At 40.7% G+C, this 72,089-nt stretch overlaps 1 long non-coding RNA gene and 1 pseudogene across 3 annotated transcripts; one reads left to right on the plus strand and one right to left on the minus strand.

Annotated features, from left to right (window-relative positions):
- Positions 1-13,204: 13,204 nt before the first annotated feature.
- LOC140911487 (uncharacterized) lies at positions 13,205-52,401 on the plus strand. Of its 3 annotated transcripts, none has more exons than XR_012158989.1 (4): positions 13,205-13,402; positions 16,381-16,467; positions 20,193-20,373; positions 52,215-52,401. It is a non-coding gene; the product is annotated as an uncharacterized lncRNA (long non-coding RNA). The 3 variants fall into 3 exon arrangements; XR_012158988.1 differs by lacking the exon at positions 13,205-13,402 and adding an exon at positions 15,373-15,513; XR_012158990.1 differs by lacking the exons at positions 13,205-13,402; positions 52,215-52,401 and adding exons at positions 15,373-15,513; positions 34,134-34,296.
- A 432-nt stretch (positions 52,402-52,833) lies between these two features.
- LOC140912065 (small ribosomal subunit protein uS19 pseudogene) lies at positions 52,834-53,348 on the minus strand (annotated as a pseudogene).
- Positions 53,349-72,089: the final 18,741 nt, after the last annotated feature.

The raw sequence follows: 72,089 nt of genomic DNA on the forward strand, positions 1-72,089 counted from the left end.
TCCCCTTTTCTACCGCATGAAGCATATCTTTTTTTAGGCCCTTTGTGTCCTATTTCTGCCTTTCCTATTGTATGTGCCTTTAAGCCATTCGTGTCCCACTTCTGCTTCACCAGCAATACCAGACCTTGCTGTTCATTTGTCACATTTTCCAACAAGAGCCATTACGCCTTCTGCCATGCTGCCCTTTATTCATGGAAGAGAGCACCCAGTAAAGAGACACTACATTATCCTCCTTCAAATATCTCCTTAAAACCCATCTCTGGTGTGATACCTACGAAACTAGTAATTGTTCGACTGTTACCTTGTGGTACTTTGTCCCTATTCCACCCCATATCTGTCTGTTATATTTGCCTGTTATGTCTCATCTTGTACTTAAATTGGAAGTTTCCTGGCAGAAAACTATCTTTTCATTGTATTTGCCTTGCACAATGGGACCCCAGTCATTATTTGTACTGTTGTAGTGCCTAAGCTGTTAGAAGCAGAATGAAGTTTAAAACTGTACCAGACTGGAACACAGTTGTTTAAGAAGGAGAATGAAGTAGGTATCGGAGACGGATGATGTGAACTCTTCAAGTGGTGTGGGTGTTAATATCACTGCATGTTGATTAAGGATATGCTGTACTTGTATTACACCCTGAATTCTGAATATATCATTTTGATAGTTCATTGCAGATGTAGAGTGAAGAAAAGCAACTGCAATTTTAAAGATGACGACTAGGGAGGGTCAGAAAGACCTAGACCAGGAAGAAGTGGTAGAGAAGATCCTAGTGATAATGGAGAAGAAGCCCTAATAGCTAGAGAAATATGAGCTGATAAAAACAGATCAGTCTCAGAAAAGTTAGGTCATGTCAAAAATTGGGTAATTGCTTTTGAAGAGAGAATGCTGAGAGCACAATGCTATGGACTGGTGAAGTCTAATTGGGTTTCAAAATGTGCTTTTGATGCAAAGAGAAATAATAGATAGAACTTAAGCTTGGGTCCATGGCAAAAGTGCTAAAAGTAAAAGGTATCCATCAGGCAAGAGGTTAGGGAGGTGAGTTGTGGAGTACTATGAGGGTCAGTATGACAGCCAATACTTTCCAAACACTCGACTGTGACAGTATCACTAACGTGGTTTCCAAGTTTTGCTGATGACACCAGAAGCAACAGACCAGAAAACGTAGCGGTATATAATCAAATCCAGGAATCCTAGATCTGCAGGTTGGCCGGGGTTAAGTATAAATTTAAGTTAAATTTCACATATAAATTCTGGGAGTAAGCAGAATATACCCCAAATATACCCACAAACAATAACAGATGAAAGGGAGGAATGTGAAAGAGAACATAAGCAGAAAAGGAAAAAAAAATTCTTGGAGAGATGAAGGATGGTCTTAGACGAAACACTGAATGGTTTCTTAAAAGTATTAAATAGAAAACGTAAATCTGAGAAGGAAATGCAGCCATTAAAAAAAGAAAACAAAAGAGGCACCTACCTCGCTCTAGAAAGCTAAGGCAAAGACAACCAAAACCAAAGCTATACGAAGTAGTAGTAACCTTCAAAAAGATCCCTAAGAAGCTTCAAACAAATCCTGTTTCCCCTGCCCCATTCACCCTGCCAGAGAAACCTTACACCATTCTCTCCTACTCCAAAGATAGAATGCCTACTCTCCATCCAATTACCCAATCCCAAGCAAGAATTAGATTTTTTTTCTTGGTGTCTGCTGGTTCTCCAGGGCTAGAAACAGCAGCCTTTTGTCCTGTAAGGTCTTCTGTAAAGCCATGACATTTTTATGTATGGAAATGCTACTTTAGGTCATTTTTGGAAGTGTTTCATTTGTTTTAATTTTTCCCTTCTGAATCCTGTGCAGTTTGTACTCATAATTACTAAGGCACCTGGATTTTCTGGTGGTGGGATATACAAAACAGAGCCATGGAACATCATGGATTCATAGAAAACTATTCAAAATCTCCCTTACGTCATCTTAGAAACTCTTTAGACCCAGAAGCTCTATTTAAAACCTAACTGGGCATGGAACTGTTGCTTAAAGTGAAATTCAAGTCCTCATTAAGCAATTCCTTAGAATCTTCCCCAGGCATTGCACACTAATGCCTTCAGCTAGGCAGTATGAGGGGAGTGATTGATCATATTCATTTCCTTGCCTGTAATTTTGTCTTTCAGTGGGAACATGCCCTGCTTCATCACAACCTGTCTTGGTTTATTGCATTTGACAACTTTCGAACATCTGGTTGCATGGTGATGGTTATTGATTCTCAATGTTTCTGGTTAGAGAGGAAATAACAAATCTTTATTTTTATTTTTATTGGGTGTGGAAGGGTAAGTTCAGCCTGATGTTTCAATATCTGATCTGTTTGTTGTAGATTTCGTTCATGTTCCTCTTAGTTTTGGCAGTATGGCTTAGGAAATAATGTCATTGAGGCACACTTGTGGAAGGAGCTGACAGAAACTACACTAGTGGGAGAGAGGACCCTCTTGTTCACCTCCAAGACTTGGAAAAGCCCATCAGCAACAGACTCCCATTCAGGGAAAATTAAATGACAGGAAAGGGAATGAATGTTATCATGTTTGAGTCACCTGTGTAAAGATGAGTGGATGAGATCACACAAGGAAACTGCGTGGAGCAAACGGAGGAGGGGGATGTTAGAGAGCTTATTCCATCACTCTCCCACTTCCCTGGTCCTTCTCGCATGAACAGAGAGCAACAATACCCGAAGTCCGAAGGTGCAAACAATTCGATGTTTATTGGGGTGAACTTCCAGCAAGCTTAAATACAAGTTCCTTTTTCCTTATTTTCGAATCCCAACTTACTATATAAATTAGGGGCAAACAGGAAGTAATATTCTTAGCTATACCTTCACCAATCATTCTACTGAAATTTAACTAACCAATCCTAACATATTGTAACATGTTTATGTAACCAATCATATCCCACCACCTTAATTAGTTTACACCCAGCAAAATTAATTATACAGCAGACAGGAACAATCACAGAACCAGACAGAGATTATACAGACAAACAATAGCAAAGTGGGAACTCAGAGTAACAGCCGTGTTAGTCTGTCTTTGCAAAAAGAAAAGGAGTACTTGTGGTACCTTAGAGACTAACCAATTTATCTGAGCATGAGCTTTCGTGAGCTACTGCTCACTTCATCGGATCCGATGAAGTGAGCTGTAGCTCACGAAAGCTCATGCTCAAATAAATTGGTTAGTCTCTAAGGTGCCACAAGTACTCCTTTTCTTTTTGCAAAGTGGGAACCATAATGACAAAACAATACAGAAGTGAGGATTTCACAACTACATCTATAAAGACATAAGAGTTTCCCAGCTGTGTCTATTGTTAAGTGAGTTCTTACCAGACAGAAAACTATCAACCTCAATTTCCTTTTACATCTTCTAGGCACTTCCCTTTCTCTGGAGGTGATAGGCACTATCAGGACAGGATTGTATTCCGAACAGCCCAGTAGCACCTTCTTTCAATGTGACTACTTTGGAATGTGAGGTTGTGACCGGTCGCTTCCCACCTTATGGCTGCCTCTGTCGCTTAGCCAAAGGCCTTAGCCTAAGAACAGGGCCTCAGACTGTCACAGTAAGAGAAGGACCTTACACTGGCAGACAGTGATTTTGATTCTTTCTTTTATACCTCTAACTAGCCAAGTGATAAGAATACACCTAAATTCTTAGAGTTATAGGCCTTTACAGACAGGCCTGAATATCTATATCCTAACAGGGGCCAAAGGGGAAGCACAGTGGGAGACCTCTCTCACCTTCCTGGGACAGTGAGAGAGGGAGGAGGATTCACCAAGAGAAATGTCAAGTGAAAGGCTAGAGAGGTAAGAAGATGAGCTGGAAGTGCAGGGCAGGATCAGAAGAAAAGGGTTTAAGGAGGAGGGTATGATCACAATGTCAAAAGCAGCAGAGAGATGTCAAGGTTGAAGTAGAGGCCTGAGTTTAGGCCAGGAAGAGGTTGATCGAGACCTTAGTGGAAGCAGTTTCAGTTGAGTGGAGAGGGCAGAAGCCCATTTGGAGGGGGCTGAGGGTAGGGGTAGATGGGAGGAACTTGAGGTTATGGCTGTGCTGAACGCTCAGTAAACTTGGAAGAGAAGGGGAGAAAAATCTGAAATCGTATGAAAAAACTAATAAAAAGTCAGTCAGCTCAATACTTTTGCACGCACTGTTTGCAAAAGAAGTAACGTATACCAGCCCCTCAACTTTATAAGGTGGCTTGAAGCTCTGGTCAGCGTGCATGGGCAGCTGGCCCAATTGTTACAGCCTTGTTCATTGATAATGCCAAAAATATAAGGAGCAATCTGAGCAATGAGAAGAGAGAAACCATACAAATTTTATCCTATACATTTTGATTAGATAGCTTTGGTTTAAAAATTATTCCCAAATGTGTCTGTGTATTCCAGCATAAATGTGAAATATAGCATGTGTTGAGATGACAAACCCTTTACACTAGCTTTGTAACCCAGTCTCTCTTTAGCAAGATTCTTGCCTACTCTAAATCAAGGTGATCAGTTATTTCTCTGAAGGTCATGGAAACCTGAGTGCTGAAACATGTCACAATTCTGAAACTGGTGTTAGAAGCTTGAGCGCCTTGTGAAAACCTGAGGAGGCCATGAATTTTCTGTAGTACTGTGAATTAATCTATTTTTCTCACACGTACAAAAAATCTCTAACAAAAGTGTTAAGAACTGGGATGCTTTTAGCATTCTATTTCAGGATGCGATACTGCAGTGGCTGAAAAGCTGCACTGTGTGAGCTACCGTCTGCAAATGGATGAAAGTACAAAGTGAGGGATAGAGTACCATAGTGCTGGATCTGGCAGAGCCCAGCAGAAGTAGGACTAAGTTAAGGATATGAGGTTGGGGAGAAAAGAGCGGGAAAGTGTAAGCAATGTAAGATTATTTTCTTTAACAACTTAGTTCAATGATTTAATATTTCTGATTGAGAGCAACTTGCTTAGAATTTGATGAAGGAAAATGTGGGTCTAAATCAAGGGAAAATTGTGAAAGGTGTCCAGAACAATCATCATGTTATAAGTAATTAAATCCATTGAAGTTTTCAAACTGTCCTTCTATATTAGCATTTTTCTATAACATTTCTCACCATAGCATTTAAGGTTCTCCTTTTAATTTTTACCAAAATCTTTCACAGAATTCAATTTATGTTGTTCAATCATTTTATTCTATTTAGAACCAGAAAAAAAAAACCAAACACCTTAGGCTAATGGGGGCTGGGATGGTAACCATGAAATCTATTAAATTTGAGTGGGGATAGTCTTTCAAACAAAGGATGGCAGCCTAATACATTGCTTGTCATTTTAAAAGCAGAACTGGACAAAAAAGGTCTCAGTGCTGTGCTGTAGGAAACTGAGGCAGGACAAGAGGATCTGAAAAGACAGTTCCCATCTCTAATTTCTGTGAGACAGTCATCTTTTAGAGGTGCTCAAGCAGTTAATAAAATCCAGTCCATGATTAAACATTTCAAAAGGGTCTTTTGATGGCTAGATTATTTAGAAATTCTCATCAGTTAGATCAGTTATTGCATGCTAGCTTCTCACATTAGTTTTTCTATTGGTCTGATAATACCTGGGGCATTTCAACAACAATAAACCTAGCTAAAAATAGCCCCCTTTAAAATTTCTTCAAAAGCTAAATAGCTGCATGTGAAAGGAAGGGAGCACAGAGAGTTATGAGCCTTAATGGTGAAATTACAGGGTTAAGAACAAATGTCTAAAGATACCTTTTAAGGGAAAGCATCTTAAAATAGTAACTTTGGAGTTGGAATATTCATATCCACAAATGGATGATTAGAAAAACAGAGCCCCATCTGACCTAGATCTGTACCTTCTCAGACTATCTCACAAGCTCAGCTGAATCCAGTCGAGCCAGCACTTGATGCAGAGGTTTCCAAGGAAGTTCCAAGAGTTGCAGGAAGTTGTGGTGGTGATGATTCAGTCAATGTGTGGCTCTCTCCCTCTAAATCAGCCGTGAAGCAATGCCTAAGAATGATGGTGTGGAAGGTAGAGGACACTGCTGCTAGCTGATCCAAAATAAAACTTTGGTTGCTAAAGACCTCATGCAAGATTAGAGGGGTTCTCCTCAGTTACCTAGCAAAGTTCCAGTGTGGGTAGGGAAACTGAAGTATTGACAAGTCCATGTGTTCAACAATCTTAAGGCAGGCCCTCCAAAACCATGCAATTGACTTAAAATCATGTTATTTGAAAAATAATAATAATAATAAATGGAAGGGGAGTATTTTTATTTGCCTCCTAGTTTTGGAGCCTTTAGGATTCTTTGGCTTCATGGTATCAAGTTTTTCTCTGCTCTCAGGAAGGCTAGAAACTTTTTATCTGTTAAATGAAAAGCTGAGATTATTATGTAGTCTCTTGATTCCAGAACCTGGGACTTCACCAAATGTTGTAGAGACTCAAATTGAAATTGTGAGAGTTGGGAACACTGAAACTGGGAACTGTATTCTGCCTTCTTCAATTCTCCCTATAGTTTCTATATGATATTTTTAATTTTCTGTCCTTACTTACTGTGTTGCTATGAAACAGCTACTGGTTTCACCTTAGAGGTGACGGGTGCATTTCTGTGAAGGATGAAATGCTAATTTACATATATGTTTCTAAAACACTTCTGTATCCTTTGGTTTGAAGATGCTATGTAAAACCATCATTATTGCTGTTACTGTTATCAGTAATTTGAACAGTTCTGCCCCAAAGTAAAAGGTGATTGTTGTTTTTTTTTTAAAGTTAGTATGTAAGTAGGAAGCACATTTCCTCAGTTAGGGCTTTGTCCTGCTTCCATTCAATGGAAAAATGCCCGTTAACTTTAATAGTGCAGGATCTAGACTTTATAAAGTGAAGCTGTAATCCTCCATTTTGATAGCAGTCCTTCCAACAGCTGCAGGTTTCCACCTCCACTACTTTGTAATGGTTTCACTGATTAAACAAGCAGAGCTTGAGCCCAAAGGCAAAAAATTTCTGGAACAAATGAGATTCTTTCTAGTGAGCAATTTTCAGTAGAAAAACTTTACCTCAGCTTTATACGTTTCAAAAATGTGTTTATCTGTGACTTAGAGAGACAAGGTGGGTGATGTAATATCTTTTATTGGGCCAACTTCTGTTGGTGAGAGATACAAGACTCACTTACAGAAGCGGCCTAATCACATCAGCCACACTATCAGAGGCTAGTTCACCTGCACATCTACCAATGTGATATATGCCATCATGTGCCAGCAATGCCCCTCTGCCATGTACCTTGGTCAAACTGGACAGTCTCTATGTAAAAGAATAAATGGACACAAATCAGACGTCAAGAATTATAACATTCAAAAACCAGTCGGAGAACACTTCAATCTCTTTGGTCACTCGATTACAGACCTAAAAGTGGCATTTCTTCAACAAAAAAACTTCTAAACGGACTCCAATGAGAGACTGCTGAATTGGAATTAATTTGCAAACTGGACACAATTAACTTAGCCTTGAATAAAGATTGGGAGTGGGTGTGTTATTACACAAAGTAAAACTGTTTCCCCATTGTTTATTCCCCCCCCATGCCCTCCCGCCCCACTGTTCCTCACAGGTTCTTGTCAACTACTGGAAATGGCCCACCTTGATTATCACTACAAAAGGTCCCCACCCCGCCCTCCTTCTGGTAATAGCTCACCTTACCTGATCGCTCTCGTTACAGTGTGTATGGTAACACCCATTGTTTCATGTTCTCTGTGTAAATAAAATCTCCCCACTGTATTTTCTACTGCATTCGTCCGATGAAGTGAGCTGTAGCTCACGAAAGCTTATGCTCAAATAAATTGGTTAGTCTCTAAGGTGCCACAAGTACTCCTTTTCTTTTTGCAGATACAGACTAACACGGCTGCTACTCTGAAACCCATCTAATTAAAGATGTTACCTTGCTTGCCATACCGCTCTAATGTGCTGGGACCTACACGACTACAACTACACTGCATTTACCTGTGACTTGTCTGTCACAAGGCATTCTTCTGGGGACTTTGGGCTCTCCCCTGCCCCCGTAACAGTGTACTGTTTGAAAAGAGAGAAAACCTTTGACAGCAGTTAACACTTAATACTGATTTGTAAAAGTACTGCCCGTGAAGTATACAGCAGTTTTATTTCTGGTTAACAATCCTGAAGAACTAGAATCAGCTTTAGTGAATGAAGGGAGAGGTTGTGTGCATTGCAGGCAAGTGTTAAAAATAAGAGAAAAACCTCCTTCAGCACTCTGAAGTGGGAGGGGTGGGTGTGCATGGATGTGTATGTGCGAGAGAGTGACTGTGTGGCTGATCTTGAAAATTCACCTTTAATCCTGATCTGGAGGGGGGGGGGTGTGTGTGGGGCGGGGAGGGAGATAATCCTGACTAGTCAAATGATACAAGTTTAAATTTTCTGTGGAAGAAAGGTCAGTAATGCGCTATTCACTGGGACAATCTCAACACAGTGAGTAATCATTCTGATTAAAGCTCCGGTTGAGATTGGAAGACTAAATTGGAGACTAAATCTGTCCTTAATCACCCTGATAAAATGACATCACCAGGACACTATAAATTGTCAAAAAGATTAATGCCCTTTATCTGAAATGGAAACGTAATCCTAAACTTGGAAAAATGAAAACATAGACTGTGCTTTATATATTGCCTTTTCATAGTTCTATGAATTTCCTTTACATACATCACTATTAGTCTCTGAAGACCAGTGTAGGTGAAAAAAAAATGTTTGGGTTGTAATGTTGTATTATGGCATTATTGTTCAGTGCTTGTGTATTGACAGCAGTTCTGTTGTAATCCTCTACCGTCACAGGATTTTGATTGTGTCTAAATGTGAATGTGCATGTTTACACTGTTGGGTAAAGAATGTACATTATAAAATAATATATTATGATGTATTTTTAATGGGTTAGCAGTGTCTTTTAATGAATTTATATTACCATTTTCCTACCTAAATATATGTTGTATTTCTTTTGGTAAAATCTGTGGACTATATTTTCCTCTTGCATGTTTGTTTTTCCTACTCAGGAAGGAGAGAACTTGGTGAGTTTCAGCTGGTGGAGTTTCATGCTGGTTGCTCTACTGGACTAGAGCGGGTTTGACCCTGTCTGTGGAACAGACAGAGGGGACACACGCCCTAACCAACTGTCATTGGCTAACTTCAGTGTGGCAGCACAATGGCAGCCATGGAGATAGTCCCCTGGTGTTCATGTTGCTTCAAACTTTGTAGCTACAGAATTAAAGATGGCAACTGAAATTCATTTTGTCTTTGTATGGACAATGGCTTGGAAAACTGAATCACTGGCTAGAAACCTTAGGCATTTCCATAAACATTGATAACCTTGTAGCATTCTCTTATGACAAATTATTAAAGACTAGCAGGCACTACAAATACGTTTCAAGCACCTGTATTGCTTTTTCAGGTGAGATGGTACCTATATTCTTCTAGCTCCTACTCCCAAAATGCCATTGGATTGGAGAGATCTCTTTGATTCTGATGGGGGCCAGTTGTCTTCTTCGGGTTAAAGTCTGTTTTGAAGTTGTCATTTTAAGAGGTCTTCAAGCAATCCTGGCCCATTTAAGAATTTTTCTTGGCTCATGACTTGTTAGTCAGCTAAGGAATACACTGCTCCTCACCAAGGATGTCAGAGGCTATGATCTGCGTGCTCTGTATGTCGTGTCATTCCCTATGGCTCCACTGCTATACAAGGCAGCACAGTAAAGTGGATTATGGGACTCCACCCTTTGGAAGGGAGCAGGCTTGGGAAACCTCATAAAAGTGAAATTGATTTTAAGTGGCTACCTTTTGAGAAGGAAATGCAAAACAGAGAGCAGCTTCCACTGCTGTGAAGCTCAGGAGAACTCATTTATATTTCATGGATTTTGCAGCCCTGGAGGCAAAATTAGGCTTAAGATAGCTGTGAGTAAGTTGGGTTCATGGGAGCTATTCTCTGGCCATTTCTTTTTACGGCAAGAATCCAGTACCAGCTCAGGCAAACACTATAATTATGCAACGAAGGGTTAAAAGAAAGAAAATATATTTTTTTTCTACTGATGGGTCAGTTGAAATCTATTCCGCGGTTTATATGTTGAAAAATGTCAAAACCATACAAAAACAACAACAACAAAACCCAACATCTTGGTGCTCTGTACCTTTTGCTAAAGCCAGGTTTAGCACCTGAATTGTTTTGAGTTACCTCAGGTTTCGTTTAGCACTTTGAACACTGAGTGGGGGAGTGGGAAATGAAGCTGTTTTGTAGATCAGTAACCTGTTAATAATTCGTCCTATTCACATGGGGCCTTGGTCTTCACATTTTAAACAACGTAAGGAACCCTGTTGAACATGTATGCATGATTTAACTTGTAATATTCTTGGTTGTTTTACAAGATTTGTTATGGATGGAAATGTGGATGCTACTGGTACATTTCTTCCTATATTACACTGTGTGTGGCTAATACTGAATAGTGAAGGTTGAGTTCACCCTTCCCCACTTAGATTGCTCATCCTTTCATGCTGACATTAAACTAGCTTTATCTCAGCCCAGAGGTGATTAATATTGGAAACTTTGCGCAAAATATGTTTGGCCATTTCTGAGTTGTGTATATATGATAAATATTTTCCCCTGTATGTTCCAAACAAAAAGTTTGCACCTGAATAACTTGGTGGCTGAAGATATTAACATGAACATTAGCTTGTATTCATCTTGTTGAGATCAAATAATAAGTTAAGTTTGGAAAAGCTTGATTCATCATTTTTTAAAGTTGAGTTTCACTCATGAACTAGATTTGTTGTACTCTGAATTTGTATTGATCTGAAAGCTAGATTGAACTGTTGAACTGCTTTAGCTTTGAGATCATCTAAAATTTTAGTTTAGAAGAGTCCCTTAAAAACTTAGCTTTTTTGAGTTATGCAGACATAATAAGATTATACCGTTTTCTCCTATGTTCACATCACGTATCTTTCATATACATCATTTGGAAATGGCTGATACTTAAAAATTCAGAATGGCTGGCTTGTTCAGTAGACCTCTTTGATGTATAAAGAACAAACAAAATTTCTATTAAAAATATCATTTTTATAGTTCTAATGATATATGCATTTTAAGCTTAGAAGTTTCTCAAATGTATGGTAGAGTTTTGCTCTCTGGTTTTCTTAGTTTCCAAACTATCCAAATGTTGAGTTGGCACAGAATTTCATAGAATATCAGGGTTGGAAGGGACCTCAGGAGGTCATCTAGTCCAACCCCCTGCTCAAAGTAGGACCGATCCCCAATTAAATCATCCCAGCCAGGGCTTTGTCAAGCCTGACCTTAAAAACTTCTAAGGAAGGAGATTCCACCACCTTCCTAGGTAACGCATTCTAGTGTTTGACCACCCTCCTAGTGAAAAAGTTTTTCCTAATATCCAACCTAAATCTTCCCCACTGCAACTTGAGACCATTACTCCTGGTTCTGTCATCTGCTACCACTGAGAACAGTCTAGATCCATCCTCTTTGGAACCCCCTTTCAGGTAGTTGAAAGCAGCTATCAAATCCCCCCTCATTCTTCTCTTCCTCAGACTAAACATCCCCAGTTCCCTCAGCGTCTCCTCATAACTCATGTGTTCCAGTTCCCTAATCATTTTTGTTGCCCTCCGCTGGACTTTTTCCAATTTTTCCACATCCTTCTTGTAGTGTGGGGCCCAAAGCTGGACACAGTACTCCAGATGAGGCCTCACCAGTGTCGAATAGAGGGGAACGATCACGTCCCCGATCTGCTGGCAATGCCCCTACTTATACATTCCCAAAATGCCATTTTGAGATGATTCAGGGCATAAGGATACTATGGTTAATAGGGATGTAAAATACTAAACAGTTAAACGGTAAGCATTAGTCTTACCGGTTAACCACCCTAACCGTTAACTCACAGCCACGCCGGCCGGCCAGCCAGCTGGACCAGCGCCAGGATGGACGGACAGAGCAACCCCTGACTGAACCCCAGGTCAGATGGCCAGAACAACCCCAGCTCTTCTCCCTTTAATCGGTTAACCGATTAAACAACATAATTTTTGTCATTTAAACCGTTAACTTTTAAAACGGATATTTACATCCCTAATAGTTAAGAGCAGACCTGAGTTTTGAGGCACATTGGCGAAGGACATCCTGGCTTTAGGATTGTACTGTTTAGGACATAGTGTTCTGGAAGCATCAAATGCAGTAGTTCTAGAGCTAAGAATTTAAAAACTCCTTCGACAATCTTTCATAATTCATAGATTCAAAGACTGTAAAGCTAGAAGGGGTCATTATGGTGATTGTCTGACTTCCTGCATAACATAAGCCAGAGAACCTGACCCAGTAATTCCTGCAACAAGCCCATGACTTCTGGTTAAGCTAGAGCATATCTTTTAGAAAGAGATCAGATCTTGATTTAAAGATTGCAAGTGATAGAGAATCTAGGTAAGTTGTTCCAATAGTTAATTATATTCACTGTTAAAATTTTTTCACAGTATTTCTAATTTGAATTTGTCTAGCTTCAGTTTCCAGGCATTGGAGTTTGCTGTGCCTTTGTTTGCTAGATTAAAGAGCCCTCTACTATCAGAAATGTTTTTCTCCATAGTAGGTACTTATTGACTGCAGTCAAGTCATCTCCTAAGCTTCTTCTGGATAAACTAAATAGATTGAGTTTCTTTAGTCTCAGGTGGGTTTTCCAGACCTTAAATCATGATTGTATCCTGTGGTGGGGTGCCTGCCCCACACTTGGTGAAGAGGTTTTAATGTGGGCCTGAGAGGCCAATTAACTGAACTGCTTGCACCTGGAGTGTGGGCAAGGCCTCATTAATGATGCAATCCAGCTGGGGAGGGGCTGGGTGGAGCAGAAAGGGATTGCAAGGAAAGACGGAGGAATTCTGCAGTTGTTCTCCTAGTAGTAGGAAGTGAAGAGACCTGTAGGGGGCAGGAAGGCTCTGGCAGGGTGAGGACAAAGTCTGTGGAAAGGCTTGATAAGAAGTAATCCAGGGAGGTGGCAGCAGGAAGTCTGGCAGGATGAACCTTGACTGTCTGTCTTAGGAATCTTGGACTGGAACCCAGGTAGAGAACGAGCCTGAGTTCACCTACCAGCACTAGTAAGATGGCATGAAGCCCCTGGAAAGGGGATATGGACTACTGGACGCCCTGAGAAAAGGGCGTGCCAGACCATGAGAGCAGAATGGAGGGTGGCACAGCAGATGGAGGGATCAGATATTTGTTTTTGTTAGACTTTCCATCACCCCAGAAGGGGAAAGACAATGGTCACCTTGTCCAAGGGCTGAGTCACAAGAAGAGAGATTGCTGCAGGACCAGAGTGACTGTCGGCATAAGCACGGGGTGCTAGACGATGAAAGAGCGGCTGCATCCAGCCCCGAGGGGTGCTCTACTGGTGAGTCCATTTTTCCACCTAGCTCTTTTCTGAAACCTTTCCAATTTCCCCTCCATAATTTTTAAAATTTGGAGACCAGAAAAGGACACAGTATTCCAGTAATGGTCTCTCTAATGCTGTATAGTATGGTAATACCACCTCCTTGCTTCTACTCAATATTTCCCTACATATACATCCAAAGGTTTTATTAGCTTTCTTAGCCATTGCATTCATCAGGAGCTTGTGTTCATCTGTTTATGCACCATGATCCCATGGTCCCTATCGGAGCATTACTCACCAGACACCCTTGTAAGTGTGACCTACATTCTTTATCCCTAGATGTATGGTCTTACACTGGACTATGGTGTTACTTAACGTTTTACAGTGTATTGAAACACATGTTGTTCAAATGAGCTCAGTTTACCAAGGTATCCCAGATTATTTGTTTAAAACAATGGAATTTAAGCATTTGTTTAAGTGCTTTCCTGGAGAGTTAGGCACATACTTTCCTGAATCTGGGCCTAGGTGACTTCCTGAGTTGGGATGCTTTCCTGAATCAGGGCCCCTGTGCTTACTTTGACTAAAAAAGAAGCAGAACCACATTTTTAAATGAGAAGGCTAGATGAACATTTGCATAGTTGGAAGGAATATAAAAGACAGCAGTGGGTTTAATGTTTGTTTTAGCACGAAGAAGAGAGAGGAGAACAGTGAATGATATAGTGCAGTGGTTCTCGACCTGGGGAACGTGCACCCCTGGGTGTACAGGGTCTTCCAGGGGGTACATCAACTCATCTAGATATTTGCCTAGTTTTACAACCGGCTACATAAAAAGCACTAGTGAAGTCATTACAAACTAAAATTTCATACAGACAAAAGGAGAAAGTAAGCCATTTTTCAGTAATAGTGTGCTGTGATGGTTTTGTATTTTTATGTCTGATTATGTAAGCAAGTAGTTTTTAAACTAGGTGAAACTTAGGGGTACACAAGATAAATCCGACTCCTGAAAGGGATACAGTTGTCTGGAAAGGTTGAGAACCATTGATATAGTGCTACTCTATTTCTCATCTTCTAAACTGGATGCAGTGCCAAACGCTGCTTGATTTATTTATATAAGTAGCTGCATTGAAGTCACTACACATGTGGGTAAATTGAGTGGGATGTGGCTAAGTGTCTGTATTACATGGTTGTGCAGTATGCATGCTACATGTAAGGCTATGTTTAAAAAATCTGAGTGTCTATCATATTATTATTTCTGCCATGTGCATGAGGGCACAGAGTTAAGGGGAAACTTTCAAATTTAATGCTAATTTTCCTGACCTTTAAATAATATTGTACGAATGCCAAGGGGGTTCATTTTATGGTGGTTCTTTTTGGTTTTGTTTGTATGCAGTATTATTTGATGCAGTATATCGTGCAGTATAGGTCAAATACCTCATTCACTTGCACTTGTCTAACCACAGTGAAAGAAAGCACTTAGATTGAACAAGTGTAATTAAAAGCAGAATCTAGCTCTGTGTTTTAATTATCACATTAAATACAAATACATTTTTAAAAAGTATGATAGCTGTTTTTTTTCAAAAAAACAAAACAGTAAATAACATGAAAGTTTTAACCTCAACTGCCAAAACCTAGAATATGCAAATTAATGATTAACTTAGTTCATGTTATAAGAAAAAACAAACAAACAAAACCCCAAACTCTGAAAAGTGTGAACTGTGTATCTTTTGTGTATTTGTGTGACTCAACTTCAACTTTGTATCCCCCTTTTGTCTCTTTGACTTTAAACCTTAATGTTATTAATGTATTTCTGTGTAATACATAAGGAGTATTTCATTAGTGAATACTTGCTGCATGAGATTGGGAAGGAGAAAGAGGAATCAAAACCAGTTTACCTGCCACATGTCAGAAAGCATTATTTCTATTTGCACTGTAATGTTACATTGTTGACTCTCTGTGTCTGACTGCATCATCTAAAATCTGCTTGGAGTGTTATCTAGCATGCTGTGGGGGAGTCTCACAAGGACAATAGCAATATGCAAGCCTGGGTTCTTCTCCAGCCCTTCAAGAGCTGTCCATATGTGACTTTATTTATGAGGAGATGTATATTCATCAGAAATTATTTACATTAAAATGTATTGCTTGAGTTTTGAAATCTGTATTTTTATTATTATGCTTTAAAACAAATTATCATAAGAGGGTGAAGCATGACAATTTATGGAACTCTGTGTTAGTGTTTATATTAGCCATTTGTGTGGGGGGGGATATTGTGTGAGTATTTATATGCATGTGTGCGCACACAGAGTATGTGTATATTCATATAATAGATAGTAATATGTTTAACTGAGTGGTGGCTTCTAGGTCTTTCTATAGCTTTAGTGCTGTTCTGGGTATGATATAAAAACAGAAAAATCTCTGACTAGAGTTCAGCATAAATTTCCTTTTTTGTGTATCAAGGCTTAAAATATTACATTACTGGATTTTTATTAATATCCTGCCAGAAATGTACCTTCATTGTTCTTGATTATTTTAAAGTATAATACAGCAACTAACAAGAACACATTATTTTTCATAATATCTACAGAAAAACATCACTATTAATATATAAAGGATATAGTTGGGTTGAATAGCACAAAGTAGTAGTTGGAAATCAGGTTATATTTTGTTCTCATGAAAATCTATATTTAGGTCATATTTATTATTTCATGTCATTTACTGATATACATTCAGAGTTTAGTGTTAGGGGTTTTAACTGGGAGCGTAACCATTTTTTAAATATATATGTTACTGAAGGATACAGATTCTTTGAGTATGTTATAAGGTGCTTCTTGATCATGGTATTTGCTATTACAGATTTTATAGAAGTCTCAGTTTTGGCTCCAAGTATAAATAACTTTTGTGTTTTAATGCTTTGCTTCTTACTGGTTTCATTAGCTTTTGAAATTAGGTCATAGCTATTTGAAAATGGACACTGCTATTACACTCTCTTTTATGGTATATAGCCTGCAGGAAAAAAGTTACTGGATCTGTGCACAGAAGATTAAATGGTACAAGATCTGCAGTATTTTCCAGGAGATCTGCAGCTAATGGTAAGTTAACAGGAATGTAGAGAAATGCATGGAGGGAGGGAAAATGAGAGGCACCTTTTTTCCCCAGAGTTTATCTTTCTCTCTTCATTTAGTGAAGTCCTGTGTCACTTTTATTCTCTATTAAATTTGTTTAGAGCAAGGAGGGAGAAACAATATGGCCATAAAACTGTATCTAGCTACTTTTATCCATTACTGTGTAGGTGAGCCATGAATTATGTACAGTATGCTTAATAAATGGAAAATAATAGGTACATGGGTGTGGATATTTAAATGTCAGAGAGAAACCCTTTATTCCTGTTGCCCTTAAATCCTTATTACTCAGAGTAGTCCCACTGAATTACTGGAAGGACAAGAATTTTGAATAAACTAAGTGTGAGTGATACACACTATATATCAATATAGTATTAATTTTCACCCTTGTTGGGTGAAACAGCACAAGGCGAGTATAGCGCAGAAACATGCAAAAATACCCAAGCCGTTACTCATAAATATAAATATGCTCTTTCTATTCATATAATCATTTGCTTATTTCTCTGTGTGTCCGCGCTTGTTTAAAATGGTTGTTTAAGATCAAAAGCCAGTAAGTTTCCGTAATATGCTGTGCAGCCTAGAAACAAAGTCCCATGTGATGTGGCAGTTGCTAGGGGAACTAGCCTTACTTGTGAATAGCAAGTAAAAGGGATTCTGTTTTCCAAAGCAGATATAGTTCTTTTCCCCTGAACAAAGGGAGCATAAATTGTATTTCCACTCCGAATTTTGCAGCAACTTCTGAGAGAGCTGTTTAGACCCTGACTTACCCTCTGGGAGGTGAGGCCCTTTGTAGGTGTGGCTGTATTTATATGCAACCTATGCTGTAATTTTGCAAAAGCACATTTGACTTTTCAGACACTTTCCCATGGCAATACATTTTACTCCTGCTGACAGCAAAAGTAATTTCTGTAAGCAGAATAAAATTAACTATAAAATGTTGGGCTCTGTCTTCTTGCATCATTCTACAATTTACAGTATGTTTTTTGTACAAATGTAAGGATAAAAGGACAGAAACATTCCTGGGGTTTGCCAAAAATAACAACAAAAAAACTGTTATAGATTTTAGCGTTAACAAAGACAGTAAACTTACAATATTTTGCTGTTATGGACAGGTGAAGGAACTAGGACAACAAATTCAAACAACATGAGTTTTGCTTTTATTTCCTATTCTTTTTTAAACTGAGCTACAAGGAAACTTTAAAATTAGCAGTACTTTACAGTCAATCATTTAAAAAAAAACAAAAAAATCCAGTTCTTCTGATCCTGTTTGTTACCTAAACCTATCTAGGTAAAAAGGCGGCTATAACGCCTGGATGATGTATAATATTTACAATGAAATTTGCAGTATTCCAAATTTCAGTCTTTTTTGCATTGCATTGCAGATTCAAAATTGGCCCCTTTTTAACCAAAAGAAGTGTTCTAATATTGGACCATTTTTAAGCCAAATATTTTTTTCAGTCAAATGATGATGGAAATTTGCAATCTTGTATGATTTTTCAGCCAAATTGCCATTTTCAGACAATTCTGTGAAAACAGACAAAATGAAATTGGGGAAAACTGTTGTGGGGGGAAAAAATCTGCCTTTTGGTGTGCAGCCATTTTATCCAGCCTCTGCTTTCAGAGGATGTTGCAGTTTGATCCAAGTATGTGCAAATAAAGGACCGCACAATTTACTTAAATAAATGTTGACCCTAGTACTTTGTTTGCCATTATGTTTTTCTACATACAGACCTCAAAGAGCATTCTTAACTGCAAAGGCTTACAGGTTAATCTATGTCCTTTTTCAGCAAGCAGATCAGATGTCTTGACTCATGCAGATCCCTATTGAATTCAGTGGGGTTCCACATGGGTATAAGGATCTTCCTATGCAGATCTCCTTACTGGATCAGGGGCTTAGATAGCACTCTTCATTGCAGAGGTTTGCTTCTGTGTGTTCTCTTTGAAGCACACTTGTGGGTGTTATAAAATAAATAATAAAGGACTGATGCCATGCTGAATAGACCTCACAGGGGTGCTGAGGCTTAATTAATATCAGTAAAGGATTTAAATCCGTGACTAAGAGAGGAGAAGTTACAAACACAACAGCAGTATGCTTAGATAGTGGAGGGCTGTAGTGCTGAGTGTCCATGACCACACTGTATGGCTTTATTCCAAACATCTAAGAGCTCCACGTGGTGGTTATTCATCTAGTGCAGCCAGATTCATCACTGTCAACTGCGTGCCCACCACCAGTCTGTGGCCGAGCAGTGTCCGCTCGTAACATCATATCCAATCTTTAGAGCTTGATATGCAGGGGTTTTGTTTCTGAGGAGGGCAACATGATCATAAAGGGCCAACTGACGGTGGCCGATGATGATGGCAGTCCTCTCGGGGCCAGTTCTCAATGATACATCCCTATTATTGATAAAGTCAAACGATCGTATAGCCAGTAGTCGCTCCTGCCAATGCATATGAAATGCCTCCAGCCTCCTGATGGCTTGGTTAAGCAGTGTCCACGTTTCAGATCCATAAAAGAGAATTGGAAGTATGCAGGTTTGTTAAATCCATACTTCTATATGTAGTTTGACCTTTTTTTGGCTATATACCCTATGCAGGTCCTTTGTGGCCAAGGCTGCTAAACCAGTTGTACTTAGGATGTCTGTCTGTGCCTGTTTGATCACCATTTACTGTCTAGATAGATAAAGTCATCCACTACTTCTACAGTTTGTCTGGAAGCACTTTGTCTTGTATCACCACTTTCGCACTGACACTCTGGATTTTATTTTTGCCCAAGAAACCCTTAGCCCAAGAGCAGCTGCCTTGTGCTGGAAGCATTTTTGAGCATTTTTGAGATCACTCTGTCCTGAACAAAGACGACAACATCATCTACATAATCCAGGCTGGTAAAAGAGGTTGAACCCACAGTTATACTGATATTTGTGGAGATGTGTTCAAGGAGCCGGGGGCCTGACACATCCCTGCTTCACCCTGAATCTAGTGTGAAAACTGTCAGACCTATGGGTCCCCCAATGCACTGGTGCCCCTGAGTCATTATTTAGATCTTGAATTAGTCTCAGGAGGATGTTGGGAACACTGATGCCTCATAGGGCCTTCCACAAGGAAGCTCTAGTGACAGAATTGAAGGCTGCCTTTAAGTCTAGGTATGCTGCTGTCAAAAGCTGGTTAAATTCATGATGGATCTCATATAAAAGACGGAGAGCAAGTATAGCATCATTTAACATCATTCCTATTTCAGATGAAGTGCATTCAGTGTTTCAGTAACTTTGAAAAATAATTTGGTTTTCGGAGCAAGTCATACCTGGTAAAAGAGGCCAAGATGAAAACTGAAGCGGGCATGCTTTCAGTTCTTTGGAATGTCATTGGATGCTTTCTCTGCCTTGATATAAAACGCAGTTCCCTGTAAGAATTAAGCATCTATTTCTGTTGTCTGGAATAATACTAGCCAAAAAAACCCATTGTCATGAAAGCTTTTTTTGCTTTGTCAAAATTCTTAAGGGCTTGTTAAGCTCATTTAAGGCAGAAGAAAATCTATCACTCTCGTTAAGTATTTTTCTGTATGTGTCCACAAGTCAGCAAAAAGCAACTGAGATTATGCTTTAGAAATTATCTGGAGAAAGGTTGGAGGTTGTGCCACAGAAAAAAGACACTAATAATGAAGAGGGATAATCATGAATTCTCATTTATGCTTTGCCGAGGGACGTACCAGCCGCCGCTTCCCGCCGCCCCCATTGGCCTGCAGCGGTGAACCGTGGCCAGTGGCAGCCAAAATCGGCCCAACTTGCAGATGCAGCAGATAAACAAACCGGCCCAGCCCACCAGGGGCTTTCCCTGAACAAGCGGCATCCCAAGTTTTGGAAACACTGGGCGAGATGAAAGGTAAGATGCTTGGGGAGTGGTTATATGTGTCTGAACAGACTGAGGGAAACCACCCATTCCTTGGAACTCTCAGCAGGGGTGAATCCAAAAGGCAGTCTGGAAGGAATGAGTTGGGAACAGAATGGGAAATCTTTGTTTGGCTTTTAAAGAGGCAGGATTCTGTCTGCAGAGAAGTCTGCAGTTTCCACAGTATGCATCCGATGAAGTGAGCTATAGCTCACGAAAGCTTATGCTCAAATAAATTGGTTAGTCTCTAAGGTGCCACAAGTACTCCTTTTCTTTTTCTGAAGATAAAACCTTCAACCTTATAATGGTTACAACTGGGATGAGGATGTGTATGATGTTTTGGGATGCAATTCAGACCAGTGACGGGATGTCACTCCTGTCATTTTTTTCCAAAGTGACAAGGTCGGTGAGGAAGTACCTTTTGTTGGACCAACCTCTGTGGGTCAGAGGGACAAGCTTTTGACCTACACAGAGCTCTTATGCAGTCTATGCAGCCTCCAGTGCACTGGGAATTTCTGACTGGACAAACATTAACACCTTTCAAACAGGACTTGCACTTTTCAAAAGTAATGAGGTTTCTTAAAATAGGCAAGATGCACTTTTCAAGTCTACAGTCATTAAATATAAATGGTATTGGTTTGTGCATTTAGGCTCTGTAAAGACGACCTTATCTAAATGTGACAGCAAATGCCAGAATTAAGATTAAATGTGGGAGTCTATTTTTAAAGCTTACTCAGCCAGAAGTTTCTATTTTAGTGATGTTGGGCTTTATTAGCAATAATTGATTAGCAGTCTTTGGGGAATGAACTGCACAGGGTTCATGAGCCAAGGAAAGAAAAGATAATATGTAGAAATCCTGCATTAAAATAAAATTCCATTTAAACTAGTGTATGGGTGTTAAGAGAACACGAGTGGTTCTGTCTCCAGCTGAATTTAGTTTAGTGAATATAGTCTGGTTTCATTTATGAAGCCAAAGTGAACTTTTCCAGTTACTGGGTGAAAGCCTCTGACACAAGAATTGGATTCTGCAGTGTACAACTGGTCTGAGGCCAGAATCAAGCCCTTTTTGTCAACCTTGTGAATGGATAATACTGGAACAAAAATTGTCATATTCCAGAGTGCTGGGATTACAAATATTTTATTCTAGAACTCTTAAACTTATTTTCAACTATTTTCCTAACTATAAGAGCACCCATGTCAAGCACTGAACTTTTTGGGTGGTTTTTGTTTTTAACCTAACAATGGATGTGTGCGCATTAGCAGAACTAAAATCTTTAATTTAGTAAAAATAGGTTAAAATAAAAATAGCAGATTTGAAGTGTTCTGTGTTGTAACCAATGGCATCAGTCTTATTCAACAGCACAGTTAAATTTGAGAGGATTCGACTGATCAATCATAGCTCAAAATTGCTGTACAGTTATTAACTGTCAGCTCTATAGTAGCTTTTGATAAAAACTGTACATTATATAAAATGTGGCACTCAGCTTTACTACAGCCCTCAGAACGAATCATCTGAATGCCCACAATCACTTTGGCTGCCTCAGTTTGTTTTTTCTCCAGTTAAAATATCACCATTATTTTTAGCCCGGTTATGTCTCAAAATACTTAATTTTGAGACTTTGCTGTATCATTATAACTTGACGGAGCTTACTGTTAACTTGTTAATAATTGCATTCTCCTTGGGTAATAAATACCTCCGGTTTGGGCCTCAGAGATGATTTTGCCCAGGGTATAGTTATTCCCTGGTAAATAGGAAATAGTTTATTTTAGTTTTGAGTTAATTTAATCTAGATTATGGTAATTCCCTCATGAACAGGAAGCACTGAGTTATCATTAAACAACTTTAAATTAGCTCAACTTCCTTACCATTTTCTGCTTTATTGGCTGAGGAAAGAGAGATTTTTCTTACACTCAACTTCATGGCATTCGGTTTGTGTATAACACAGTATCTATAGATCAGTTGATGGCAGCAGTTAACACCTTCAAGCATAACAATATCTCCATCTCAGCTCCGCCCGTTGCCCCAATACAGTTCAAAATGTTGACAGTCTGAATGTGGTGGTGCTGCCATGTGGGTCCCAGGATATTAGAGAGACAAGGTGGGAGAGGTAATATTTTTTATTGGACCAGCTTCTGCAAGTGAGAGAGGCAGGCTTGTCTCTCTCAACAACAGAAATTGGTCCAATAAAAGATATTACCTCACCCACCTTGCCTCTCTCACATCCAGAATGACTTTTCTGCCAGACAGAAAGAAGAGAAATAAGAGCAGTGTGGGGGGAAAGGGGGCATGAGGAGGAAAAGGGAACTGGGGGGACATAACCAGTCCTTGGTGTGGGGATGAGGGGGTTGCAAGGAGTCCTTGAAATAGAGGGGAATGGGAGGGTGGCACACAGGGAGCTTGTAGGTGGAATGGAGGGATGCTTGGAGTCCCTGGTGGGTGCAATGCGCTCAGCCTACAGAAGCACTGAAGTGTGCTAGTTTGGTATATATTTCTGCTGAAATAATAGGAACTGCTAGTGTATATTTGAAGACAGAATCTGACCTCTAGTAATTAAGTACTATAGGTAGGGGAAGAGATACAGTAGTGGCTTTAATTTTACGGTTTGTGCATGACATCTCCTTGATATCATTGTCCTTTTCTTTTCCACTTTGTAGTTGCTTGAAAAAGACTTATTAAACTGAATGATTCCCTACCTCTCTCTCTATGAGTGTATATAAGCGTCTCTCTCTCTCTCTCTCTCTCTCTCTCTCTCTCTCTCTCTCTCTCTGAGTGTATATAAACGTGTGTCTCTTTGGAAGACTTCCTGTCAGACAGGAACAAATGTGCCAAGTCTTTAGCTTCCTGCATAAACATTACAGTTTTCACTTAACACTTAGCCACATTAATATAACATGGCCGATTAAAAGCCTGACTGTTCTCAGTGTTTTATGAGCTATCTGTCCTCACTATCCTTGGCCTAAAAGTGTTGCTGTGGTCATATGCAGTTGGAGGGTTTTGCCATTTTAACTTATTTTTTATACCCTTTTAGCACTTTATCTCTGCTTAAAATCATACCTTCTGAAAGGTCACACTTCCAAAAAAACAGAAGATTTCTGTCACTTGGAGAGGTGCTTTGAAATTAAATGAAGCTCTTTACCTGAATTGTAGGAGTTGTGTGTGTAGGAATTAGGGGAGGGGAATATTTAGCTGAGGATCATCTGCTCTCCATTGTTATCTTCTTCAGAATCAGGGTCATTTTTACTGAGAGATGCTTCATCCTTGTACACACAAGGGTATGCTTTGTGATTTTGATAAGCAGAGATCTGTTAAGGGAATTCTGAGAGTTTCATGGGTAAATGGCCAACCTTCAGACTGAAATATACCAGAAATTGTAGTGGCAGTAGGGATCTATCACACAAAATGTCTGATCCAGCAAATCCTTGTTCATGTAATCCCTGCTCATGAAAGGGTTACCAGGGATTCGACCCAAAATTTGTTTAGTATGTATAATGGTATGAAGGTCCAAAATTTATACTTAATTGTTGTACACAAACATCTAACCAAATGTATTTTTTCATTTATGTTTAAGTTTTTATGCTGACACAGCGACACATCCGGTGAGAGTCTTGTGGCCAGTGTGAAATGAGTTAAATGACTTCAGTCCAGTTCTCAGTAATAAGGTGGTCTCCTCAGAAATAGCTCTCAACAGTAAGTATGGAATGTTTTGCAGACATACTCAGAGAAGAAAAGTATTGAAAGGGCCAATGAGAAGAAAGTCCCCTTACGCTTCAAGAGATGGTTTATTGAAGACAGTTGATGGAATAGAGCGGAGGACTTGCACTGCCAGTATATATACTGTGCCCATTCTGAGGAGAATGGTAATTCAGTCTCCAAGACTGTCAAGCTGGCATCTTCTGTGAACACTGACATTATCTGAAAATACATAATTTTGAGGGATTTCAAAATAAAAATCGAATATAAAGCTGAGGAGTAGTGAAATTAAAAATAAAAATGATACTAATGCTGAGGAGAATTCTTGGGAAAAGATAACATAGTGATACAAATTTTGGTATATGGATTGTAATTATGTATTATGGTATGTGAGGTTATCTTCTGTAAGTAAGTAACATAAGGCAAATGAAGATACCAGTAATATATTATAAGTGTTGAGGATTTTTCATTAATGTATCTAACAGGAAAAATGATCTGCAAAATATGCCAGAAAATTACTTATTACAGAATCTTGTGAAAATATTTCTCTCTCACTATGATGAAATACAGTTTTACATTCTTGGTAGTAAATCAGGTCACTTCAGTCTGGCTTTTCAATGACGTTTTTAATTCTATCAGAGAAGACACACTGTACATAAAAAGTAGGTCACACTGTGCAGAGATTTCACTATCAGACTGATAAAATATGCTTGCATATTGAATCTCCTTGGTGTGAAAAATGGATGGTTCTGACATTAGGATTTGGCATCAGAAAGATTGCATATATACATTTGATGGTGATATCATTAAAATAGCTGTTAACCTATTTTTCACATGAAGATTTATTTGTCTATTTTTTTTAAATTATGCTCTGCTAATTCAATTGATATTGCCAGGTAGGTTAGACCCAAAATGTAGGTTTTGTGTGAATATATGTAGAAAATACAGAATGGCATGACATATAAGGCTTTTATCAACAATTTTGGGATGGCTACGTTTCTCATGAATGGCTATGCAACATACCATGCCATATATTCTGTATATGCCCTCTCTGGTATAGGAAAAACTATTTTAGGAAAATTTGTGTGTGTGTTTTAATTTTTTTTTAAATATTGGGACTATTTTGTACCCCTTCACCTGTTGAGCTAGGTGTCTTAATTACCAGCCCTATGAGTACTAATTGTACAGGGCTCAGGGGAAATAATAAAAGCTTATGAAAATGGCCCAAAATAACCTTTCTATACCTACAAAAAAAGCCCATTATCTTGGGTTTTTCCAGGGGTAGAAGGGAAAGCTGACTCCCACTGGGGAGATAGGAATCTACCAGTCTCCCTTTTCCAGTGGTACTGTATAAAGCTCATGTTTCTTCTTCAAGTGATTGCACATGTGCATTCCACTTTTGCTGCCCGTGTGCCCGGCACGTGACTGTTGGGAACTATTTCTCTCAGTGGTGCAAGTTGAGTGAGTCGAGTGCCCTCTGCTGCCACATGTCACTGTATGCAGGTATAAGGGGCAGAGCTGAAACTAGCCCCCCTCAGTTCCTTCTTCCTGCCTGTGATAGTCATTGGAACCCCTGTTCATTGCCAGAATAGTTTCTCTCAGCTCTGCATAGAATATAGTTAGTTTAGTAGCTAATATAGTTAGTAAGTTTTAGCTGTTAGGTTTAACAATTTTTTTTCCTGATTTTTGTTGCTTCCCCCTGTTTTGGGATTCTGCTGCTGGCACCGAGTATACCCTGGGCTTCAAGCCATGTGCTTCTTGCCCAGAGCCTATCCCTGTGAGTGACCTGCACAGTAGTTGTCTTAAGTGCCTGGGTGAAGCACATGTGAAAAACCGATACCAGATTTGCCAGGAGTTCAAGTGTAAAACACAGTAGGATAGGGAGGATAGGCTGAAATTCCTGTTGACAGAGGTAGCACTCAGACCACCATCGGAGCAGTCCTGGTCCGATTCGGTGCCAAATCCTGCAGCTTCAGTGAGAAGCGTGCCTTTGGCGTTGTCAGAGTCTCTGCACTGATCTTCACTTGCGCCAAGGAAGAAATGCAAGTCTGCCACAGAGGCTCTGACCACGGGAAGACCACCACCATCCAAGTCTGGTAAGAGGGGTGAGAAGGAGTCAAGTAGAATGCATCTGAAATCTAAGCACTCCTCCTTCAAATCAGTGCCCAAGCCGGCATAGTTGACTCTGGCACCAGAGAGGGCACTGTCAAGCCTGGTGCCAGAAGCGGCACTGTCAACTTCTTCTGCACTGCAACAAGAAAAAATCTCAATGCTGACTACCCCACAGGCATTTGCAGCAGCAAGGAATTTGCTCTGCCATTTGGTGCCAGTTGCACTGGCAGTGTGGGAGTCAGATCCTCGGCCCTGTTGGCCTATCTGGCACCAAGAGAGCAATTTTCAATACTGTACCAGCTGCCTACTTCCCGGACAGTTGGACTATCGGTATCATTTAAGGGGAAGCCAGCAATGGTGGTGGCACTCCCCCATCACAAGGTTCTAGGCACTGGTCCTGGACACCAACTGGAGCAGCCCCTCTAGAGTCTGAATCAGGGGCAATGGTCCCTAGAAGATTTAGCTTTCAGCTTTCGGACATTGATGTGTAAAAGCCATCAAGTGTTCCCCCACAGACCATCAGTGGGGATTTCCCCAAGAAGACCTATTTGTGACAGTGAACAACAAAATGTCAGCATTTCTGTTCCCTATGAGGTCACTGCCTGGGTTCTGGCATGGTCAGGCAGGCTCGTCTACCTTTTACCACCAATCCTGCTCATTTAGGATGTTACTAAAGATAAGACGGGACCAGGCCAGAGTCATACTCATAGCCACACCATGAACCTATCACCACAGGCTCTCCACTGTCCTAGAGTTGTCAGTAAAATCTCCAATCTCACTTCCACTAGACTTGGACGTAATCTCCCAAGATTGTGGTTGCTTACTTCACCTGAGCCTACAATGCTACCACTTAGCTGCATGAATGCTCCATGGCTAGATGTTAGAGAGTGGTCTTACTGAAAAGAAGTTCAAGAAATCCTGCTTATTAGTAGAAAGCCTTCTACAAGAGCTGCTTACCTACCTAAGTGGAGATGTTTTTCCATCTGATCTTGCTAGTATGGAGTATCACCATCCTGTTGAACATATTCTGGACTACTTATTTGCACTGGAAACACCAAAGTTTGGTGGTTAGTTCAATCAGACAGCTATTTCAGCATTCTACCCTACAATGGATAATCGTTCTATTTTCTCATGACATGTCCATAAAAGGTTTTTGAAAGGCTTAGTCAAAATTGTATCCTCAGGTGTAAGACCTCATTCTCCCGTGGGATCTAAACTTAGTGTTGTCAAGACTTATGGGTCCCCTGTTTGAGCCTTTGGATACTTGCTCTCTGCTGCATCTATAAATGAAGGTGGCATTTTTGGTGGCCATCAACTTGGCCAGCAGGGTAGGAGAGCTGTGTGCCTTAAAGTCTGGGCCTCCCTATGTTATATTCTTTAAGGACAAGGTTTACCTCTGTCCTTATCCAAGGTTTGTCTCAAAATTTGGGTCATCTTTCCATTATCAATCAGCCAATGTATGTGCCTGCATTCTATGTGAAGCCACATTTGAGTAGGGAAGAGGAATGTTTATATACCTTGGACATCAAAAGAGCCCTGGTGTTCTACTTAGACAGAAGCAGGCACTTCTGTAAATCCTCCCAATTGTTTATAGCAGCGGCGGACAGAATAAAAGGACAATCAGTCTTCATCCAAAGAATTTCTTCTTGGATAGCTTCCTGTATATGCATGTGCTGTGACCTGGCTTATGTCACTTCACTAACAGAGTCACAGCTCATTCAATGAGACCTCAGTTGACCTAGATGGCTTTTCTTTTTACAAAAGAGTAGCACAAGCTAGTAGAGAAAAAATCAGAAATTCTAAGGTGCAAAATGAGTTATACCTAGCAAGGGACATAAAAGGCACTAAGAAGAGGTTCTATACAAGCATTAGGAGCAAGAGGAAGGAAAGTGTAGGTCCTCGAATTAGCAAAGAAGGAGAGCTAATAATTGATGACCTCAGTAAGACAGGTGCTTCACTAAAAAGGTTAATGGCGACCGATACTCAACACAATTAATATTAACAAGGAGGGGAGGAACACAAGCCAAAAAGAGGGAAAGAACAGATTAACAAATATGTAGATAAGTTAGATGCGTTCAAGTTGACAGAACCTGAAGAAATTCACCTTAGGATATTTAAGGAACTGCATTCCTTGTTTCTATACATATAATTTTGCAATTGGTAGTATTAAAACACATTTTGTTTGAATGGCCAAGCTTATTAAGCAATCCAGATTGCTCTGTATGATGGTTTTGTCCTCATGGTTATTTTCCACTCCACCAATATTTGTGCTATTTTCTTTCAGTAGTCATTTCATATTCCAGATCATTGATGAAAATGTTGAATAACATCAGGACTAGTTCTAATCCCTGAGGACCACAGAAGAAACACTCCCATTCAATTATTTATACCCTAATGACAAGTGCTTTTTGAGATCTGTCAGCCAGTTCTTAATCTATTTAACTTGTGCCTTATTGACATTGCATAGTGATAATCTTTTAATGAGAAAGTCATGTGGTACTAAGTCAAATACCTTATGCAGATAAATTGTTTTCCTTCCTAGTGAGAGTCCTGGAGTGTGGCTGGATTTTCAGTGCTCTGTATCAGTGTCCACACAAAACATTAGTGTGTGGCTAGCTGGTGCACTGTGAATTCACAACACGGCTTGCCACGCTACACCTCACCATGTAGACAAGCCCTTACAGTCTCTTTGAATTATTCATTTAGAAGAACAGAGACCCTGGGGGGCAAAAACCTCATATAAAATATATTAACATGATCAAAACCTATTTGACATCTATAGCAGAATTAACCTTTAAACAAGGGATTCTAAAGCACACTGGTGTTTCTCTTTGAAGTGTATTTGAAATTCAGTTTTGTGTTTTGCTTTTCTTCTGCTTCATAATTTGAATATGGGTCAGAGAGAGAGAGAGAGAGGGTGTGTGTATGTGAGAGAAAGAGAGAGAGACGATATGTATAATCTTTAATAAGGAGAGTTGTCATTATTGGGAGCTTCCTGACACATTGAGATGAGAAGATATTCCAGAGTGGCCTAAACCTACCTTTTACTTCTGAAGAATCTAAGGGCAGGTCTACACTACGGCAGGGATCGACGTCTGAGATCGATCCACCGGCGGTCAATTTAACGGGTCTAGTAAAGACCTGCCAAAGTGACTGCAGATTTGCTCTCCAGTTGACCCCTGTACTCTACCCCTGATGAGAAGAGTAAGGTAAGTCGATGGGAGATTTTCTCCCGTTGACCTCCTGTGGTGTAGCCCCCGCGGTAACTTGACTTAAGGTATGCCGACTCCAGCTATGTTATTCACATAGCTAGAGTTGTGTAGCATAGGTCGACTTACCGTGGTAGTGTAGACATAGCCTGAGTCTTGGAAGGCTTGTTTCATCCAGATTGCTTTATTTAATTTTATTCCCTCATGAGCAGTTATAAATTTTCTGAGATATGGGAATCAATACAGATACAGTGCTCTCTAGAGTGGTCTAACCGATGACTCATTCAGCGGCGCTGCCTGTTCAATTTACTTACGCTGCATTTCTGTAATGAGTCTCCTCAGCATTATGTTTGGTATTTTCACTGGAATTACAGAGTTAATGGAGCCCAAGATTTATCTCAGTATATTAATTTTCAAATCCTGTTGTTGGTCAGTAGCCATTGTACCATACATGGTTTTTTAAACATGTTTCCTCTTGATATATTTTGCTCAAAGGCCTGTTATCTCTGCATTTATGCGCACTTCATGGAACTGTATTTGATAAATAATAATAATTAATTGCCATCCATTTAACCCTGGTATTTGGGTGACCTAAGTGTCTCATATGGCATTTGACGGCAATGTTAATCTTACATTTGATTGAATAAACATAAATTAAATTACCAAATCACCGGAATAAGTCCATAAGGAGTTACATTTAATATATATTTTTATATTAAAATTAGAGCTAGATGAAGCATTTTCAGTTAACAGTTTAGTTGCCCCCCCCCAATGCCATTTTGGTTCAACTGAAATGATTTGTGAATTTTTGTTGAATTTGCTGAATAGTTTCAGCCAAAACAAAAAATAAAAATGTTTTGGTAATACTGAAACTTGTTACAGGTTGAAAAATACATTTCAATTTCAGGCATTATGACATAAGTTAAAGGGCTAGATTCACAAGGGGAGGAGGTAGTGGTGGTGGTTGTCTCCCATTATAAGCTTTAGCCCAGCGGTTAGGGCACTGGGAGACCCAGGTTCAATTTCCCTCTCTGCCTGTTGTGGAGAAGGTATTTGAACTTGGTTGTCCCACATTGCAAAAGAGTCCCCCCACCACTGGGCTATGGGATATTCTGCTATGGAGCTTTCCCAGTGTCTCCTGCTGAAGCTGTTCCACTTTTTTATAAATAAATAATCATTGGAGCAGGGACTTGAACTTGGGTCTCCCCCATCCTAGGTCAGTGCCCTAATATCTCCCAGACTTTATATTCATGTGATGTGACCTTTATCCTCCAATGGAGTAAGTGGGTGAGGAATGTGGTTCCATCCTTGATTTGCTGACCAGGGCAGCTGAGCAGAGACTGTTTTTAATTTGCTGTCAGTTGCAAATTACTATTCTTCCTTATCTTACTCCTCCCCTACCCTTTCCCCCAAAAAAGGGTGGGGGAAGCAGGGGAGAAATTGTGACCTGAGGTGTGTTTTGGAGTCATCATGCCTTACAGGGCTACTTCTGAGGCATGCAGTGCGAACAGCGCCCTTTGCTCTGGGCTCTGCCTTAAGTCACAGTGGAACCACTACTGAAGAGATGCATTGGAACTGCATTAGTCATCACAGTTCCTTTATGTACTGTAGTTTCTAAGAAATGATTTGCAAAATAGCATTGGAAATGTCAAATAAAAATACTTAATGTAGTCATTCATTGACCATCTCTGGACTCCAGAGGGGCTTGATTCTTGGATTTGTCTTGCTTTCCTCAATGGATAATAGTCTGGCTGTAATACTGTAGAAGAATGTGAAGAACTTCTCTGAGACTTTGTGATTTTTAAAAAAAAATTCCTTATAGAAGATGTTAACACTGAAATAAGACTGGAACAGAGAAAATACAGACATCCATCCTACAAATTTACCTTTACCCCATCCCACCAATGTCCCTCAACCTTGTTCTGGAGGTACCATGTCTAGGGATGACATGATGGTTGAGTCTCTATGAACTATTAATTCATATGTCACTCTACGAGGTACTAAAAATAGTGTTACTTGCAAAATAGAAACTTAGTGACTAGGAATTGGACTGCTAAAACCAGCTCATTTCACTTAGGTCGCAAAAGATGTGATAATGATTACTTTCAGTCACTGCTAACTTGGGCCAAATTCACAACAATGGCCTAGGGTTGAAAGAAATTGTATCCTCTTACCAATGTCCCTAAACTATCTAGTCTCCTGGTGTGGAATTTGTAATGAAGATTTTTGAAAACTAAATATAAGCATATCTGAATTATCTGCTTTAAATAAGGAAAACATCTTGCAGCAAATATTAAGAGACCAAAGAAATAACCATATAAGACCTTGATTTCCACAGAACATAATCCCTTCACGCCAGGATTTAATTCCTGTCAAGTCCACTGGTACTCACTGACTTTGCCTTGGGAAATTCAAGGAATTAATTATATGCATTTCACACAAAAATATGCATCAGAAGAAACATGTACCAGGGAATTTTTCTGTGTAAATAGTTAATAAATAGAAAAAGAAAAAAAGAAAACTCGTGCAGGGACTATGGAATGGATTATCTCACCTGCAATACAGCATAGTCCCAAATTATTTGATAATTCTCTTCCCATAAAATGAATTGATATGGATTAGGTAATGCTAGATGATAAAGTGTATTCATAACCTCTGAGATGCTTTTTTTTTCTGGGGTCAAAAATGGAAGATAGGACTCAGCAGCAGAATTAAACATCTTATTTCACCTTGAGAATCTTGGCTGAGAATTCATCTATTGCTTTCTGCATAACCGGTTGATATCTGTCTTACATACTTGAAGCGGGCAATATTTATGAGCACCTTGTGTGACATTTGAATATCCATGATTTGTCATTCATCAGTGTGCCAGCCTTTGATTGAATTTGTTCATGCCACTTTACTGATATCTCTCAATACAGAGCAGCAATTCAGAGATGCAAGTGCTCTGACAACCAGGCTATACAGACTAATAGTAGCATATTTAAGTCACTGCTCAGAATTCTTGCCTGTGGGGACAACTGGTGAATACTCCATTTTGAAAACTGCCAGCTTAGCTCTGAATAGGATCTACTTTTAGTCCATTATCAGTTTCCTAAACACTCTGAGACCAGCTGAAGCTCTGAGTAAGTGACAGTTATGTTTTCTGTGAGGCATAGTTATATTCCAGGAAGGATGTTAACCTATGTTATACCATATTATATATGTTCATAACCTAATAATAAAAGGTCGCTGTCAATGGTGTTGGTGCAAATTGTAACGTACTTTATTATTTTATGGTGAGAGAGTCTTCTACAATTCATGTCTGATTTTCAGAGAGACTGAGTCCCTTGCAGCTCCAAGGACTTCTGCTGGAGTTGTGCGTGCTTGGCAATCCTGAAAATCAGGGCAAAGGTGTAGGTCTGAAACTGGTCCACTGTAGGTTTCTTTAAAATAGCTATCAGTGAGAAATTTAAAACAAAGAAAAGACTAGCACTAGTCATTAGTTTTATAGACCCCACAAAAACAATACTGCACACATTCACACCCTTCCCTGATTTTTCGCAACAGCTGTTAATGAACAAATGCCATTCTTTCAAGACCTCTGCTAATATGATTGATGATGCTGGTGCACACCCAAACATGTTTTGGCGTGATAAGGTGCTATATGAATTGAAGATCTTTTAAAATAAAAGACCGCTTTTAATTTTGCCCACTCTTGTTTTTGTGCTTCCTATCTCATTGCCCCCTAAGAACAGAAGACCCTAGAATGTGAATAATTATGATAAACTGGTTTAAATAATATATGTACTTTGAAGGGAGATATGAACTGCAACCTTTAATGCAGGAAACATTAAAAACTGCATCAACATAGCCATACTTTACAGTAGGCCTGATCCAAAGCCCACTGAAGTTAATGGAGTGTTTTGGGAACAGGAATATAATACACACTCCCATACCATTTTTATTTTGCCTCAGATACACAACAGCTATGAATTTGTTCTCTGCTGAGGTTTCAGTAGCTTGGTAATGTGATCTTGGCTCAGTCAACTTTCTATCTGGTCAGTATTTAAAAGTAACTACAATATTGATTGGCTAGTCAGGATAAAATTGCAAAATCAATTTTGGAACACATGACCTTGTTTCATCCAACTATAATGTATTTAGCAATCCGTTGCTTCACTGAGGAGAACATATTTACATTTTATGAATAGTTTTCTGTCCTGCTAGAATTTTCTTTCTATGTTTCTAGTGATGGCTATAAATCAAAATGTTAAATGAGGCACAGCACCTTCAAATAGGCTGTTCATTGAGAGTCAAATCTTGCTAATCAAATCCCCTTGCAGTGTTCCGTGGAGACTGAGAAGGCTCAGCACTTCACAGAAGGGGCCCTAGGACTTGGCCCTACTTAAAGCTCTCTGCTGAAGATTTCAGAGTAACAGCCGTGTTAGTCTGTATTTGCAAAAAGAAAAGGAGTACTTGTGGCACCTTAGAGACTAACCAATTTATTTGAGCATGAGCTTACGTGAGCTACAGCTCACTTCATCGGATGTCCTTCAGTTCTCCAGCCTGGCTGTCAGCTTGCTCAGTGAATCCTGCTTGTTGCTTTAGAGCCTTCTGCTGGAATATGCGTATGGGCAGCATGCAGTCTGAAGCACTGAGGCTTCAGCTGAAAGAACTGTTCTGTTACATGGAAAATGCTGCCTAGAGTTTGGATGGTGATAAATGGTTTTCAGTCTTATTTTATTTTCTCTTTTTTTTAGAGTCTGAAATTGGTCCAGCAGCAGAACCACCACTGTGTGTTTCTGGGCTTTGATGGCGATTGGGTTTTTATTTTGGATTTCCTTTAAGGAAGCTAGACTGTGGGGTGTTCCTTCAAATTTTAATAGTTACCAGATAGCAAGCCAAATGGTCTCTTGCCATTATCGTACATAGCGTAAGTTTCTTACCGAGTTTCCACTAGTTTGTTTTTGTCTTAGTTTTATCATGGACTGCAACCTTAAAGGCTATGTATTTTATATAGCAAATAAGTTGGTTTTGTTTGTTTAAATGTATTTGGTGTAAAATTATATAGGGGATATAGTAATGCTGTCTAGCATCACCAATGTATAAATTATATATTAATATGTCCCCCTCCATGCTGTTTGTTATCATGTGTTGATCTTGCATTTCACCTTGATGAAGGGACTGCAGCACTACGCAGTCCAAACTCTTTATTTTGAGTGAGATCTTAAGGGAATGACGTAACTCAAAAGATAATCTGTGGAGCTCAGAGATTTCACAGTTAAGCACTTCTGGTGAGTCACTGCTGGCAATGAAGGCAAATGAAGTGTACACAGACATGATTTAATTATGTGAATGACTAGGAATATTTCTGTTCTGTAGAACAGGTCCTCTATTTTTGCCAGACTCTTTCATAAATGGCTCATTGCAGCAAATGCTTCATTCTGCAGTGTCTAGTCTGCTGTGCCTGTCATCTTGATGTGTTCACATTACATAGCACTGACACTCCAAGGGCATCTGGGAGCTGAAACAGGAATACAAGCATTTAATCTGGGAGGCACTATTTAAGCAAGTTCGGGTTTTAATAGGTTATGTTTTTAAAAGCTTATAAAAGTTGTTTTATTGAGGGAGACATAAGAAGATTGTCCAAGTTAACAATTTCTAGAAATGTCAGTGGTATTCCCTGATTTCTTACAAAGGATCTGTCTCTCTCTCAAACCAGCAGAATGTCAACATGGGGGGAAAACTTTAAGATTGCTGATTGTATGCAAATAATAAAGCTTTAACTTGCTGACTGTTCTCCTTATTGTTGGACCTCTTATCCTCTTTGGCCTCCTTGCAGCTCTCTCCTGTCTGTACAAAGCACTTCTGCTGCTCTTATTACATCACTCTTTCCTAGAATCTCTTCACTGGCTTCTTGTCTCCTGCTGCACAAGACAGTCTTCACATCTCTTTGTCTCGCCATAACATGTCTTGTCCTCCTGCCCCATTTCATTCTTGATGTACCTCCCAATCCTCACTTCTTGGTGCTTCCTTTTTTCTCCTCCTATTCTCAGGTTTGTGACTTCTATTATGCAGCACTCTAAGCATGGCAGAGGTGCCCACTTCTTATTTGCCAAGTGTCTTCATCTCTTCTAAAACTTTTCTTAAAATCTGCTTCTTCCAGGAATTTTAACTACCTTATCCCTTTTACCAATAATCTCCTCACTTCCTTCATTTGCCTGAATTCTTGTCCTCTGTCTTCTCTGTGTTCTTCCTGTTTTTTTTATGGATTGTGGGTACTTTGTAGCAGGAAATGTGTTTAAACCTCAATTTGTATATAATGCATATGTAACCTGCTGAGTGTATGTTTCAGGTCCCTTTTTATGTCGGATCCACAAAGAATACAGGTTTGTTATAGCCACAGTGAAAGGTTTCAGTTCAAGCAGTAGTATCTCATGCTTTTAGCTCTGGAGGTCCCTGGTTCAGTTCCCAATGTATTGGTATTGGTAAAGATGGCAGCTGGCATACATACATTTACAGCATTCCATAAATGATTATTCTTAGTAATCGTTTGATTTGTGTAGTGTGGAGGGGGGAATTTGTTCATCTGAGCTTGACCCTTATGCAAGTGCTACAAAAAGTAAACTCCATTGTTGATGACTGGTTTTCTGTTTTTGTGCTCTCTCCTTTGGATGGAGTCCTCCCTTTGGGGTTCACCTCAAGATCTAACCCAGGTGAGGACTAGGGGTGAATTTTACATTTTGATAGAATCCTCTCTATCAATAATTGCCCTAATAGTATTCCCCTCCAGTTCTCCTCAGAGAGTCCCTTCTCAAGGTATGGACACAGGCTCCTTTTCTGAGTAGCCCGGGCTCCATCTGCTCAGCTTCTCCCCTTCCAGCATGTGGGGCTGAGCAGCCTGCAGTGCAGAAAAGCAAAAGTACCTGCAGGTGGAAGCTGGGGAGCCAGCCTGGATCTGGAGTTAGAAATCTGAAGACTGGTGCCAACTTATTTCAGTCTGTAAGAAGCAGCTTCTTTGAATAGCCTCTAGCAAATCCTTTATATTCTCAGAATCCCAGATATATACTACTTGCTTTTATGAGGAGAATGCCTATAAGAAAAGGGGAAGAGTCAATGGAGACTACACCAAATGTGAGTGCCAGGAGGATACAGGATGGGTTGAAGAGGATTACAAGGGAGAATAGGAATGGAAAGAACTTGCAGCCAGAGGGAACAGGGGATAGACTGGAGAATTGCACCATCACCAGGAAAAGGCAGGTCTACATGATTGGGGACTTCTTACTGAGAAGAATAGACAGGCCTGTAACAAGATCTGATCTGGAGAACAGAAGGGTGTGCTGTCTGCTGGGTGCTAAGATACGTGATGTGGACCTGAGGCTGAAGAGGATCCTAAAGGGAGCGGGAAAGAATCCACTGATTGTCCTTCATGTGGGAACAAATGATACCGGTAGATTCTCACTGGAACGTATCAAGGAAGACTATGCCAGGCTGGAGAAGACGCTTAAGGAAATTGAGGCTCAGGTGATCTTCAGTGGGATTCTGCCTGTTCCTAAAGAAGGGCAACAAAGGTGTGACAAGATTATGACTATCAACAGATGGCTCAGGCAGTGGTGCTATAAGGAGGGCTTTGGGATGTATGGCCACTGGGAGGCATTCATGGACAGAGGACAGTTCTCTCGGGATGAATTTCATCAGAGTAGGGAAGGAAATAGACTTCTAGGATGGAGGCTGGCACACCTGAGTAAGAGAGCTTTAAACTAGGAATTTGGGGGAGATGGTTGGGAGATGTCCAGGTAATCTCCATGTCGGATTTTGGCATTGAGAGGGAAGAAAACAAAGTAAGAAAGGATACAGCCGTGGGTAGGAGAATGGACATAAGGAGGAAGGGCAGTGTGGACATCAGTCTAATAGGTCATACTGGCTGTAGAATGTCCGTGGCTAATCAGGTAAAAAATGTGAGTGAGGCCAAACAGCAAAAATTAAGATGTTTGTACACCAGTGCGAGGAGCCTAGATAACAAAATGGAGGAACTAGAGCTACTGGTGCAGGAAGTAAAACCAGATATTATAGGGATAACAGAAACATGGTGGAATAGTAGTGATGACTGGACTTCAGCTATTGAAGGGTATGTGCTGTTAGGAAAGACAGAAATAAAGGTAAAGGTGGTGGAGTAGCATTGTATATCAAGGATGTAAAGAAATACAAAGCGATGGAATGGGTAAGACAGAGTCCATCTGGGCAAAAATCACTTTGGGGAAGAAAACTACTAGAGCCTCCCCTGTGATAGTACTTAGCGTGTGCTATAGACCGCTGAGATCTAATTTGGATATGGATAGAGCCCTCTTTAGTGTTTTTAATGAAGTAAATACTAATGGAAATTGCATGATCATGGGAGACTTTAACTTCCCAGATATAGACTGGAGGACAAGTGTTAGTAGTAATAATAGGGCTCAGATTTTCCTAGATATGATAGCTGATGGATTCCTTCATCAAGTAGTTTCTGAACTGACTAGAGGGGATGCCATTTTAGATTTGGTTTTGGTGAGTAGTGAGGACCTCATAGAAGAAATGGTTGTAGGGGACAACCTTGGTTCAAGTGATCATGAGCTAGTTAGTTTCAAACTGAACGGAAGGATAAACAAAAATACATCTGTGACTAGGTTTTTGATTTCAAAAGGGCTGACTTTCAAAAATTAAGGAAATTAGTTAGGGAAGTGGATTGGACTGAAGAACTTCTGGATCTAAAGGCAGAGGAGGCCTGGGATGACTTCAAGTCAAAGCTGCAGAAGCTATCGGAAGCCTGCATCCCAAGAAAGGGGAAAAAATTCATAGGCAGGAATTGTAGACCAAGCTGGATGAGCAAGCATCTCAGAGAGGTGATTAAGAAAAAGCAGAAAGCATACAGGGAGTGGAAGATGGGCAGGATCAGCAAGGAAAGCTACCTTATTGAGGCCAGAACATGTAGGGATAAAGTGAGACTAAAAGTCAAGTAAAGTTGGACCTTGCAAAGGGAATTAAAACCAACAGTAAAAGGTTCTATAGCCATATAAATAAGAAGAAAACAAACAAAGAAGAAGTGGGACCGCTAAACACTGAGGATGGAGTGGAGGTTAAGGATAATCTAGGCATGGCCCAATATCTAAACAAATACTTTGCCTCAGTCTTTAATAAGGCTAATGAGGATCTTGAGGATAATGGTAGCATGACAAATGGAAATGAGGATATGGAGGTAGATATTACCATATCTGAGATAGAAGCGAAACTCGAACAGCTTAATGGGACTAAATCAGGGGGCCCAGATAATCTTCATCCAAGAATATTAAAGGAATTGGCACATGAAATTGCAAACCCATTAGCAAGAATTTTTAATGAATCTGTAAACTCAGGGGTTGTACCGTATGACTGGAGAATTGCTAACATAGTTCCTATTTTTAAGAAAGGGGTAAAAAAAGTGATCTGGGTAACTACAGGCCTGTTAGTTTGACATCTGTAGTATGAAAGGTCTTGGAAAAAATTTGAAGAAGAAAGTAGTTAAGGACATTGAGGTCAATGGTAAATGGGACAAAATACAACATGGTTTTACAAAAGGTAGATCTTGCCAAACCAACCTGATCTCCTTCTTTGAGAAAGTAACAGATTTTTTAGACAAAGGAAACGCAGTGGATCTAATTTACCTAGATTTCAGTAAGGCGTTTCATATGGTGCCACATAGGGAATTACTAGTTGAATTGGAAAAGATGAGGGATCAATTGGGATCAATATGAAAATTGAAAGGTGGATAAGGAATTGGTTAAAAGGGAGACTACAGCGGGTCATACTGAAAGGTGAACTGTCAGACTGGAGGGAGGTTACCAGTGAGGTTCCTCAGGGATCGGTTTCGGGACCAATCTTATTTAATCTTTTTATTACTGACCTTGGCACAAAAAATTGGGAGTGTGCTAATAAAGTTTGCAGATGATACAAAGCTGGGAGGTATTGCTAATTTAGAGAAGGATATCATACAGGAAGATCTGGATGACCTTGTAAACTGGAGTAATAGTAATAGGATGAAATTTAATTGAGAAGTGTGAGGTCATGCATTTAGGGATTAATAAAAAGAATTTTTGTTATAAGCTGGGGACGCATCAATTAGAAGTAACGGAAGAGGAGAAGGACCTTGGAGTATTGGTTGACCACAGGATGACTATGAGCCACCAATGTGATATAGCCGTGAAAAAAGCTAATGCGGTCTTGGGATGCATCAGACGAGGTATTTCCAGTAGAGATAAGGAGGTGTTAGTACCATTATACAAAGCACTGGTGAGACCTCATCTGGAATACTGTGTGCAGTTCTGGTCTCCCATGTTTAAGAAGGATGAATTCAAACTTGAACAGGTACAGAGGAGGGCAACTAGGATGATCCGAGGAATGGAAAACTTGTCTTATGAAAGGAGACTCAGGGAGCTTGGCTTGTTTAGCCTAACTAAAAGAAGGTTGAGGGGAGATATGATTGCTCTCTATAAATATATCAGAGGGATAAATACCAGAGAGGGAGAGGAATTATTTAAACTCAGTACCAATGTGGACACAAGAACAAATGGATATAAACTGGCCACTAGGAAATTTAGATTAGAAATTAGACGAAGGTTTCTAACCATCAGAGGAGTGAAGTTTTGGAATAGCCTTCCGAGGGAAGTGGTGGGGGCAAAAGATCTATCTTGCTTTAAGATTAAACTCGATAAGTTTATGGAGGAGATGGTATGATGGGATAACATGGTTTTGGTAATTAAATATTCATGGTAAATAGGCCCAATGGCCTGTGATGGGTTTTTAGATGGGGTAAGATCCAAGTTACCCGGGAAAGAATTTTCTGTAGTATCTGGCTGATTAATCTTGCCCATATGCTCAGGGTTTAGCTGATCGCCATATTTGGGGTCGGGAAGGAATTTTCCTCCAGGGCAGATTGGAAGGCCCTGGAGGTTTTTCGCCTTCCTCTGTAGCATGGGTCACGGGTCACTTGCTGGAGGATTCTCTGCTCCTTGAGGTCTTCAAACTACAATTTGAGGACTTCAATAGCACAGATATAGGTGTGAGGTTTTTTTTAGGAGTGGTGGGTGAAATTCTGTGGCCTGCATTGTGCAGGAGGTCAGACTAGATGATCATAATGGTCCCTTCTGACCTAAATATCTATGAATCTATGAATCTATGATCCGAGGAATGGAAAACCTGGCTTATGAAAGGAGACTCAAGAAGCTTGGCTTGTTGTAGCCTAACCAAAAGAAGGTTGAGGGGAGATATGATTGCTCTCTAAATATATCAGAGGGATAAATACCAGAGAGGGAGAGGAATTATTTAAGCTCAGTACCAATGTGGACACAAGAACAAATGGATATAAACTGGCCATCGGGAAGTTTAGACTTGAAATTAGATGAAGGTTTCTAACCATCAGAGGAGTGAAGTTTTGGAATAGCCTTCCAAGGGAAGCAATGGGGGCAAAAGACCTATCTGGCTTCAAGATTAAACTCGATAAGTTTATGGAGGAGATGGTATGATGGGATAACATGATTTTGGCAATTAATTGATCTTTAACTATTCATGGTAAATAGGCCCAATGGCCTGTGATGGGATGTTAGATGGGGTGGGATCTGAGTTACTAAAGAGAATTCTTTCTTGGGTATCTGGCTGGTGAATCTTGCCCACATGCTCAGGGTTCAGCTGATCACCATATTTGGGGTCGGGAAGGAATTTTCCTCCAGGGCAGATTGGAAGAGGCCCTGGGTTTTTTTTGCCTTCCTCTGTAGCATGAGGCACGGGTCACTTGCTGGAAGATTCTCTGCACCTTGAAGTCTTTAAACCATGATTTGAGGACTTCAGTAGCTGAGATATAGGTGAGAGGTTTATCGCAGGAGTAGGTGGGTGAGATTCTGCATTGTGCAGGAGGTTAGAGTAGATGATCATAATGGTCCCTTCTGACCTTAATATCTAGGAGTCTATGAATCTATGAGATTGGCCAAGTTCTCCTGTCAGAGGCATATGTGGGCTCTCACTTGTGCATAATTTTGCAAATAATGCCTTTTAAAATTATTCAGTTTGCTGAAATAATCACACTTTTTTTAATATGTACATGAGTTTAGCTACTTTTTGCTGTATCAGGTAGTTTGTTCCTGTTTTACAGTTTCAGTGCATTTAGGTTAGTAACACTATAAGCATTTTCATGAACTACTTGCTCTCTGACACTCGTTGTATGTGCCCCATATTCCACTTCAAAGCGTCTTCCCTGCAAGGCAAAGATTTTATTATTCATATCAGGAAACCCTTTTTCTCCTTGTTAAATGTTAAATTGCTTTATGCAAGTACCTCCAGTAGTTAGTACCTACAAAAAAAAATTTAAAAAAAAATCTTGGATTGGTGATAAACCTTTTATTTGTACAGTGAGAAACCATGTTAAGGTATGATGCAGTGCTTAATGCTTTTTAATTTTCCATAAGACTTGTGTGATTGACTTTTTGAGCTCTGTTCCATGTCAAGAAGGAAAAGAAAGCAATAGAAGGAAAAGGCTAAAGTCATATAAAGGGTAAAGATCTGGCAGGAACAGCTGTGTGTGCTCAGTTAAAACAAGAGTATCAGTAAAAACAAAGGAAGGTGGCTTCCTATGGAATGCACAGTACCTGCCTCAGGTACAGTGTGTTTCTACTACTGTGTCTTTAGTATGACTGAGAAAAGCATCTTTGCAAACCAGGGTTTCATATGTTGGGATTTATCAGATGCAGAACAATATTATTAACAAGTTCACATAATCTCCTCTTAGTGTAAGAAATGGCTCTCCCCTCCAGCCTCTAAGAGTGAATGGTAGTTGCCTATGAGGGCAATCTTACCCATAAGAGACCTCACAAGCCAGAGATGATACTATTGCTACTCACTTCAGGAAGAAGTGAAGAGAAATGTGCCTACTGGTATTAGGGTTTGTTAAGGGGATGCTTGGTTGTTCAAGGCATCTGGTAAAAGTTCTTGTCTCGACAGACATTTAAAAACATAATTAAGGAGTTAACTATTCTTTCAAATTATTGACTTCAGATGAAAGGATCGCACCCGTGAAATGCAGCAGTGTCCCTTAGTTAAAAGATGCAGTGCAACTTTAGTACGCAATTTGCTTTGACCCCAGGATTTAGACATGACATTTCAACATTAGTAATCTGCTAGTGACATGTGACAGGGACACAGCCTGAGGTTCTGTGGCTCTAAGTCAAAGGTCAAGAGTGAAAAAACAACAAGAAATGAAAACCTACATGAAACGCCATGTTGTTACTGTTTGAACCTTTCTCTGTCTTTCACATCTGTGTTGCAAGAGGTGGACTGAAGTGGATACAGTTTGATAAGATTATTATTCAGAATTGTATCATTTTCGCTGGTCACAAACGAATGACAAAAATTTAATTTATTTTTCATTTTTATTTGTTAAAGGTGTGGGCCATGGCTAAGAGGGAAAAAACTGCATGTTATTATTTATATCCTGGTAGCAACCATTATGCACTGTTTTCCAGCTATGTACAAAATATAGTCCCTGCCCACAGAGTTTACACGCCAATAAAATGAGCAGTGTATAATGACTAGGGAAGAGGTGTAAAATACTCAAAATTATAAGATTTATATATTGTCTACTCTAAGTGATCCCTAATAAATCCTCTATCATACCATTATTGGCTAATTTCTTGTAGGTGTCAATTAAGCCTGTTGTAAGTAAAAATCAGTTGCATTTTAAGAAGTGGGGCTTAGGCTCTTAAGTCACTTCGGTGTTTTGGAAAATTTTGCCTTTACTGACTCAAGTCTTAGAGATGATGAGCACCTGTAACAGCCACTGATTCATATGCTCAGTAGCTTTCAGGATTGGGCCCTTTAACTGAGATATACACCTAAGACGACTAAATTCATGCCTGGCTTAAGTGGGTGCAACTCTAATTAAAGGCAAACAGAACGGCATCTGTTTCTGCCAGGGCTGAGGTTTAAAGCCTACAATTCTCGGTCTATATCAGGGGTGGCCAAACTTACTGGCCCTCCAAGCCACATACGACAATCTTCAGAAGTTTGAGAGCTGAGATCCCCCTCCCCACTGGACAGAAGCCACTACCCCACTGCAAGGCAGAGGTCCAGAGCAGCCCACTCCCAGTCTGGTAGGTGAGAGGTAGGTAGAGAATGGGTGGGTGGGGGGCTGTGGAAGGGCTCGTGAGCTGCACTTTAATGGTAAAAGAGCCACATGTGGCTCTCAAACCACAGTTTGGCCACCCCAGTCTATATTATTCAAGGGGAGGGGGAAAGGGGTTGACTTCTATTGAAGATTTGCATAAGAGACAGTAGGATGTGGGCCAATATGTTGTAAAACTAAAATGAAAACATCCAAAATGTATTCCACAGCTCAGTGGGTGATATCAGGTTATAAAATGAAGAGAGGTGTTTACCTGGGGAATTCAAAGGGAAAGTTGGTTTTCTTAAAAATTGGTCCAATCTATGTTGCATTTTAAAACTGATGGCAATGGCCGTTTGTCCCGTTTCCCTGTAGAAAGGGTAAAAGCAGATCACTAAGTGTGTTTGTTATGGGAAATTGCTGTCTGGAGCTGAAGGAGTGAGGACTGCCTTCCTGGCTGGCTGAAGGAGCAACAGGACCATGGACAGATCAGTCACTGGCAGCAAACTGGGGAGCAAGAGAGAGCTCTTGGCTAACTGCTGGGACTGAGTAAAAGACTTCAGCCATATAGTAAGGGTGAAGTGTTCGAGAAGGTGCTGGGCTACAGTGAAGTGGCCCAGGGAACAGAAACAGAGTTTAGTTAAAGGGACATAGTGGGCAGCTGATATTCATAGGGTTCCTTGGCTGGAACCAGTAGTGGGCGGGACTGGGTCCACCCCACTAGCCCCTAGGGAAGTGGCATAAGTCCCAAAGAAGGGGAATGCACATAAGCCCAGGAAAGGGGATGAAGACCTGGCGGAGGGTCAGTCTTTAGGACTTGGATACCCCCCCGAAGGGGATTGGAGGGTTTAGTGGCCCAGCTGGGACCAGGAAGGGCCAGAGCAGGCAACGACTGTGTCTCCAGGGAGGAAACCCTGGGGGGATGGCCCTGTACCATGGCTGGGACTATTTAAAGACTCAGGGAGCTACAGAGATATTAATGGAGGGGTACTGGGATAAGCCCTATTGGACTATATACCTCAGAAGGGGTCTGTTTTGTTTCACATACAGATTGTGTGAGAGTCTTGGCTGGAGGGCTAAGTAACTGAAAACTTGCCTGAGAAACTACCGACAGAGGTCACAGTGGACTAAGAGTGTAGGCACACCCACTCAACCAGGGGGCTCCTGTGAGAGGTGGGTGCCCCGCAGTTATATAAAGATTATATTAACATTTTGTTTACACTAGAGCAAAGGGTATAAAGAAGGGCCTTGCAATGACTGATAAGAGCATAGCATGACACAGTGGGAAATTTGTTTACTAGCGCACACAAAAATAGCCTACTAAGAATGACAAACAACATTTCATTATGTAGATCTTAGACTGCTGCCAGGCTCTTAAGAATTAATTGTTGAGCGTTAGCCTTAGCTAAGGGTATTGGTGATATTATACACACATGTTCATACACAGTCTGAAACAACTGTACTGTAGTCCCTACCTTTTAATGTGAACCTTATTCAGGTCACTCTAGACCCTGTGGGACTTAGTTTTTGTTTACCATCTACTAGCTCAGACATGATTTGCTCTGGAGATGGCTGCTCAGAAACAACCTTTCTACAGAATGGAAAGTTTTTACCCAGGAGTTCCCAAGGGAATCAGTTGCAGATCCCTGTAGCGGTTGTAGAGGGGATACAAAAAAATGTATACTATAATACAAAGTCTTACCTAATTGAAACATAGTGTGGGTTTGCTTGTTTGCTTGCTTGGAGTGTCAAGCTGGCATCCTTGCAAAAGCAATGAACCCAGAAGTGCAGTTAGTTCAGAAATATTCAGCTTGGTAGAGGAAATGCATAGGGAGGGTTTCTTTTCTGCCCCTCCGCAGCTTCAGTCTCACTGCAGTACGGGTCAAAGAACAAAAGCTGAGAAGAAATATCTGTACATATCCACAGCATGCAGCTGCTTGCCCTTGACATCTTGTAAATGACACTACAACAAGAAAAAAAGCTCTGACATTGAGTGCTCTAATGTAAAATGAGGAGGGTGTTTAGGTTTGACCACTCAATGAGTATTCCATCATACAAGCAATACAGTGTAACTAATACAGATCAGAGGGAAGCAGAATTTAGAAACATTAGAAATTTTTAACATTAGGAAGAACCTGATGGGGACACTATACCTTTATATAATTAGCAGTGCATCCTCCTAGCCATGTAGTACAGCAAAGGTGTTCAAAAACACGAATTGTGATTCTACACTAGCATTTAGAGCAGTGGTGGGCAACCTGCAGCCCACGGGCAACCTGCGGCCCATCAGGGTAATCTGATTGTGGGCCACAAGACATTGTGCTGATATTGACTATCTGCAGGCACAGCCCCCCGCAGCTCCCAGTCCCAACTTTTCCCTCTCCAAGTTCCTTGCAGATTGCTACATCTTTCCTTTTAATAATCCCCACCCTGCCTCTTCCTGCCACTGCTGCCTCAGCGCCACCCCCACTCCATCCCTTTCGTCAAGCTCCCACCCCACCCTGCCCCCTTTCTACCCCTCCCCCACTTCTTCCTGCCCCCACTCCTCCTCCTTCCCCCAGTGCCTCCTGCACGCTAAACAGCTGATTGCAGTGGGTAGGAGGCACTGGGAGGGAGGAGAAGGAGGCACTGATCTGCGGGGCCAGGGGTGGGTGCTCCATCCCCAGAGCACCCACGGAGACGGCACCCATGATAGAGATATGGCCTTTGCAAACCTGTCCATTGTAGCCTGTTCGACCTGATAGTCTATCAGGTCTTCAAACCTGTCTTCCATTTCTTGTTTCTGCTGTCGCTGTTGGTGGGGGACTTGCTTCTATCCTGTTGTTGCCTTCATTCTGTTGATTGGTATCCTGTTGGTCCTCTTTGTTGCTCAGATACTATATTTCTTTGAACTCTCCTACATCAGGCCAGCTGATGGACAAGGTCTTTCTAAGTCCTCCAAGTCCTGGCCTTGGTCCCATTTGTTTGGGTGCCAGCTGTCTGCTACTACTCTGGAGTTGTCTTCAATTTGGTCCCCAAACCAGTCATGTGTCTGTAGCTTATATGTAGCCTCATATGACCTGTGTCCCACTGTCGCTTTTGCTTTTGCCATTGCTTTTTGTGGCTATTTGATTGTTGGACCCAGACCTGATCACGTGTGTGTAGTGGCCTCAGGTCCTTGGGTTTTTTGTTGTAGTGAGTTGCCTGCCTAGCTTGGCATTCTATTAACTGGTTCTGTGTCCTGTCTATTATTTTTCCTCTGGGCTGCAGCAGACTACCCCTTGTGGGTAGCAGAATCTTGGTTCTCTGGCCCATCAGTCCCTGTCCTGGGCTAGTCATCTAGTCACTGAGAGGGTGTGTTCCAATGGTCCAGCATTGTCAGGTAGGGATCCCTTCCTGTCTATTTTGCCTTTGCCAGCAGTCTCTTGGCTGTCTTTACTAACTGTACCTTCTCATTGCTTTCTGGGTACTCAAGGGAAAATGTTTTGTTCTCAAATTCTCATTTTTGGCATTGGAACATTTAAATTCTGGTGCAGTGTCATTGTTTGAGCATAGTGTGTCAGGTATTCCATAACTTGCAAAATGTGCCTCGGGTTTCCTGATCATAGTTCTTGCCTGAGCGCACTCCAGACAGTCCATCTCCCAGAAAGTGGAGTGGTAATCTTCTGTGACCATGTAGTTCCTGCCATCAAAATTAAGAGGTCTGTTCTGACCTTTTCCCAGGATTGGGTTGGGATGTCATCAGGCTGTAGAGTCTTTCTGTTATCAATCACTATTGTCTTTGCACACTTTGCACTGTTCAGTGTAGCCGCTCATAACTGTGCATTCATGCCTGGCCAACTGATATCTTCCCTGGCTCATTTCATACATGCCTCTATCCCTACATGTGGAGTGTGTCTCCATCTCATAATGTCAGAATTTAAATCTGCTGGGATTACTTCCCAGTTCTTTTAAACAAAATCTGCTCTTGCACACACAGCTCATCTCTCACATGGAAATTGTTAACTTGCAGTCTGTAGCATCACATCCTGTTCAGTGCTTTGTTGGATTGCCTGGAGCCCCCCACTGGAGATACAAAGATACAGCATGTTGATAGACATTCCAGTTCCACAGAGCCCTTGAGAGTAATCTGGAAGGTATGCTCTGCTCAGTGTATTTGTCACCAGTAGTGACATTCCTAGGCAATATGTTATCCTCAAATCTTAGTCCTGGAGTCTCAATAACATGTGATGTAGTCACTTGGATGCGCTCAGCAGTAGCTTCTCCTTGATGCTTTCTGTTGGCTTGTGATCATACTGCACGTCCACCGTGAGCTCGAGGGCGAACTGATGGAATCATTCTATGTCAAAGAGCACAGCCGGTAGCTCCTTTTCGATCTGAGCACATCCCCTTTCCATGTCTGTCAGGACCCTATTAGCAAATGCTATGAGCTGCTGGGCACTGCATCGGTACTGCTCCTAGGATTCCTTCTGGGGCATTATGCTGTAGCTGTAGTGACTCTGGAGGGCTGTAGGACCCAAAGACTGGTGCCTTGCTTGTAATTCTCTTTACTCTTTCAAATGCCTGTTCTTGGGTCTCTGACCATTCCCACACAGCACTGTGGTGTGTTAAGGGTTCACAAGCTTTGGACAGGTGTGCGCAGAATTTGGAAGGACAGTTGGCTATCCCTATACATTGGTGAAATCCCTTCATATCCTTTGGTGTGGGCGTTTCTTTAATGGCTGTGTTTCTTAGAATCTGGTGGAGAGGTCAATTGATGTCCCATATTGGGGACTCAGTTCTCATCTTCAGTTTGTCCATATTCAGCTTAATGTTCTGCTCCTGGCATTTGTTTAGGCGTTTCCACAGATTACCTCCTGTTATCATGGCCCTGGATTACCTCCTCCTTGATATCTTTATAGATTGGCACTATATTTGCCCTTTTCCAATCCTCTGGAATCTCTCCCATCTTTCATGACTTTTTGAAGATAATTGCTAATGGTCATAGTGGATCACAAGCTAAATACGAGCCAAAAGTGTAACACTGTTGCAAAAAAAGCAAACATTATTCTGGGATGTATCAACAGGAGTGTTGTAAGCAAGACAGGAGAAGTAATCCTTCAGCTCTGCTCCATGCTGATTCGGCCTCAGCTAGAGTATTGTGTCCAGCTCTAGGTGCCACATTGCAGGAAAGATGTGGACAAATTGGAGAAAGTCCAGAGAAGTGCAACAAAAATGATTAAACATCTAGAAAACATGACCTATCAGGGAAGATTGAAAAAACTGGGATTGTTTAGTCTGGAGAATAGAAGACCGAGAGGGGACATAACAGTTTTCAAGTACATAAAACGTTGTTTCAAGGAGTAGGGAGAAAACCTCTGAGGATAGGACAAGAAGCAATGAGCTTAAATTGCAGCAAGGATGGTTTAGGTTGGACATTAGGAAAAACTTCCTAACCATCAGGGTAGTTAAGTAGTGAAATAAATTACCTAGGGAGATTGTGGAATCTCCATGAGTGGAGATTTCTACGAGCAAGTTAGACAAACACCTCTCAGGGATGGTCTAGATAATGCTTAGTCCTGCCATGAGTGCAGGGGACTGCACTTGAGGTCCCTTCCAGTTCTATGATCTGGCTGTCTGGGATTCCCTCTAGCATAGGTGCTGCAACTAGAGGTGCTGGGGATGCTGCTGCACTTCCTGGCTTGAAGTGGTTTCCATCATATACAGGGTTTACAATTTGGTTCAATGGCTCTCAGCACCCGAACTATAAAAATTGTTCCAGCACCACTGCCCTCTAGTGCCTATTTCAGTTTACACTGGAACACCTCTTGGACTGGGTTGATGCCCAGAGGCATTCTCACCCAATGATACTTTCCAAAAGATGTGGCAAAAGTTATCAGGTGGCTGGCTCATCTAGCTTAACATGCCAGAATCCATTCTTGACATCACAAACAGTTACTACTTTTGGCCTGGATAAATCAGGTAGTATGTACTCCGTCATTGGTAATATTTAGTGATTTCTTTTCAATGCTCTGTTCCAGTGGTGTTGGATCAATGCAGGTCCACAGTTTACCTAAAGGTTTTCTTATCACAATGAGGCTGCTGGTTCGCTCTGTGCTAGTTTCAATGGGTGTAATGATGCCTCTTGTTTACCGGCTTGCCAACTCCTTGTTCAGTGGCTCCTTCAGAATTCTGCGTTTTAGTAGTCTAGCAGGCTGCACATGAGGGTCTATTTGTAACTGTATTTTGCCCCCTGGGTGTTAATCTCCTTAAAATATGCCCTTATATTGTTAGAATGCTGGACGGGACCCACGATGACAGTTCTCCCTCCTCTCTCAAGTAGAGGATATTGTAGTGTTGTGTTTCCTCATTGCCCCCAGAATGGTTTTGTTGCATCTCACCAGCACTTAGTTACATTTCTCCAATCTAATATTGCTGCTTATCAGTATTGTTGGGATTATGTTGTAGCTGGCTCTGCAATCCATCCGGAATCAAATTAGTTGTTAATCCAATAGCAGATATGGCAATAGAATGGCTGGTAGCTTTCTTTTGCAGTGCATGTATGTTGAGAGCTTTTGATTTGCTCAAGTCACGTTGCAAGATATAGGAATGCTCATTGGAAGGCTCTATATCATCAGTCGCTGCTTGTACTGATTACTTTTCTTCCTAGGGTTACTGTGGCATTGGGACATAGTGTTTCTGCTTCTCACAACCCTTACACTATTGCCCATAGGCTCAGCATATTTCTATTTTTTGTATCACTTTTCAAAATCTATACACTGGGGACCATGATGCCTCCATGCTTGGTCGGTCTGTCTCTGTCCTACTTCCTGCATTCCATTAGCTTGAGCCAGTGTACGTGTTCTGAACTAGAGGCTATCATTGTTTAGATCTTTTCTCTGGGAAGTTCAGCTGCCCTTGCTGTTTGGAAACATTTCTTTAGAATTAGATCTGTTTCTTTCAACAATCTCTCCCGTAAGCTGGAATCACATGTTCCACAGATGATCCTGTCTTTAATTTGGGAATCTTTAATGTCTCCAGAATTATATGTGGAGTTCAGAGTACTCAGCCATGTAATGTAGCTGTTCCCTTGTTTGCATCTTGGTTTTGCAAAAAGAAAAGGAGGACTTGTGGCACCTTAGAGACTAACAAATTTATTAGAGCATAAGCTTTCGTGAGCTACACCTCACTTCATCGGATGCATGCAGTGGAAAATAAAGTGGGGAGATTTTATATACACAGAGAACATGAAACAATGGGTCTTACCATACAGACTGTAACAAGAGTGATCAGGTAAGGTGAGCTATTACCAGCAGGAGAGCATGGGGGAGGGACGACGACAGGGACCATTTGTAGTGATAATCAAGGTGAGCCATTTCCAGCATTTGACAAGAACATCTGAGGAACAGTGGGGGAGAGGGGGGAATAAACAAGGGGAAATAGTTTTACTTTTTCTAATGACACATCCACTGCCAGTCTTCATTCAAGTCTAAGTAATCGTATCTAGTTTGCAAATTAATTCCAATTCAGCAGTCTCTCCTTGGAGTCTGTTTTTGAAGTTTCTTTGTTGAAGAATTGCCACTTTTAGGTCTGCGCTACATTGATGACATCTTCATCATCTGGACCCATGGAAAAGAAGCCCTTGAGGAATTCCACCATGATTTCAACAATTTCCATCCCACCACCATCTCAGCCTGGACCAGTCCACACAAGAGATCCACTTCCTGGACACTACAGTGCTAATAAGTGATGGTCACATAAACACCACCCAATGCCAGAAACCTACTGACCGCTATACCTACCTACATGCCTCTAGCTTTCATCCAGACCACACCACACGATCCATTGTCTACAGCCAAGCTCCACAATACAACTGCATTTGCTCCTACCCCTCAGACAGAGACAAACACCAACAAGATATCTCTCAAGCGTTCTTACAACTACACTACCCACATGCTGAAGTGAAGAAACAGATTGACAGAGCCAGAAGAGTACCCAGAAGTTACCTTCTACAGGACAGGCCCAACAAAGAAAATAACAGAACGCCACTAGCTATCACCTTCAGCCCCCAACTAAAACCTCTCCAACGCATCATCAAAGATCTACAACCTATCCTGAAGGACGACCCATCGCTTTCACAGATCTTGGGAGACAGGCCAGTCCCTTGCTTACAGATAGCCCCCCAGCCTGAAACAAATACTCACCAGTAACCACACACCACACAACAGAACCGCTAACCCAGGAACCTATCCTTGCAACAAAGCCCATTGGCAACTGTGTCCACATATCTATTCAGGGGACACCATCATAGGGGCTAATCACATCAGCCACACTATCAGAGGCTCGTTCACCTGCGCATCTACCAATGTGATATATGCCATCATGTACCAGCAATGCCCCCCTGCCATGTACATTGGTCAAACTGGACAGTCTCTACATAAAAGAATAAATGGACACAAATCAGATGTCAAAAATTATAACATTCAAAAACCAGTTGGAGAACACTTCAATCTCTTTGGTCACTCGATTACAGACCTAAAAGTGGCAATTCTTCAACAAAAAAACTTCAAAAACAGACTCCAAGGAGAGACTGCTGAATTGGAATTAATTTGCAAACTGGATACAATTAACTTAGGCTTAAATAAAGACTGGGAGTGGATGGGTCATTACATAAAGTATAACTATTTCTCCTTGTTTATTCCCCCCCTATTGTTCCTCACAGATTCTTGTCAACTGCTGGAAATGGCCCACCTTGATTATCACTACAAAAGGTTCCTTCCTCCACCACTGTCCTACTGGTAATAGCTCACCTTACCTGATCACTCTTGTTACAGTCTGTATGGTAAGACCCATTGTTTCATGTTCTCTATGTATATAAAATCTCCCCACTATATTTTCCACTGAATGCATCCGATGAAGTGAGCTGTAGCTCACGAAAGCTTATGCTCAAATAAATTGGTTAGTCTCTAAGGTGCCACAAGTACTCCTTTTCTTTTTACGGATACAGACTAACACGGCTGCTACTCTGAAACCTGTCATCTTGGTTTTGATGGGGGAAAGGGAGGGTGATTTCTCTCCTGGTCAAATCCTGAATGCTTTTATCACCTGTTCCAGTGTTTCAGACAATATTCCTTGCAATGGTGTCTAACTAGCTTTTTTTCCATTTCCCACAATGAGATAATAAATAAAAGCTTTACTTTCATTTTCTTATCTTTATCCCTCTTGGTCATCTCTGTGTAGGCTCAGTTCTTGTTTCTACGCTTGTGCAACTTTGTCTGAAAATCCAACATTCCTAATGGTCCGAGTCTCTCCATGCTGCCTGTTTTATCTGCCTTAGGATGTTTTTTTTTTTTTTCGGGCAGGAGCATTTTCTTTATTTACATATAGAAAACATTTTCCCGAAGCATCATTTATTTCAGAGGAATGAACCTTGATGTGTGGGTGGCACCGATACCAGGTCTGCTGTGTTTCACTGGCTTGTAAGTGATGGAAAACTCACCCAGGTAGTGGCCAATCATCTCGGGCTTGATTTCCACCTGGTTGAAGGTTTTGCCGTTGTATACGCCAACCATGCTGCCCACCATCTCGGGGAGGATGATCATGTCGCACAGGTGAGTTTTGACTACCTCTGGCTTCTCCATGGGAGGAGCCTCCTTCTTGGCCTTGCAAAGGTGCTTCAGGAAGAAATGCTGCTTACGACACAGGCTGCGGTTCAGATGCCTGCGCTGGCGAACACTGTACAGCTGTATCAGCTGCTTGTAGGACATATCGAGGAGCTGATCCAGATCAACACCTCTATAGGTGAATTTCCTAAAGGTCCGTTTCTTCTTCTGTTCACCTTCCGCCATCTTGGCTGCGTCTCTTTGGCTGTTTGTTTTCCTGTTAATCACACTCTTCCTTGATGTGTCTCTCACTAGACTGACTACAGGTGCTGGTACTCCATGTTTCTAAACTTATTTACAGTGATGCTGTAACTACAGCTAGCATTCAAGCTGTGTGTGCAAACACATTGATTTCCTGTTAATTCCTTCAAACTCTTCCCTCCTGCAACTTGTGTTCCTCCTTCCCTGTTCCAAGCATGTTGCTATTAGGGTAACAGTTTGCCCCATTGTCTTTTGAGTGTATGCTTGGTGTTGTTACTCGGGCAGCCATTGTGCCACCTTCATACATAGATCCCATTGATTTTTGAGATTGCAGGTATCTAATAAGTATTCCACTTTGCCCAATATGCAATAACTTCGCCTCACTTTCCAGGTCACATACAGTATTCATAAAATTGCATAGCAGTATTCGTAATATTATTGCATATCAGCTCCATGTCTGTCAGTTTCCCTTTCAGAGGAAAGAGTGCTGTGCTGTCCTTTAGATGACATGTAAAATTGAGGCATTTGTCACTCATGGTCAAGTGACAGTGAAAGATTCTGTTGTGAAGGTCTGACTTTGGCCAATTCCAACTTTTGTGAGTACTTTTTGGTCATATAAAATTCCTCCTGCAGATTCTATTGAGGACACATTCTTCTCTTCCTCTCCTAAAAACTGTGGTGTAATATAGTATAGCTATGTTGTTTTACACCAGCTGAGGATCTGGACTAGTGTAGTTGGCAAAATATCGATCCCAAACGGAGTCAATTTATTTGTCTGTGTTACATATTGTGTTTTCTACGATTCTTTTCTCTGCCAAGGAATCAGAATGCAGCATTCACCTTTCTTTCTCTTACCAGCTGAGGCCTCCAGAGATTAGAGAGTTCTTGAATGGTGACTGTTTAGCTAATATCTCAGGAGGCATTTTTACTTGTGGAATTTTGAATGATTATCCTGGGAAATTATTCCTGCTCTCTGATGGCTTATTTCCATATCTTTCCTGAAGTGAAAACATTTATGGCCTACCTGTTAAAATTAAAGAATTGTTTGATGAGATATGACCAGCAATAAAATAACTAGGCAGTATTATGTCTCAGTAAAATTATCATCTTATTATTACTTATAATGCCTGTGATTGTGACTGCTAGATGCTTCTTTACAAATTCAAAAGCCTCTCTAATAATAATAATAATAATAATATGTACTTGTAGGGTGACAAGTTTCATCATATTGCTTCAACCTCTAAGTGGTTTATTAATTATGAGGGAGACCTAAATGGAAACAGTAATTAACTAAAGGCCTCAGAATGTCACTATTTAACACGTTGCACATGATATGCCTTTCTCTTTTCATGTACAAAATTCTGAGCACCAAGATGCTCTAGAAAAGAAAAAAGAAGGTGAAGACCCTCATTGATACTATAACACCTAAGTATCAGCAGTGAGCCCTTATTCTGAAGTGTCTAGCCAGCCCATTTTAGCATTACTTGCCCCAAGAGGATCTTCCTGAATAAGAGATGTTAATTCCTGTATACAGCAGATAATCCACCTGTAAACCTTTGGTTGCCTCCACTTTCTTAAAATTAGCATGGTATCTTGCCAGCATAACAGATATGCATAAGTGTTGGTATATAAGAGAAGTCTGGGTATTAGGCAACCTGATTTCCATCCAAGAATGTAGTGTCATGGATTTGGCTAAGGCGTATTCCATTATTCCTGCAGGTTAACACTAGATTAACTCTGCTAAATCAGGCTGCACGAGCTGATGGGGAAGGAGGGGGGGACAGAACCAAACAAATAACCGTCCTTGACCAGCCCTCTATTGCCGGCAATTATGTACTTGGCAAAAATGTTTTTGTGGCACAACTGTATTTCCTGCTAATTGCTCAGCCCAGCGTGGGAAACATAGAGGTGACCTTCTGTGGCTTCCCCTTGTGTACATTTTCTGCTGAATAGGGCAGAAAAAGAGTTCTAGTTGGAGTGTAGCAAACCTGCTTAATAAATCATGCTTCAAGAACATGACCTGCAATATCATACTCAGCTATATTGAAACGAGAATGCTTCCATTAGCAATCTTTTTCCTGGCAGAGGAAAGAAAACCTTGAATAGGGATGGATCCTAGCAATAACTATACATTCTTGAAGGCAAACAAATGAAAACATGTGAGTTACTGATAATGTAGTAATTGCACAGCAATCCCAGTCCATGCTGCCCTGAAAACACCATCAAACTTAACTCGCATCTTTCCCCAAAGTTTCATTTTTTGAAACTTAATTGCAACAAAAAACTAACATGCTATTTTGTTTCTCTTCCTCCTCCCTTAAAAATTAAAATTAAAATCTAAAGTGGAACTGAATCAAAACTTGGGCCTCCAAGCAGCTCCACCCTTGGGAAAGCCTGGATTGGGAATTGATATTCCTGGCTGACTGCTATTTCTATCCAGCTCTAGTTCCATACCCTGGCAACAGTCTAATTGCTGACGAGTGGTACACCAGCAGTGAGACCAAACCTGTCTTCTTCTAACACAAAATGGAGTGTCATGATTGCTTTCAAATTTAGACCTATATTACACTGGCTTGGTACTCGGATTATTAGATATTTCTGTAACCCTTCTGCAGCAACCAGGGCCAGGTTCAATATCTAGGGGTTCCTTTCCAACAATACAGCATAGAATCAGCTTGAGTTCCCACCCAGTAACCTGGGAAAATTACACAGCACTTCTGGGCACCTCTGAGAGGCAATACTTCCCCACTCACAAACAGAGTCTGAGTGTGGAAAAGAAACTTTTAATGAAAGGAGGGCAGTCACCCAACATTAATTAGGGAAAATGTCACAGTCATAAAACTGTGATCAGGACACCCACCCTAGAGTGTGTGTGGGGCAGTGCCTTCTGCCTCATGTTCTTGAATTCTATAACCAACGGTTCCATTACTGTGCCCCCTCACCATACACCACCCATGGTAGTTGCCCTTGGACAGTGAGGACACAACTCTGAGTTCACCTCCCACCAGGGAAGAAGGTACCTTGCTTGCTGTGCCATTTGAGCATATGCTCTGGCTGGCCACCCCGACAGTTTCTCACTGCCTGGCCAGCCACTGTTTCTCAGCTGACTGCTTTCCACTCTCCTGATGGCCACCTGTCACTCACCTCCTGCTGCTATCTGCCTCTCTGCTGTGACTTCTGTAGATCAGTCTCAGTGATTTTTAGCTCTCAGCAGACTGGGCAGAAACACTGCCCCACCACAAGTGATTTTAGCTCTTATTGAGTACTTAGGATAACAAAAGGCTCCTAATGAAGCCTATTTATCTCTATTTTTGAATGGGGGGGAGAAACAGGCTCAACCAGAGTGGGGCCCCTTAGGGAGAGTCTACATCTCCTGGCTGGGACACCTGTCCCCACCCCTCTTACTTTCACAGGAGTCTGACATTAGAGCCCCTGGTTTAAAGAGGTCCTTTCAGCTGAGGGCGAGCCCCTCATTTGAGACAGGTGAAGCACAGGTCTGCTCCCCTTTATTTGTACAATAAAGACAACAATGTTTCACTACCCCCTACATCAGGGGTCTCAAACACATGGCTCAGGGGGGCTATTTCCTGCAGCCCGCCCCCGGCCTACCTCCAGGCCAGGGGTGGGCAAACTACAGCACGCGGGATTGCCCCCCAGTGGCACAGCGAGCCCCACACCGCTCCCTGAAGCAGCCGGCACAACGGCCTGGGGTTGGGGATTGGGGGCAGAAGACTCCGTGCAGTGCCATGGCTTCCAGGCACTGCCTCCCGCATCTCCCATTGGCTGGGAACAGGGAACCGCAGCCAATGGGAGCTTCAGGGGAGGTACCTAGAGGAGCAGCAAGGCAGCGCACGGAGCCCTGTGCCCTTGCTCCCCTGGGCTGCAGGGACATGATTCCGGTTGCTTCCCAGAGCAGTGCAGGGGCCAGGGCAGGCACACAGCCTGCCCTGGCCCCGGTGTGTGCCACTGCCACCCTGGATCCTGCATCCCTCCTGCACCCCAACTCCCTGCCCTGAGCCCCCTGCTGCACCCCAGCCCCCTGCCACACGCTGCACTCTGACCCCCTGTAGCACCCCGAACCCCTCCTGCACCCCCTGAGGGGCGGAGTTGGGGTGGGGACATCGGTGAAGGGGTTGGAATGGGGGCAGGGAAGAGGTAGGGCCGGGGGCAGCGAAGGGCGGGGTGTCAGTAATGCAGCCCTTGGGCCAATGCACTCGTCCTCATGTGGCCTCGTGGTCATTTGAGTTTGAGACCCCTGCCCTACATTCAGTACTAAAGTGATTTGTAACCCAACACCAGTCAAAGTTGATCAATTTGAGCAACACAGCTCTCTCTATCTGCTGGATATCGTGGCAGCATAGGTGGGTTCATATAAATACAGTTTGCTCCTGAAATCTCTCCTCCACCTGGCATAGTGACAGGGGAGAACTCCTTCAGACCCTGCTTACATTTTAAAACTTCCTAGCTCAATGCTGTTACTTGGACTGATATGTTTATGAAGCTTTTAATTCCAAATGTATGGTTGACAACCACTAACAAGTTTATTCATACACGTTTTACTTATTTATCACCAGATTAGAGAATTGGTTCATGAGTAGTAGATCATGAAACAGAAAAGCAAGATATGGGGGGGGGAGAAGGGGGGTAGTTAATTTATTCATGTCAACTTCTATTAGTGCCTATATAATGCTTCAGTCGCTTTGCTCACTGCAAACCACACAGTAATAAAATAGTACATATTAAAAGACTATATAATGTAATCAAATGCCTACCTGCTAAATTAATAAAATAATAATGCATCCCACAGCTAATCACGCCTTCCAGCCTCCTACCCACAATGGCTTCAATGCAAGTTGCAAGTGCTGCTCAAGAGCAGGCGTGAGCATAACATTTCCTATATTGAACAAGTGTCTGCCCTCATCTGAACCACTATGTCTAATGATGAAACGCCCCTGTGTTAGGGAAGGTGTAGTGAATGCTGAAAAGGTCCAGAGGAAGGCAATGTCGAGGGCTTAGGTATACAGGAAAGTTAATGTGGTGTTATGAGCTGGCTTAAACTTGATGGATTGAGTTAAAAACTTGTGGCAATTGATGGATGTCTGGTGTGAATGTTTGCTTCGCATTATTGTAAAGCTGAGTTAATCACAAGCCCCCACCTTAGACAAAAGGAGTATGTGAACCCATGCACATGGTTTGGATTGTGTGGGTAGAGGGTTGGGTTTTTTTGTTTTTGTTTTTTTTGTCTGAGTATTGTTTTAGAAAAGTGTGTGGAGGTGAGAGAGAGAGAGAGAGAGAGAAGACAGAACACAGATACAAAGAGCAACCGAGACAGCCTAATGAAAGCCACACAGGAGTCTGTATGCTGGGTGAAGCCATAAGGGAGAATTTTGAGTCTGATCCTAGGCAAAGAAGCTACCCCTTGTTCTTGATTCCTCCTGTGTTCAGAGAAGCAGGATTTTGTACATTCTTTGTAAATTAACAAGAGTGCATCAAAGAAAATACCAGTCTCCATCAATTTCTCCTCTCAGCTGGAACATCCCCAGGGCCCTGAACTTTGACTAGTCACTTGGGTCAAAAAGGGGTAACAGTATGATGAGATATAACAACAACTAGGATATTTAGCAGGGAAAGGACAAGAATCAGTGGAGACTAAACTGAAGTATTCAGGATTCTGAAGACTAAAAAGTAACTAGGCCTTCCCTATGTTATTCTGTCTTCCTAATTCAAGAAGTGTGGTCTTTTGATTAAATAAATGGCCACTAAAGCTAGAAAATCTAAACAGAAATACTTCATCCAACAACATGCAATCTGTGAACTTCACTGCCACAAGAGGTCATAGAGTTAACTACTTTAGCTGGATTTCTAAATAGTTGGGCTAACTTTATGTTCATGACTAACATTTTATGCTGCAGTTCTATGTATGCTAAACTAAGGGAATCCTATCTCGTGATTCAAGGTGTAAGCTGATTGCTACAAGAGTGAGAGGTTTTTTGCTGTGTGAAGCAGTGGACAATTGACAGGATACAATTTTTTTCCCCCTTCCTCTGAAGCAACACAAGCAGTGTTCACAAGTCATCTGCACTTGATGACTGAAAGGTCTGATAAATCCCATGCTTCTAATTATGTGTTAATTTGTTTTAGTGAGTGAGCTGCAATAATGTCAAACTAATGCAGAAAACACATAACAAACACTTGCAATAGTATAAATGGATTTTTTCCAATCTCCCCCCACTTTTCAAATATAATTAAAATGATGAAGCATATTAAAACAAAACAAAACAAAGCAAAACAAAAATCAACCTCTACAGCCGGAAGAAACGGTCCCCTTCAGGTATCTGGGGAAAAACTCTTGAGAGACAAATGTAATAAACACAACTTGACAAACACCATCAATACATTTTAGTGACAAAAGAAACTCATAATTAAGTTGACTCAAATGTACGAACACTGAATTATATAGTGCTATTTATAATTACAGTTGTCCAATTAGAATTAGATTACACATGTATTGAAAAGTCAGATTGAGAAACTTATGTGTGTTGAGGGAACATTATTCAGAAAAATTCCTTTGGACATCTGCAAGGAGTCTGGGAAAAAGTCCCAGGAGAAACCACTCAAACAAAATATTATATATCAGATAAGAGTGCTGTGAATACTTTAAAAAATGAAAATAAAATCAGCCACATTGATGACAGCTAAGTATGACCCTGAACTACTGACTATGACTTCTGCTGGCATGGGGTCACCAGTAGGCATAGAAAGCTCCTTCGTATGCCAGCCTTCTCGACCCAAACACCATTGTCCCCCAGCAGTTTTAGGAAGGGGAAGACGTGTGCATTGCCCTAAGGCAATTTCTGGCTGGCAAATTGCCACTCAGGCAATGCTTCCATTAGCCACTTGACATAAATTAGAACAACTCCCAGGCTGCTGTGATCTATGCAGGCATTAGTGTTGGGTGAGAACCAGCTCTGGCTCAGAGAAACATGACAAGTCATCTTTTGGATCCTCTTCCTTTGTGCCCTATAGAACCTGGCTACAGCTGAGAGCTGGCTTGTTACCTTTAAAAGCAGTGATATATTTTTCACAGATGACTTGTATTTAGGATCATTTGGAGAAAAATGAAATGGTAATACTTTTCCCTTCAATTTATCGATTTTGCTTCCATTTGGAAGCATCAGAATCACAAAATATAAAGAGCCAGATCCTGAAGCTATACTTATTTACACCAGCTAAGAATCTAGTCTTGATTCTACAGCATGGAAGTGTAAATCTCAACAGTAAACGCTGACTTATGCCGCGAGACGATTTTTTGAGTTCTGATATATTTGCAGTAGAATGTATGTGAAAATAAATCTCAAACATAGTAACATAACACTAGTATGCTTCAGGTGCTAGTACAAATAATGAACTATAATCATACTTTTGTAAAAATTATTTTATTTTTCTTCTGCATAGTAAAGTTTGCAATGTTCAGTTGCAAACTTTTGAAAAAACAACCATAATGTTTTGTTCAGAGTTACGAACATTTCAGAGTTACAAATAACCTCCATTTCCAAAGTGTTTGTATATGAGATTCTACTGTATTATGATGCAGCAAGAAGTGTAGTTTATCAATTCAGGCAAAATCCCTGTTCACTGGTATAAATCCAAAGTGACTCTGCTTAAGTTAGGGGACCATGGACCACAAATAGAAACATAAAAAGACTATCCACAATGTAGGTAACATAAATTAGCTTTTATTTACTAATGTTTACAAAAGATGTGTGGTACATACCACTGCTAAAATTCATCTGGTGCTAAAATATCTTGTCTGTTGGGAGATATTGTCCTGAAATGTATTATAAAGAAAAGTATGAAGAAAAACTATATATTTTTTCACATCTTTGTCTCTTCCAGTGGTCGGTTCATGAAGTCTTGAATGGCCTGGTGTAGAGTTACCCATTTATTAACTGAGGTTTTCAAAGCAGTAATCCATCTGAAAGAGAGGAAAGACCAACAACAGCCACTGAATGGGTGTCATATGTGCACTTGGAAGATAAAATTCTCTTGAAATTGTTTTTTATAAATCTGTTGTACTGTCTTGTCACTAAAAATGCTAATAAGTGGACTGGAGACAGTGGGAAGGGAAGAACTGGCTATAAGAGCAACATATCTGGGCACAAGTTTCCAAATTATTTAATAGCTTCTCATTATAAGTCAAATCCTACAACTTTTAGTCTTAGGGACATCAGTGGGAGTTTTTTCTGCACTAAGACTACAGAATGTAGCTTTTAGAAAATGACTTCATAGGCAATTTTTTTAATTATGATGATCAGTGTTGGAAGTAATTCATCTGTGAGAACTAGAAGTACCTACTTTTCACTTAGTCTGACCTATCATGAAAGGCACTCAGGTGCTTCCATTTAGTATGACTACTCACACATCCTTATGAGAGCTACCATCACAAGGTTCCCTCTTGAACTGCCGCAATTCAGCTTTGCTATAACTCCAGTGATGACAATAACAGAACTCATGACTCACATGTGCCAGCATATTTTGCTGCAGTGCGACTAAAACTAATGTCACGGAGAGATGAAAGCAAGCAGGTGAAAACAAAAGGGAAAGATTTTAGCAAACGTTCTTGAACCACAGTGTTCTTACTTGCTCTAAGAGTTTGGCAAAGAGAAGTGAAACAAAGATCTCCATTTACCGTTTGTTTTCATTTACATTCTCTGCACATAAGTAGAAGGTTTGAAATTCTTCAGATGGGGGTTTCATTTCAATTACAGATCTCCTGGAGCCAAGTGTCTGTTCGCTTACAGTGTAACCTTGCAGGTAAATCCCACCTAGAGAAAGGGAAACAGCACAAATAGAGAGTGGTATGAACCACTTGTTGGTGTAAACTGCATATGTGCCGAGTTCTTTCCTTCTACTTAGCAACGGAAAGGTTTTTACATTCTCTTTTCAGAGACTGAGGCAGTGATGCTTCCAAAAATAATGTAACAGAGAATTAAAATATATATACATAAAAATATTTAGTGAAAAAACATTAATGTCCATTTTTACTTTGAAAAGTGACTGGAGAAATGGCAGTTCCTCAGTTACAATGATTTCCAGATCAAATGTATTCAGTTTACAAGTAAAACAAATATTTGTTTTTCTTACCTGCCAGCCCTGCAATTCTACCTGAGATATAAAAGTCAAACTGAGTTCTTTTAATTTTGCACATCATCACCATCAATGAAGGTTCTACAAATCTTTGGATGAAAAACACTATACAACTGCTAAATATTTTTATTACTACAGTCCAAATTTTGCCCTCTGTTACACCTGTGCTCTCCATGGTGTTGCAAAGATGAAACTGATCTGTCCCTTACTGGAACTTAGTAAATAAATTTGTTGCTACATGAAAAGTATTGAAATCCAGCTCAGTCCCTTTTGGCTGCATTGACTCTACAGGGATAATGGAAATAGAAAGCATTAGAAAGGTACTTATGTCACTTATGTCAGCAGATATGAATATGAATACACAGATAGCAGTTCCTTTGAGTAAGAAAATGCCATTTTTACATAGCACTTTTCAAAACGAAACAGGGCACTAGGGCTCTGACTTGAAGTGTCAATAGCAGAGATATAAAGGCTTAAAATGATTATGGGTCCAAATGCTCACAATAGCCTTAACCCATGTTCTACATTCATGCACAGAAAATCATGCAGCCAGCTTTTTGAACTCACAGTTTTGGGGGCAAACCTCAAAATGTGGGTGTGTAATTTTGGTCATGAGAATTTAGAAGTTGCTTTTGCAAATGTGGCTCATTTTTTCAAGTATTTTAGACACATCATTTTACCTGCTTTCAAATAATTATTACCTGGTGATGGATCCTGCTTCCACTGAAATCAATGAAAGTGTTACCAGCAGCTTTGATGGGAATAAGATCAGCTGTAAATAAGGAGTGGACTCCATATAGTTTCTTTCAGTGTGTTTACTACTGAGCTGTTACTGTGTGCAATTCCAACACAGTGCCAGTAATTTATACAATTCCTTTTCATTTGTAGTTGTTCATGCTGGCTGGCACATAGGTTGGCAGTACCGATGTAAGGATTTCTTAGAAAGAATCTAGCTTGTTATTAAATATGAATGGACAAAAATATATAATTTTGATAGCTTTTGATTTTTATTGTCCCTTTAAATTCAGAAAGAGAGGCAAATTTCAAAATTCCAAGCTCCTGCTGGTGGTAGTAGTTTCCTTTCTTTGAAGTGTTGCCAAAAGCAACCAAGGCAGTTAACTCTGAAGAGTGGGCGTTACATACATAACAGCTACGTACTTTTCATGACCTATTCATCTATGCCTCAGTGTCAGTGACTACACTTCCCTACGAAATAATAACTGTTCAGTTTATGGTTACATGGTGGATAATGGGCTTGAAAGTAATTCTGGGTGACATTTTTCAAACTTTTTAAAATGAAAAATGCAGACTTGAGTTGACTGAAACATTTTGCAAATTCATGTTGAATTCACCAAATTGTTTCTCCAACTGAAATACCAAACCCAAACATTCCTTCCCAAAACCTTTTCTTTTCATTTTTTAAAACTACCAATTTCAATTTGTTGATTTAAAAGGACTTTTCCTTTCAAATTTTACTTTAATTTTATTTTAAAAGATTTTTAAAAATCCTCAAAAATGAAATGTTTTGTTCAACCCAAAAGGAAATTTTGAGATTTTCAATTTGCTGGAAAATTTTAAAAGTTTTTGTTTCAGGTCAACCTGAACTGTTCAGCCACTGAACTGAAACATAAGTTATTTACACAACTCTACTTAAATGTCCCAGGAAGCTGATTCAAAGTTTATCAAAGTTTGTCTTCCAAATTGTGAGTCCTACATTAATAGTCCTACTGACATCATATCAGGTACCAAGGAGATACCAGTTAATACATTGTCAGTGGAAACTGTGTTTGTAAGAAGAAAAGGAGTACTTGTGGCACCTTAGAGACTAACCAATTTATTAGAGCATAAGCTTTCGTGAGCTACAGCTCACTTCCTCAGATGCATATCGTGGAACCTGCAGCAGGCTTTATATATACACAGAGAATATGAAACAATACCTACTCCCACCCCACTGTCCTGCTGGTAATAGCTTATCTAAAGTGATCATCAGGTGGGCCATTTCCAGCACAAATCCAGGTTTTCTCACCCTCCACCCCCCCCACACAAATTCACTCTCCTGCTGATGATCACTTTAGATAAGCTATTACCAGCAGGACAGTGGGGTGGGAGTAGGTATTGTTTCATATTCTCTGTGTATATATAAAGCCTGCTGCAGGTTCCACGATATGCATCTGAGGAAGTGAGCTGTAGCTCACGAAAGCTTATGCTCTAATAAATTGGTTAGTCTCTAAGGTGCCACAAGTACTCCTTTTCTTTTTGCGAATACAGACTAACACGGCTGTTACTCTGAAACCTGTGTTTGTAAGGTACAATCTGCAATAAGATTGGAACAGTTCAGAAAAGGAGTTAGGATAGCAAGAGAAGATCCACTACAATGTCAAAGAAAGCTGGTTTGGTTTATTTTAAACAATAGTGTATTTAAAGACCAGAAGGGCATGAGGCTGAGAAGTTAGAGCACAGAACTAACCTCCCAAAATACCTGATCACTAATTCTAGTTCTGCTACTGATTCACTGTATGACTTTGGGCAAGTTTCTGTCTCAGTTTTCAACCCCAGAGAGATATTGTAAGCACTAGTTATTTCATTGTTGTACAACCCTTTGAAGCTAAAGAGTGCTATATTATTATTATTTATTATTAAAGAGTGCTACAGATTATTATTAAATTATAATACAAAACCTCTTTGTTGACTGAATTGTAACAAATAGTAAAATACTGTCCAATACAGCAGCTAAATGTATTTCCCCAATAGGCAGAGGAATGAGAAAAGAGTAGCCAATCAGGCAGGAACATACAAGGTGAGAGAAATCTGAAGTGTATAAGAAAATCACACAGAGTTAACAAGTTTTCTAATGTGTGCAGCTAATGACAGTATATATGCTATCATGTTGGGGGCTTGGCCTCATCCCCTAGCAAGCTTACCATTAGGACCAGACATCCAATTAGTGTTGCTACATATGCTGAAGGGCAGCCTGGTCCCTCAACATGTGTAACAGGCAGAGCTCCACCCTCCTCCTCTCTGCAGTGTACCTGAAGCCCTAGTGAAGTGGTCTGTCGTTTGATCTGAGAGCAACCCTCTTTAGTGCCTCCTACTTCCAACTCCTCAGGACTGGGAGCAGCAAATTTCCTGGCCCTGAGCCCCATCCCCCTTTCTAGGTGACTGCTGCCCCCCTCCCTGCTGCTCCATCTTCTTGAAACACCTCTTCTCCCCAGTGCTGTGCTGGTCCCAAGTGCCAGTACTAGTTCCTGGGACCCAGCTTCCACCCTTACCTTGGGAGTCTTCTGTAGGGGACCCCTGAGGGCCTTGCTGTCTTGCTGTCTTCAAAGGGTGGCTAGTGCCCCCCACTCCCCCAATCTTGGAGGAGCTGCCAAGGGGAGTCAACTACCTTCCCAGCTTACAGAGCTCCATGAGCAGGGTCTGGCCCCACCAGCAGACTGAGCTCAGCCGGCTCTGGCCCTGTTGGCTCAGTGGAAGTTCTACTCCCCCAGTGGATAGAGGAGTTTCCCTGCCTACATAATGGAGAAATACCATAATCACATGGAAACCTGCTCCAAGCAATAACTCAGGGCAGTTTGCAGCAGAGTGTGCTGTCAGTGGGATGAAGCTAAGGAGCTTGAGCAATTTTTGACCCGCTCTGGCAGGGTGGCTCTTGTCACTAACATTCAGCCAATACTGCTTCACTCTCTAACCTGCCAACCCCAATATGATTTCTTCCAGGAAGGGCACTATTTCACCTTTAGAATAATAAAATACTTGTATTAAAATAGTGTACACTCTTTCATGTTAATATGAATCATTTAAAAACAAGGAGTATCACCTACCTAGGGCATGTGTGGAGCGAATGCCAGCATAAAAATACAAACAGCCATCCTTCAGAATGCAGTAGTGCTGAATCCACACATCCCTGGTTTTGTCCAGTTGGTGGAGGAGACCCAGACACTCTGGGTTTTTGATAGCGAGGGGTGGAAGGCTGGTGTTGTGCAGGGTGACATCTACCCATACGTGATTCTGTAGAGTTAACACAAAATAGTTTCATGAGGAGCATGCTTTTATTCTGCAAAGGCATTAGTCCCAAATCCCCTGTTCTAAAAATAGCTTTTATTGCTACTGTGATTTGGAACATCAAGGGTTCTGGAAACGCAATTAACAAGCATATATTTTATAGGAACTACTCATCGTCTTCTCATTCCTTCTTAAAGGAATTCTTTGTCTTTTTCTGCACATATTCTACACTTAAATTTTTGTTAGTACCAAAACTGTACTAAGAGGACTATCATGCTAGCTGTTTTGGAAGTTGCCTGACTTCATTTCTCCTTATTTATTACTTCAGTACTCACTGTTGCCAAAGATAGAACTAACGATCATGTTCTGTCCTCAGATACTTTCACATCAACAGGAGTTGCGCAGAAATATCTGAGAACAGAATATGGCAATGAGACTTGGATGAATGCATGACCATGTGCTAGATGTCTGTGGTTGGCCTTCCAATTCCATTCTAGAAGGTGGACTCTTTTTGGCTAGTCAGGGATTTCTTTAGAGCCATTTCTAGAAGATGTAAATGTCCAGGTGCTAATATTATAGAACAGGCCACAGAAAGTTAGCAGAGCTAGTAAAAATCAGGAGGAAATACACAAAAGGTCATTTAATACAGCTGGCCTGCCTACAATGAGTTTAAACAGGAACCATATAATTTCCCTCCCTCTTTTTTTTACTTATAAAGGACATCTGGATCCAAACTTCTACATCTAAACCTAACATGCTTTGTTTATCTGCAATTTTTAATGTTGCGTCAACCTATGTCATTGTCATCGGAAGTCCTTGGGGAGAGTGTCTGTAATACTGGTAGCATCCTGCTCTGTTTCTGTAGGGGTTTTCTTTTTCATTCAATTATTTCTTCCTCATCCTTGACAAGCCAGAGAGAGAGAGAATAGAGTTGATCCTATATAGCTAGCTATATTCTTTACTGTGAAATGAAAACCTCCTGGGGCTTACTGCAGCAGAGTGCAATAGATAAATGTAGTGTTACACCGTGCATTAGTGGAATAGATATCCCCATCTAGGTTCATTAGGAGGACATAGTGTCAGTGTATTAGTGTGTTGAGCCACTGCATTTGAGATGAAGTATTACAGGCCTGTAATATGTTTTTGCTGGTGGTTCTAAAAATTCAGTTACAGCACCTTGAGTAGCATTTCAGACAATGCAACAAAAAGCTTCTCTGCTAAACTGAAAAATGAATGCAAAGTTCATTTAAAAAAATGGGAGAAAGCAATTAGCTGAAAACAATACTTACTAATGAAACAAGCTGTGCAATGAAATTAGTATATAACCCTCCTACCCCAAAAGGGCTATTGTCTGCTCAGAGACAAAGCTAAAAAGTCAAATCAATCAAAATAAGCACCCAGTAACTTAGAAAACAGGTCCAATAAATGGCTAATTATGCTGTTAGTGGCTGAATCAAAGTAAGATCTTTCTATTGCAAGAGATAAGATGGACATTGATAGCTTAAAGCCTTTTTTATTATGATGTTTCCTATCAAACTAAAGTAAGATTATTACTTTTTTTGCTTTTAAGTACTTTTTGGCTTGTTTTCTAAGCTATGTTTATTTTTTATTTCTTTGGTTTTGGGTGCATAATTATAATTTTTTGTATTTATTTAATTTACTTTGTTTTCAGGCCCAGTAGATTAATTTGCATTCATGCTCTAAGGTCAGATTTATTTGGCCCCAAATGTAGATTTTGTAATAATAAGCTCCTATAAAATCTGAAACCAATAGAAATGTTTCTATTATTGATTTTATTCTAATGGAAATAATTTAAAAAGAAACAACTAAACATTTCCCTTGAATGTTTGCAAAGCCATCCCTGCAGTACACTGATTGGAGAAATGACTCTTACGGAGAAATGGACTATAATCTAAAGCCTAACTAACTAATTTAAACTGCGAAAAATAAACAGCACGAATATTGAAAAGTAAATTAGATTTTTATAAATTCTTCCCTTTTTACTGATCTAGGATGTAGTTTTTAATCTAAATAAGAAAATTGTTTTAAAATTTTGATTTATTTTCTTGACAGTGTCCTTTTAAAGACATTTAGATTTTTACCCCAGGCTTGACCCCCAACTTTGAATGATCTCAGCTAAGGCTCAAGACCAGAGAACAAACAGGCTCAAAATCTACCCTTATTTAAAGGGATACTATCAAGATAAATATAATTTTTTTAAAAGCTTGAATGTCTCTGTAGTGGACGAAGGTAGGAATTGGCAAAGGTGGCTTCAAGAAGTCTTTGCAGCTCCTGGATCTTGGGGGTGGTCAGGAACTGTTTGCTGTAAATTGTGTCAAGAATACATAGCTATATAAACAGATAGAAAAAGGAGTTGAGGTGTATCATATAATTTACCCTTCTTCATCTTTTTACACTTCTGAAAATAACAAACAGACAAAAAAACAACCAACCAAGCGCATGCGTGCACACAACACCAACCAAGCAAACTTTGTTGTCAATGCATTTTGTCTGCTCTGACAGTGGATGCTAGAATGGCCTAAAATGAGTCAGATGGCTTATAGTTACATCAGATTTCTTTAATCAGTTTAAACAATTGGTGGCAGCAGACGGAACACTGAAATGACATCAACCACGCATCCTTTTCCTTGTCGAAGATCCTGACGCAGACACTTAGAGAGGTGGCAACAGTTTCTAATATGGCTCCATACCACGTAATGATTCCCACTACACTGAGGAAATCCTCAGGAAGCTGATGTGCTGAGACCACAGGCAATGCTGTTTCAATTGTTCTCCCCTGTCTATCTACATTGTACCATCTGTTGTCCTTTGCCTCATACTACATTGTAAATTCTCTGGGGCAGGGACTTTTTTTGTTCTGTGTTTGTACAGCACGTAACACAGTGAGGTCCTGGTCACATGACTGGGGCTCCTAGGTGCCACGGTAATACATATAACAAGAACAATATTTAATTAATTATATACCAGACATATGACCCTTTTGCAATTATTGACAGGTGGTATGATTCAAAGAGAGTAATGAGAGGGCAATTTTCAAAATGAAAACCTGAGGATGACATTGCCAGTCTCACAATATATCTCCTGGCCCAACTTTGGGATAAATCAAAGCAAGCAGCAAGGAAGGTTATATGGCAAACATTTACAACCCCCTTCTCTGTTTCGCAAAAAAAGCCTGCTACATCTAAAGATTCTGCCCTTAATTATGTACCCACCGCTCCCATGGAAGTCAACAAGAGCTTTGTGCATAACTGAGGGCAGACTTTGGTCCTTAGCATGTGTGTGGTGCTGTATATTTTAAGAGTTTTGTGCAAATGGCATAGAATCATAGAACTGGAAGGGACCTCGAGAAGTCATCTAGTCCAGTCCCCTGCACTCAAGGCAGCACTAAGTATTATCTAGACCAGTGCTTCTCAAGCTATCTGATGTGGGGGAGCGGCAATTTTTTTTTCCGATGTGCACGCAGACAGGCAGCCCATGGCTCGCAGCCTGGCACCGGTCCGTGGACCACCACTTTGAGTAGCACTGATCTAGACCATCCCTGACAGGTGTTTGTCTAACCTGCTCTGAAAAATCTCCAGTGATGGAGATTCCATAACTTCTGTAGGCAATTTATTCCAGTGCTTAACCACCCTGACAGTTAGGAAGTTTTTCCTAATATCCAACTGAAATCTCCCTTGCTGCAATCTAAGTCCATTGCTTCTTGTCCTATCCTCAGAGTTTAAGAAAAACAATTTTTCTTCCTTCTCCTTGTAACAACCTTTTACATACTTGAAAACTGTTATCATGTCTCCTCTCAGTCTTCTCCTTTCCAGAATGAACAAACCCAATTTTTTTAATCTTCCTTCATAGGTCATGTTTTCTAGACCCTTAATCATCTTTGTTGCTCTTCTCCGGACTCTCTCCAATTTGTCCACATCCTTCTTGAAATGTGGTGCCCAGAACTGGACACAATACTCCGGTTGAGGCCTAATCTGCGTGAAGTAGAACGGAAGAATTTCTCCTAGTGTCTTGCTTACAACACACCCGCAAATACAGCCCAGAATGATGTTCGCTTCTTTTTGCAACAGTGTTACGCTGTTGACTCATATTTAGCTTGTGGTCCACTGTGACCCCCAGATCCCTTTCCGCAGTACTCCTTCCTAGGCAGTCATTTCACATTTTGTATGTGTGTAACTGATTGTTCCTTCCTAAATGGAGTACTTTGCATTTGTCCTTATTGAATTTCATCCTATTTACTTCAGACCATTTCTCCAGTTTGTCTAGATCATTTTGAATTTTAATCCTATCCTCCAAAGCACTTGCAACCCCTCCCAGCTTGGTATCATCCGAAAACTTTATAAGTGTACTCTGTATGCCATTATCTAAATCATTGATGAAGTGAACAGAATAAGACCCAGAACTGATCCCTGCGGGACCCCACTCATTATGCCCTTCCAGCATGACTCTGAACCACTGATAACTACTCTCTGGGAATGGTTTTCCAAGGACCATGCTAAGGACCAAAGTCTGCCCTCAGTTTTGCACCCACCTTATAGTAGCTCCATCTAGGTTGCATTTCCCTAGTTTATTTATGAGAAGGTCATGCAGGACAGTATCAAAAGCTTTACCAAAAATCAAGATGTACCACATCTACCGCTTCCCCCCCAACCACAAGGTTTGTTACCCTGTCATGTATCAGGTTGGTTTGACATGATTTGTTTTTGACAAATCCATGCTAATAGCTCAGAAATGTCCTCAGTCAGCTGCTTGAGTATTCTAGGATGCATTTCATCAGGCCCTTGTGACCTGAAAACATCTAATTTGTCCAAGTAATTTTTAACTTGTTCTTTCCCTCTTTTAGCCTCTTCTGATCCTACCTCATTTTCATTGGCATTCACTACATCCAATTTTATACAACTCTGAGGCAAAGAAGTGTAACAGACACCATTCCACAGATGGGGAACCTGACACACAGAGAGATTGAGTTGCTTGCAGCCCCCATTGTATCAGAGACAGGAGTATCACTCAGGAGGTCCTGTTTCCTAATCTTATGCTCAATTTACTAGATTAGTTTGCCACCCAAATAATAAAGCATTACCTGATGGACAGGATGCACAGCTTTATCCATAGCCTCCAGCCACCTACAAAATGCCAAAAGAAAAAAGAAAAAAAAGAATAACTTGGCTTGGTACAATGGAACAAATATCCTTCACAGAGTCTTTTCGTTTGCTGATATGGACATCTTTCAAAGACACGTGCAACATTGAGGACCATCCTAAGGCTTGAAAATATATAACTATATATACAAACACACACATAGGCTTAGAGCGTTATTTACAAGATGACACTTCTAACTAGCAGCAGAAATAATTTGCCAGCAACAGACTAGGCTTATTATAAGTGCAGCAATGTTAAAGAAAATGGATTCTTTTTAATACAGTTTATCTGTAGACAAATTAACAATACTTTCTGTTTCTTTTGTTACTAGGCTGAGTAAGAGTTGGAGGTAAACTTAAAATACTACAACAAACTGGGTATTTTAAAACAAAGGAGACTGATTTCCTGACCAGGTTGTGCAACTGTTT

Source organism: Lepidochelys kempii, chromosome 5 (assembly GCF_965140265.1).
Source record: "Lepidochelys kempii isolate rLepKem1 chromosome 5, rLepKem1.hap2, whole genome shotgun sequence".
Lineage (NCBI taxonomy): Eukaryota > Metazoa > Chordata > Testudines > Cheloniidae > Lepidochelys > Lepidochelys kempii.